Source organism: Anoplophora glabripennis, unplaced genomic scaffold, assembly GCF_000390285.2.
Source record: "Anoplophora glabripennis isolate ALB-LARVAE unplaced genomic scaffold, Agla_2.0 scaffold120, whole genome shotgun sequence".
NCBI lineage: Eukaryota > Metazoa > Arthropoda > Insecta > Coleoptera > Cerambycidae > Anoplophora > Anoplophora glabripennis.
Window position 1 is genome coordinate 220347 of NW_019416214.1, and position 72089 is coordinate 292435.

The following is a 72089-nucleotide window of genomic DNA, read 5'->3' on the forward strand; positions in this document are numbered from 1 at the left end:
TATAGTGGTCATTGTATGAGGAGCACTTCAATAACTTTATTGGCCAATAAAGGTGCTGATCTCATAAACATTAAACGGCTTGGTGGATGGAAGGAAAATTCAAGGAAAATATAGGTGTTCCTTACAAGAAAATACAAACTTCGGCAGATGTTATGCGCTCCGAAAATAATGGTAAGAATGCTACAAGAGTTATTATGGACGGAAAGGAAGTTAAATGTGACAAAACAAAAAATGAAATGTCTATTACTATAAATGTTAATGTTTATAAGTAAATAAATTAAATTCGATTTATTATAGATATATTATTTTTTTCATTATTCTACTAGTGAAATAAAGTTACTTTATTCCACTAGTAGATAAAGTATCACTTTAGATGGTTCATATGTGCGGATAAAAGTTCGATTATAAGGTGATTCTGAATAAATAAAAGTACTTAATAGTCAAGTACATATCATCTGCAGTCAATAATAAATTATATTTATTGTATATCTTGACACATTTCATAATGTTATTAAATTGTTATTATTAGGTCATTGAAAGGATTTTTGCCATTTTTGTAAGTGACGCATAATGATCACCATGCAATCCTAGCTCGCTTTCGAGATTAAATTTTTTCATTTGTAGATTAAATTAGTCTAGTTTGGTGATTAGTTAAAGCCAAAGGATAAGAAAATGATTGTAGATATATTGATAAAAATAAACATATCCTACTGTTTGAAGAAAGAAAAGTAATTACACTTAGTTTAAGCTTAGACACAATTTTAGTGCAGAATAATATTGAAAACTACTTCAGTCCTATTAAACTCCCATCTTCAATCTGTAGGGTTTCCATTGGAAGAAAATCAATGAATCTATTATTTTTAGTTATATTTTATATTCATATTTCATTTCTTTCCTATCTAATACAAGGTGTCCCGAAATTCATGCATCAAAATTTGGTCACAGATTCTTAGGACAAATTTAGGGGACCCGTATTTTTTATTTTTGCCAAGTGGCCACCTAGGAGTTACAGCCCCCTGAAGTCCGCCCCTTAGAATAGATAATCTTTTTTTTTATATCTCAGAACCCTGTTGTACGAGAATCACTAAATTTGGTGCACAGGGGTTTTATGACATGTGGAATCTGATGGTGCAACGTTTTTTGGCGGGGAACTCCCTTAAGACAATTTTTCGTGGGCCCCCTTGTCTTTGGAGTCAAAAAAATTTAGTAGCATATTTGAATTTCTTAAAAATTATCAGTCCACTAGAAAGCCATTAAATTTAGAAACTTTTGGTTTCTTTATACTTTTTTCGTAAAAGGCAATGTTTTCGAGAAAAATGTGAAAATGTAATCGGATGCATATCGTGATTCGCCATTTTCTTCAAAAACATTGCGTTTTACGAAACAAATATCAAGAGACAAAAAAGTTTCTAAACTCAATGGCTTTCTAGCTAACTAATAATTTAAAAAAAAAATCTAATTTGCGACAAATTTTTCTGGTTCCAAAGACAAGGGGGCCCACGAAAAAGTGTCTTAAGGGGGTTTCTCGCCAAAAAGCGTAGCACTGTGAGATTCCACATGTCATAAAACCTCTGTGTACCAAATTTAGTGATTCTCGTACAACATGGTTTTGAGATATAAAAAAAACTTGTTAGGGGTAGATTTCAGGTGCTGTAACTCCGAAAGAGGGGGCCAGTTGGCAGAAAGAAAAAATACGGGTCCCCTAAATTTGTCTTAAGAATCTATGACCAAATTTTGTTGCATGAATTTCGGGACACCCTGTACGTTGAAAGGCTTTTTTAATTATGTAATTTTTAGTAAAATTTGATTTTAAAGAGTCCTACTGGCAATACAAATTAAGACCAAAAGTCTCTAATATCGCGTTATAGCACATGTTGAATGTCACAAAGAAAAACATCAAACATTTAAAGTTTCCTCCAGGTACGCTGCGACTTTCGGTAAAGATGAGATGTCATCAATTTTTACGACATCATTTCGGTTACTAGTTAGATATAGAGGAGTGGTAAACCCGACCAAAGGGATCAATAAATGTCAATAAAAAACTGTTTAGTTATAAAATGTCGTATTCACTAAGGTATGTCCGTATTTTGCGTGAGTTACCTTGCAAACATCCAGTTTTATTGCCAGAGAAACTTTCATATGTAATAAGAATATATTTTTTATGTGACAGTATTATTGACAAAATAACGTATTATCTGAAAACTTTAATTTTTAGATAAAATTATTTATTTATACAGGGTGTTAAAAAAAGTGTGTAAAATATTTAAGGAGGTAATAGTATGAACCAAAATAAGCATAAAAGTCTCAATAAACATGGGTCCGCAAAGTAACGGTTGCGGAGATATGGAATGTTTTATGTTTTTTAGCCTCTTTTTTTTATTTTGCAAAAACGTTCTGTATTTTCTTATAATAGTTGGTTGATGTTTAGTGAAATAAACAGTACGTATTTGACAGTTGTTCTCAGTGCACAAGTTTTCTTTCGCTATGGCTGGTTACTCTAACGCAGAATTAACAGACATGCATTTCATGTATGGTCGTGCTAATGGGAACGCCACCGAAGCGCGACGTCTTTATGTTGACGTTTATCCAAATCGCCAGATTCCTTCACAACGCATGTTTGGAAGAATTCACCAAAGATTGCGTGATACCGGTTCCTTGAGCAAACAGTGCCATTTATCCGGAAGACCAAGGGCGGTATCCACTCCTAGAGCAGAAGAAGAAATTCTAGCACTGCTGCAGCTACGGATTAATCAAAAGTGTCAAGAAATCCAAACCAAGGAGGTGTTTTCGTTTTCGAAAGAGTTCGAATATCGTTGAGACGAAGATGTCGTGCCTGCTTGGAAATGGACTGAGGGCACTTTGAACATCTTCTGTAACTTTGTTTTTTGTTTGTTATAAGCTTCCTTTGTCGGTTTATTCCTAATAAAATAAAATGTTTGAAAAACGAATAGTTGTCCATATCTCCGCAACCGTTACTTTGCGGACCCATGTTTATTAAGACTTTTCTGCTTATTTTGGTTCATACTATTACCTCCTGAAATATTTTACACTCTTTTTTTAACACCCTGTATAGTTTATTAAAGCCTTACAGTGCGAGGTATTACTTGGTGTAATGAAATTGTGAAGCTATAGTACGTATGATAGTTGTTTTCTAAAATATAATCAGTAAAATGTTAGGATAGGTTCCCGGTGAATAGAAAATACTATCGTCATCAACTGTATCCTAAGGATCACTCTTAAAATTTTACTTTCTAAAAACGAACGGAACATAATCTTTTTCAAGTTGTTTAACTTCAACCGTGTTTAGTTTTAGGGGTATGATGTAAATACTTTCGGAAAAGATAATAAAGATTGATAATTCTTGCCAATAATTTAATATATGTTTTTCTTTTGCTCAATTGTGTCAAGAGTTGATCAGAACCGGTTTCTTACTACTTCCTAACCCAACCAGAGCTGTCTGTTAGTTCCATACCCTACTGAGTTACACTGACAAGATTTTGGAGTTTTAAGAAGTACTAGGTTATTACTACATTTTACTTTGCAAATCAGAGACTTCACCAGGACGAGTTAAGGATTTTGAAATAAGAAAACTAAATTTGTAGAAAATCCAACAAACTGTATTTACATAAATACGATTATTGTCGCTGAAGGTACCTTTCCAAAACATAATCATGGAATACTTTAAGTCCCTCCCAAGTTTCTTCGACAACAGATTCAATGACGTCGGCTTCAGGATTGAAACCAGAACTACCTCCACTTGGTAACTCAAGAGTGTACGCTAAATCGATACCAGCAACTCCCTTGGCGTAATCTGGACCAGTACCCGACGTGGCGTATAACAGGATGTTGGAGTTTCCAACAGTATAAGTGGTGCCTCTTACTGCAGCAATAGCATCGTTTACGCGATCACCCAACGCTTGTAGTTCATCGGCATCATCCGGAGGATCGGTGGTGTATCCCCACGGGTACAACAGCCAGTTTCCGTAACTGTGTATGTCTAAAAATAGCTTAATGTTCTCTTTGTTGGCCAGAACGTAATCTCTGATGGCTTGTGTCTCAACTTCAGAAAAAGGAGAATGGCCAGCGTATGTTTGACTGCATTGCCACCCGCTGGCGCCTGTCACCATCCAATGGTAGTCGAAGTTTCTGTTCCCATCTGTGCCTGCGCAGATGGTGCCTGGTGTACGTGTTTTCCTCCAAAGACGAGTCTAGAAGTTTTAAGTTTAAGTTAATAAGATAGAATATATTTCGAAAACAACAACTAGGAAATGTTACAACCATTTAACTCGAAATACTATCTTGGTTTAACACTCTAAAGATTAATTTATTAATAAATGTAGTAAATTTCCTTACAAATAACTAAATCAAACAATATTACTGAAACAGTTGAGAAGTTATGTTATTTATAAGTAACATACTTGATTAATACCAAGCGTTTAATTTATCTACAGTGTAGGAAAGAGCCGATGGTCTATCACAAGTTACGTGAGAGCGATAAAGTTAGACATAGAAATCCATGCGATAGAGAAGAATGGCTATAATGAAGGCGTATCATAGTCAACGCCCATTTCGCCCTTCCACAAATAAGAAGTGGATCTTGTTTGTGGAAGGGCGAAACGGGCGGTGACAAAGAGAAGCCTTCATTATAGCCATCCTTCTCTATCGTATGGATTCCTATGTCTTCCTTTATCGCTCTCACGTAACTTGTGATAGACCATCGGCGCTTTCCTACACTGTATATATACAGGGTGTCCCGGAAATGGTGGGCAGTCTCTCGGATATGGATAGATAATAAGAAAATAATGTCACAAGTTCATATAAAATTTTTTCCTCCGGGCTCACCCTGTAGAGTTATTAGCTCTTGAAGTTGAGAATTAAAAATGGTTTTTTTTGCTGTAACTTTTCTATTTTCCAATAAATTTTGAAAATTTTTTGGCTGGATCTATAATTTTTTAAGTTGCTTTGGATGATAATATGAAATCCTCGATAATAATTATGGGGGCCCAGAGGCAAAGCACCCCCCACCAAAATTTCTAGAAAAAAAATTTTGTTCCACTATACCCCAAATTTTCCATCATTTTATAAAAATTTATGGTATTTTACGTAAAATGTTGAATATCCATAAAATAGATATTTTTTGAGAAAAACCTGTTTAAAGAGGAAGGTACCATTTAATTTGAGACATTTTATTTAACAGAAACACAGGTTTAATCGTGGTTGGCTTTGACATGTCAGAGTATGCCAAAGGCAATTAAATTGTCAAACTTGTCAAATACGTAGTTTTAAATCTAAGACTCATCTCATAACTCATAATTTGTTATAAAATATGGAGTATTCCAATGAAGAATATGCTGATATGCATTTAATGTACGGGCGGGCTCTTTGTAATGCTTCGGCAGCAAGAAGATTTTATCAGCATTCTTATCCTAATAGAAGGATTCCGGATCGCAAAACTTTCGAACGTATTGATCAAAGATTAAGAGAAACTGGTAAAATACGATTACTATTATTAAACAAAATGGATATTAAATAAATTTTAATGTCTTTAGGTCAGTTTGCTCCTGTTACTGCAAACAGGGGTGCCCCGCGAACAGCACGTACAGTTGAAGTAGAGGAAAATATACTGGACGAAGTTGCTGCTCATCCAACAGTTAGCATTAGGTCATTATCTTCTTTTACCAATGTTCCAAAGACCACTGTTGCAAGAATCCTTAGAGAACAGCTTCTTCACCCTTACCATATCCAAAAAGTGCATGCTCTTAATCCTGATGATTTTCGTGCAAGAGTACAGTTTTCTCAATGGTTTCTTCAGAGACATGAGCAAAATCCTATGTTTACGAGATTAATTCTGTATACTGACGAAGCAAGTTTTGGGAGGAATGGAGTTATTAACTCCCATAATTTACATTATTGGTCTGATGAGAACCCACACGCTATTATTGAAACTAGGCACCAAAGACAATTTTATGTTAATGTTTGGAGTGGAATTATTGGTCCTTACTTATTGGGTCCATTTGTGTTACCCCCTAGACTGAATGGTCAACGTTACCTAGATTTCCTTGTGCATCAATTACCACAACTGTTAGAAGATGTTGATCTTGAAACCAGAAATGCACTGATATTCATGCACGATGGGGCGCCGCCTCACTTTAGTGCTGCAGTAAGGGACCATTTAAACGAGGTATATCCTAATCGCTGGATAGGTCGCGGTGGACCTATTCATTGGCCTGCCCGAACTCCAGATATGAACCCACTTGACTTTTTCTTTTGGGGGCACTTGAAAAATCTTGTTTATTCCACACCTGTAACCACTAGAGAAGAATTAGAAGAAAGGATTTTTTATTGTGCAAATGAAATACGACAAAATCCTGAAATGTTATGGAGAGTGCAACAGTCTTCTGTTAAACGAGCTCGTATTTGTATAAGAGAAGGTGGAACTAATATTGAGAATTTATTATGAATTATATTAGTTACAAAATTTTGATTGTCATGCACTTTTCGTTTAGTTAGTTTAGTTAAGTCCAAATTCTCATAATTTGGAACACTGCTATTGCAAATTATTTGTCCTTTATTCTGATATGTAAAAGCCAACTACGATTAAACCTGTGTTTCTGTTAAATAAAATGTCTCAAATTAAACAGTACCGTTGTCTCTAAACTTGTTTTTCTACAAACGTCATTAAGGTATAATTTTAACGCATGCTGTCAGTCAATTTCATTTTATGATACTAGTGTTAAAAGTGAATTATTTTTAGCACTAGTGTTAAAAGTAAGTCATGTGATTTACCTTTAAGACCACTGTTATAAAATCACACTTTAGAAACTGTCAGTACACGTTAAAAATTATACAAAATTATATTTTATGGATATTCAACAAGTATACCTTTTTTACGTAAAATACCATAAATTTTTATAAAATGATGGAAAATTTGGGGTATAGTGGAACAAAATTTTTTTTTCTAGAAATTTTGGTGGGGGGTGCTTTGCCTCCGGGCCCCCATAATTATTATCGAGGAATTCATATTATCATCCAAAGCAGCTTCAAAAATTATAGATCCAGCCAAAAAAGTTTCAAAATTTATAAAAAATACAAAAGTTACAGCAAAAAAACATTTCTAATTCTCAACTTCAAGAGCTAATAACTCTACAGGGTGAGCCCGGAGGAAAAAATTTTATATGAAATTGTGACATTATTTTCTCATTATCTATCCATATCCGAGAGATTGCCCACCATTTCTGGGACACCCTGTATATCGTCTTATATCATTTAATCGGCAAGAGATATCGAAAAACTGTTTTAATGAAAGCTGTTAAGAAAAAAGAGAACTTTCAAATAGTGTAAAATCAATGTACATATCGGGTACATCATCTAGGGCAATAAATTGATCAAGATGGGATTTTGTGTTGTCAGACCAAAGAGATCCACTCTTGCAGTTCTCTATTTGCTCTTTCGTTGTCTTGTACCTGCTGCCAGCTATTAGTTCTAGATCACCTCGTACATTAACAGATTAATTATAAGCCTGCTATATATACTCATATGAGTCGGCTTATCTAGCTTATGCAAGTTCAGGTCTTTTAAGTAAGTCTTATATTTTATTGCATTTTAATTTGAACTGATAAACATTTCACGATGGACATCCGTCAATTTTATTTTGTCACATGCGAATAAATCACCATGGACGCCGTTAACCCGGAATCAAAGGAGTGTCAAAATTTAAATATACATAACATATTTCTTTGGTATCAACAAAACATACTATTTAGATATAGATAGACCATTGAACAATGACTTGGTGTTACCACAGTTATCATGGTATAGATATTACTTCCGTGTCTACTCTTGCAGATATTTTTGACTATTATAGAATATCTGGGGGCAACTACTCCTTGGCCCCCTCCCTCCTTCCTCTAAAGGCTGCCTATGTGAATCGCCCTACACTAATTTGTGTATGAATCAATTTTTATTATTAGTTTTTGAGCTGCACAAATTTGCCTCAAAATCTTGAAAATATATTCCCTTCGTGTTTTCAATAACCATATTATTTTTTTAGCTAATCTAATCTTGCGATCTTTGAACATCTATTCTCAAAATTATTTATCTATTTCGACACATTTTTTTAATTTATAACAGAGTATTTATTGTTTTTATTTAATAACGTAGTAATAAATCTATCAAATGTATAATTTAATTTCTAGGTACATTCTATGTACGCACGTTAGGGTGGACAAAAAAAAACAAATATTTTTTTCTTCATGTTTTAAGAGCCCCCTTAAAAATCAGCTCAAAATAATTTTTTTAGAGGTCGCTCAAGATTTTTAAAAATTTCCAAAATCGTCAAAAATTTAATTTTTTTTAAATTTTTGTCTCGTTATTTTATCATTTTCTAGGCTGAAAAAAATCTCTATTCTCAAAATTTCAAATCGATATTTTAATTTCTAAAGGTCACTCATAATTATTTTATCTTTAAAAATAGTGTACCTAAAATGTTTTCGAGCGACCTCTAAAAATAAATGTCAACGAACTAATAATTTTTTTTATTGAATTTGATGAACAAAAGAATAGAAATAAATCACGAGACACTTAAAAAATTTTTCAAGGCAAAAGTTACTACCGCTTTGTGAGTACCAAATATTTATAATTTTTCAATTTTTTAAAATTTAAGTGTCTCGTGATTTATTTCTATTCTTTTGTTCATCAAATTCAATAAAAAAATTATTTGTTCGTTGATATTTATTTTTAGAGGTCGCTCGAAAACATAGGTACACTACTTTGAAAGTGAAAATAATTATTAGTGACTTTTAGAAATTAAAATTTCGATTTGAAATTTTCAGAATCGAGATTTTTTTCAACCTAGAAAATGATAAAATAACTAGAAAAAAATTTAAAAAGAAAAAAATTAAATTTTTCGTCGATTTTGGAAATTTTTAAAAATCTTGAACGATCTCTAAAAAAAGTTTTATTGAGCTGATTTTTTGAGGGACCTCTTAAAACATGATAAACTAACATATTTTCACAAGACACGAAAAAAAAATTGTTTTTTTTTGGGCCACCCTAATGCAGCTATTACGTTTTAATGGATCATTGGTACAGATGCAAATTTCAGACAGTATCTAATATTGCTCTGACATCTTACACTTCACTAAAAATCCCAAAAATAAACCATAGTCATTATTAATTAGGTTTCATTGATTATTTAGTAAAATTATGTATCATTTTGCTATCATTCTTTTTTTGTTTCTGAGCCTTAAATTTTAAAGCACGTTAAATAAGTAAACCTTTGCGCTAAACGGAACAGAACATTTATATGAAATTATTTGCACCCAACTAAAAATATCACAGTGAAAAAAGCAAAACAGGCTACTTTCGTTTTCAAAAGAACAACTTGTTTCTTTTTTAAATTAATTTAAATCTAGTTTGTCAATAGTTTGAATCTTGATAGATTTAATATTATCGACAAAACAATGGATATATGCTTATGATACTTACATCAACATGGCTGAATTCATATCCGTCTGGATTTACCACTGGCACAATCACCCAGTCGACATTTTGGTACAAATCTGCGTTTTCTGGATTTTCCACCAGTTGGTTTATTACGTACAGGGCTACAGGTGGTGCGATCCATTCTCTGGCGTGGATAGCAGCTTGCATAAAGAGAATGGGCTTGTTGGAACCTCCGCTGGATATCTTTATGAGGTACAGATCACGTCCCTCAAAACTTTTCCCTATTATTTGAGTTTGCGCGATGTTGGAGTATTCTACGTTCAATTTGTCCAAATAGGCAGTTATCTGAAAACAATTCCATGCTGACTAACTATAACAACATAACATTGTATGCAACAAATTCTCCATTTATTTCCAATTTTAAGAGTAAGTGATATTTTTAGCATTCTCTAGAAATTCAGATGGATTTTCCCAAAGAGTATGGTAACTCATCGAAAAATAACTTTTGCTATGTGGCAACGACTTTTCAAATTGTAAATTAAATTACATCATTACATACTTACATCATCATATCGCATAAATTCAGTGAAGCTAACATCTCCTCTTGTTACTAGTGCAGATCTTTTTTGTCGCTTGTTTTCTTCTTGTATTTTCCTAGAATTCAGAGGAAGGTAATATAAATTCTTCTGTTCATACCCAGAAATAGTAATTTGGATAAATTCATAGCTAGGTACATATTTAGTTCAATAAGTTTGTTAAAGCAGTGTTAATTCATTTACATCCTTCCAATACTTTGGATCAATTATAAGTGTCTGAACATTCATATTTTTAAATAATGATACAGAAAAACATGTACCCTTAAAATATTACAGTATATTAGGCTGTGGCTTATAGATTGAAAAATAGAATAGAGTTTAAACATAATACATATTAATGAGTTTAATTATTAGAATAATAAATTGTGTGTCATTTATACTTACTCTTCAACGTTCTCAATAAATATGGTGTAATCGATACCTTCGCTGCTAAGGAAATTTTCAAAATCCAATTGAGCTTTTGGCGAAACCATCACATCTACTGATGAATTAAGAGCTCGAAATTCCGACCAGAAATCGAAATGTTCGTCATCTTCGAATTCCTTTAGAATCTTGGCTTGACCTAGTGTCTTTGGAGTCACACTGTAAGCTTTGTACCTGAAAAAAAATATCGGCTTATAAAAGTAAGTAAATGTGAAGTATTGTAACGTTACCCATCGTAACTGAAACTCCAAGACGACTGAAAAAATGCAAAAGTCAGAAGGTACAGAGATAACAGTTTCATTTTCCGGGTTTGTTGAAGCAGTATGAAAATCGCATGCCCAACTCTGGCTTTTATATCAAAAATACTAACCTATTAACCGACGATATTGTATTTTGAGTAGAGAATGATACAATAACATACACTTGTTTTATCTTTTGCTATCAGCGCCCATCTCTAATCTTGAACTAGAACAAGTAAGAGATAAGATATTTTTATTTGTAACATGTAACGTTACTCAAAGATTAGGTACTGTGAATTGTATTTTTAAGAACTGATCTGTGTGCCTAAGTAAATTACTAATATGAATTTTGAACATATTGAAGACATCCATAACAATGTGTCGAATATAGACTTATGAAATTATTACTATTTCTTTGATACTGAATTTGGTATTGGTAGAAGCACTCAGACGTCGTACAGTTGATTTGATCTTAATACTTGATACAATGTAGGTATAATCATAGTTGATAATCTTAAGGACTTTTAAAATGGTTGGAATATTGTCTGATATAATTTACATATATTTGTAGATAGTGAGACTTAAGAGATGACGAAGCAGAAACATGATCTAGAAGTACCTTATATTTATATTAAACTGATGAAATTCTCCAGATAAATGTGAAATAAAGTTAATATTTCGGCATTTATCAAACAGTTAAAACCACAACACAAATATCTTCGTTTCTTAAAAATGATTTATATACAGGGTGTCTTATAATTAGTATCCAATATTTTATCACTTGATTCTATTGCCAAAAATAAGAATATTTTTTCATATAAACAGTCGAGAAATGCTTCCTAAGGGAACGACGCCCCCCTAAATGGGGCCACAAAAAATTCATGAGACACCCTGTATATTAAGGTACAGGAATCAATAATCATTTTATATATATATATATATATATATTGTTGGAATCGGCATGAAGCAAAGATTCCGAGAATCGAATAATATACAGGGTATTACATTTATAAATTCCCNATATATTTAATTCTTATAACAATATGGAAGAAAAATATAGAGAACATTAATCAATTATTTACGTATTTCTCTAAAACATGCTCATAAAACACCTTAATCCCTTCCCAAATTTCCGTTACAACCGGAACAATCTCTGAAGCATCCGGATTGAAACCAGCATCCCCTCCTGCTGGCAGCTCAATGGTGTAAGATAAGTCAATGCCACCAAAGGCTTTGGCATAATCTCGACTACCCCCAGAAGTCGCGTATAAAATAGATCTTGCGGTACCTACAGTATAGTTGGTACCTCTAACTGTATGGATCGCATCGTTCACTTTATCTCCGAGAGACTGGAGTTCCTCCACATCTTCTGGGGGATCAGAAGTGTACCCCCAAGGGTACATAAGCAAGTTGCCGTAGCTGTGGAGGTCGATGAACAGCTTGATTCTACCTCTGTGTGAGTCAAAGAAGTTTCTGACGGCTTGCGTTTCCACTTCAGAGAAAGCCGAGCGCCCGGCGTACGTTTCAGAGCATTGCCAATTGCTGGCTCCTGTCACCATCCACTGGAAGTCGAAGTTTCTGTTGGCGTCGACACCGTAGCAGATCGTGGCTGGTGTACGAGTTTTCCTCCAAAGACGTACCTATGTGTTTATAACTGTTAGAAAGTGGTAAGATTTTAAATTAGGATGTGTTAATTAAAACAGTGTATTATCATAAAAATGAAGATTATGATGTAGGTGCTTTCACGTATTATTAGTATGAACTTACATCAGTGTGCGTATATTCATATCCGTCTGGATTAACGACAGGAAAAATAACCCATTCGATATCTTCATACATGTTTGCATAAGATGGATTTTCAACAAGTTGGTTTATTATATACAGGGCCACAGGAGGGGCTATCCATTCTCTCGCGTGAATAGCGGCTTCGATAAATATTATCGATTTGTTGTCAGCCCCGCCATTTGATATTCTTATCACGGTCAAATCACGACCCTCGAAGGATTTACCTATTACTTCAGTTGTCGCTATGTTGGAATAGTCTTGGGCTAGTTGATCAATATAGGCAAGTATCTGAAATTTTAATTAGTTGGAAAGTAAGGCTAATTTATAGTTAGATATTTTCTGTAAAATGTAACGCAGATTTTGTGACAAACTTATTTTCGTATGTGAATATAAGACTTTTAAGGTAAATTTTAGGGACAAAACAAATGAGTTTAAAGTTTGTTTAATTCAGCAGAGTAGTTTCAAACAAAAAATACCATAATTTTCAATAATTGTGAACATAAATTCTATTTTGTAACGTTATTTTTTGTTTGTATTAAAAATTATCGATATTTATTATCTACAAACTACATTTTTAGAATTTTGTTTCCGTTTTATTATAAGTTACCGTCTTGCGACAACGCAATGGTACAAATTAGTATAACTAAAAGCAGACAGAAAATAAAATTTTAATTTAGAGATAGAAGAAATACAATGCCGATCGCATTATGGTACTGCTTTAATTAAATTTAACATGACTGCTTTAGAGAAACTACTTGAATATACTTTATTAAATCCCCTGATAAAGGCTAATAAAATAATATTAATATTAATTGAAAATATTTTTATCTTAACATTAAGTCAGTCTAATACTCTGCTGTACCTTGATGCTGATGATAATCGTGTTCATTATTGTTATGAACTTTTTGCAGGATGTTTTGATAATCTCTTGATGGATTTGTATGTCTTTATCATGTGATTAGAAAGCAGCATTATAGAAATTAATGATTGTGGTAAAAAAAAGTCTGTAGTCTCTTTTAGTCGATGTGCAAACATACTGTCTTTTAAGATTGCACTATCATCAACTGTGTATTGTTCTTTGAATCGTTTTAGGTCCAAAAATATTAATAATTTAATAACTGGTTTTAAGACTAGGATACTGGCACTAAATATTTTTTAAATACAACAGATATATCAGATAATATTTACATTGGTATAATCGAAGGAGAAATTTCTTGCAAATATTGCAATATATTTAAATAACAGTCAACTTACTTCGTTATGACGCATATATTCAGTAAAAGTTACTTCTCCTGTTTCCACTGTAGCAGATCTCCCTTGTCTCAAATCTTCTTCTTGAATTTTTCTGAAAATGGGCAACGTATGCGTTATTTTATCTACAGCAGATTAAACTAATTAAGCGTAGAATTTTATTGATTACGGTTTCGCTAATCACTAATAAATTATTTATTTGCGTTACGTTACATAGCATCCATTTGATATACAGGATGTGTCATTAACAAATGAACACAACATAGGAGACTATTGAGGTCAAAATATAGTGATTGAGCCAAAAATGTTTTCATCAAATGGTGCCCCTTTTCAATCTACAAGATGCTGAATGTGGAAAAAAAATAATTTTAACAATGTTTAGAAAATAATCATAACGAAAATTATAAAATTGATATTCGTATTGTGCCCAGGTAGAATTACGAAAATTACATTTTGCTGCTGGAAGAAATATTATCTTAATTTTTTATTTCTTTGTCCATTGATAAATTAGACCAAGAAAATTAATGTTTGTTTTAATTTTAAATAAAAGCACTAAACAGAAAACGCTACAATTTTCAAAATAAATATATTTTCTGGTCCATCGTGTATTTCTTTTTAAGCCACATTTGAAATAAGACAGAAAATAGTTTAATGATAAGGTGCAATTGACAAACTTCTTTTAGGTGCATACCTCTATATGCATTTTGGCATATTCCCCTTATCCTTATTTTTTTATTCAACTCCCACATTTTTCGAATAAACTAAATCTATTCTCCTTAGTGTGAAATATAAGTAGATACTGAGGAAATGTGTATTTGGGTCACTTAATGTTAGATTTATTCGTTACTTAGGTACCTGTAATATGAACTGCAAAAAGTTTAGGCAATAAATTACTGGTATTCTCTAATAAAGGTAGACCGAATCAAATGATTAAGGCATGGTCGTTGTTCAACTTCAGCAACTCCCATTAAATATGTCTGATTCTTAATAAAACATCTAAAATCTAAATTAATTACCACTTTATTATCTTAGGCACAGTTTTTATATATTCAGAATATATATTTATTTTTTCAAAAGTTGCCGTCATCAACATACCAATAAATTCGTTAACTTCATAGCTTGGTTTGCAAGCTTCCTTGTCAAAGGTCGAGCAGTTTTGCGACTGGTTGTTACATTGTTGGTTTAGAATCTTCTTCAGGAGAAACCCTGAAAATGATCGAAGAGAGCGACATGTCCTTCGAAACCTGAAGAAGGCTAAACCAACGACATAGTAATCAACCCAGAGATTGATCAGTTACGTTCCCTTCATGTTACAAACATAATGTAAAACCGCAATAAAATACCCAAATACGCATTTGAAAGTTAAAACAGCAACTGTAATTTTATTCTATATTATCCCCAGATCATATTGTAAACAGTCTTAGAGGAAATCTATTTAACTTACTCGTCCACATCTTCGATAAGTGTTGCATATTCTATGTTTTCGCTTTTCAGCGCGTCCTCGAAACTCTCTTGAGCTATAGGCGCAACCATTACATCAACTGCTGTATCGAGGGTACGTACTTCCGACCAAAAATCAAAGTTTAGATCGTCTTCGAAATTGACTAATAAATCAGCCTCTGCCAGTGTTTTTGGCGTGACTTCATAAACTTTATATCTAAAAATAAATGAAGTTTAATAGTGCAAAGTAAAATTGTATAATATTACCCATTGTATGAAAATTTTTCAGCAGCGGAGAAGGATATAAGTGCTAAAAGGCACAACGTTAACATTTTTACTCAGAACAAGTACCGCATCGTCAAAACTAAGATACGATTCTCGTTTCTTAAATCTTTCTTTGAAATAAGGTTTCATCTGTAGGAAAATAGCAGCTTATGATGCCAATACTATAATCTCACGGTAAGCTCATTTTATGACAGTGCAAGTTAGGTAACAATAAAGCAATACATCATATATCCATAAAGATATGAAGGAATTTAGAGATTCCGATAACTGGTTAATGCAATATCTTGATCAGTTTAGGACTTATAGGTACTATCATTGCTCTGCGTATAAAGTTGCGAAAAAACTATTTTCTTCTTCATTATAGCTAAAACATACTTTTCGTTTTATTAGTCCCTGGTAAAGTTCATTAGTGAAGTGGGTAACATCGATCAAACTTAAGGTTATCATTTTAGTATCAGGTTATAATAGTAATAAATTGGGACTACTACTACTTGTGGTACCATAGTTTTCCGGATTATTATGGTTCTAAGTCCACTATGGATGGAACCACTCCACAGACAATGGTGGTCCTTTGGAACGTTCCTTAGTGGTCTTGTAACTGGAGGCATTTAGTACTTCCAAAATTTTGCCTATTGTCACCGAAATTAGTATCACCAGACCTGGTGGTTCTGACAGCGGATTCAGCCCCATAGTGCCTAGACCGAGAACAACAACAGCAAAACATTTATTGATAGACATTAATACAGAAATAATGAATGCATTTATTAACATCCATTTAACATATAGTAACATAAACATATTGTTAACATAAAGTAAATATTGAAGTCTGCATTACTAATTATAATAAAACAAGGAAATTTTTTTATTAAAAACTCCATCTTAGGCGGATCTCGAGGCTAAGCTAAGTTTAGTAATAAATGGAATTAAGTTTAGGAAAAATAGTGGATAATGCAACTGCGATAATTTGGAAAATCCAAGAAGGGAACATTTAAAGTAATTGTAACGCTTACTTAGAGAAAGAAATGAAAAATACCAAAAATTGAAAACATTTTCTCATATTACGATAATTTTTTTATATTTTTTTAGTTGGTTCACTGCCCGTTTGCACCGTTTAGAATTTAAGCCAAGTTCAACTGAACTTTAATTTTAAAACTAAGTGTTAATAATCAGCTTTTGCACCACTTACTGCCGATTGTAAATTAAATTAAACTGGGCTTTAGGAATACTGTTTAGGGATTTTATTAGGCTGCTAACTTATGTCCAGTTATGTTCGGAAAAAATATGTCAAAGTCAAATTCTCAAACCAAAATTTTAATATGAGTACCATCATTGACACCTAACACTCTAGGAAATGATGCAATTTTATAGAACTCATGTTGCACACTAACTATTTCAACTCCAAAATTCTGATTGCCAGTTGCAACGTATTCATGCCGACGTATACGTAAAACTTACATATCAGTTGGATATTCCAACTCCTCTTCAATTAAAGTTATCAGATGTAATGTGGTCTCTTTTGTCAACCTAAATCTGCGGAAAAAGTCATATTGTCTAGATTATGAAATAGATCATTTCTAATATATCTAGGAAATCCAAAGTCTATAATTTTATGAATATCAAAATCATCCAATACATCAAAGTCAGAATCTGAATCCATTTCAAAGTTCTCAATGATGTCTTAACACCACTCACTCATACACAGTCCACAGGAAAATTAAGAAATGGCTATTTAAAAAAATTATAACTAGCAGCAAAGTACTATCAATAGTGTCAATTTATATTTTCTCATTAATCCAAGTTTAAGCGGTCAAATTTGAGGGTTTAAATTAATCCTAGATTAATACATATATTTGAAACGGTGCAAACAAAATGTTATATTTTAATCTAAGATCAGACTTAATCCTGGAATAAACACTACGGTGCAAACGGGCATAAGGTCTGTACATTGCATGTATTAATGATTAGGTTAATTTGTTGAAGGGATCAACTCCACTTATTAAGTACCTAATATTTGTAGAATTTGATCCTCAATAGAACTTATTTAAACACAAATTAAATTGATGCGGATATTTTTTTCCTGACGAATCAAATCATTTAAGAAATGCATTGGTGTACGGCTAGCTAATAGCTTATTAGCATGCGTAGAAAAGATTCAAGGTATTTTGTCTCTTTATGTTTTTGAAAGATAATTTTATTTAGAACAACATACTTTCACAAGATGTCTTTAGTTAACATATTTATCTCTAACGTATTCGTAAAACACTTTAACTCCCTCCCAAGTCTCAGTCACCACCGGTAGGATATCCGAAGCATCCGGATCGAAGCCAGAATCCCCTCCTCTAGGTAATTCGACAGTGTATCCGAGATCAATGCCTGCAACAGCTTTGGTCCAATCTCTGCTACCTCCAGATGAAGCGTACAATATTGCATTTGAACTACCTACAGTATAATTAGTACCTCTAACAGCATAAATTGCGTCATTTACTCGGTCTCCCAAAGAATGAAGTTCTTCTATATTTTCCACAAGGTCCGATGTGTAAGCCCATGGGTACAGCAGCCACTGCCCATAGCTATGTAAGTCTAGGAACAGCTTGACGTTGGGTGTATTCGCCAGAAGGTAATCTCTTACGGTACGTGTTTCCACTTCGGAAAATGCAACGTGTCCAGCGTAAGTCTCACTGCATTGCCAGTTACTAGCCCCTGTAACCATCCACTGGTAATCGAAGTTTCTGTTTGCGTCTACACCGTAGCAGATGGTACCTGGTGTGCGCGTTTTTCTCCAGAGGCGCACCTGAAAAGAATATATACAAGGTGTTAACGAAATAAGTACTCAAAATTGGAGAGTATGTAAAACATGTCGAAATATGATGAAACCCGTAGTAGAGTTTTTGTCAGTGGCGACACCTAAGGGAGATACAGCCCCTTGAAGTGGTAACTCAGGAAACAGTTTTTATTGCATAACTTCAAAACGTTCTTATATTAAATCACGAAATTTTGGGGTTGTATTACTATTTATATGCTTAATAATCGGCTTAATATACAAAACAAATTTTGCTACAGGGGCGTAAGAAAATGCAGGACCATGGGGCAAATTTTGCAATTTTTTTTTGTACGCAATTTTTTCTACTTTCTGAACCGAAGATATGAAAATATACCATATTTTGCATAAAAAAGGTACTTGCATAAAATGAGATTCATTTCAGTTGACGACTCACGATCAAGAATTAATTTTCCTAAATATCTTGAAAAAATTTACAACCTGACAACACTGTATCATTCGCACTGTAAAGGCGGTTTTCCACTAAACGGACAAAACAAAAACAAAACACAAACTTGTGTTGAATAAAACAAAACTGAAACTTTTCACAAACTTTTTGAAGACTGGCGTGTTTTGCGACAGTTGGTGTTTTGTTTTTTGGGTCCCGCTCGAAAGCGGTCACATCAAAAGGTTTCGACGTGTTTTGAAACTCAAGTCTGTTTACTGGAAACGGCCGTGTTGTATTTTCTATTTAAGTGATCCAACCCAATATCTATGTTGGCGTTTTCTTCTTCCCAAAAACAATATTTTAAACATTAATGAATTATAGCTATTAAAAAATATATATGTGTACCTACGGTTAAAGTGTTTACTTGGCTAGGATTCAAACTAACCAAGTAAACATTTTAACCGTACATATACCACGAACTCCTTCCATGGATATCTGGGAAACCGCCCGAAGGATTTTTTTTGAAATTGTGATGGCGTGATACGGACTGTGGAGCCTACCAAGCTAAAATATTTTCAAGGTCATCATATTTCCGGTTATATCAAAAGTTGATACTAACTTTCTTATTTTAAATCGAACCCCCTGTATATTATTGCAAAAAAATAGGGGTTTCCATTTAAAAATTTCGAGTTTTCCACATATTCTGAAATTCATATTCAATAATTTTTTTTTGACCACCCTGTATAAAAACTGGAAAATTTTCATGTCAAATTCGATAAAGTACGTCTTTCTCTACAAAATGTCCAATTTGCACAAAAAAATAAACCGGGAAAATTAAATTTTGCTGACAGTCTGCATCTGTCAATTTTTGTTTAAAAATCGAAATATCTCGGAAACGGTCAATCCTAAGTATGGAGTGTGCTATATGTTTTCAATTTAAAAATAGACGCTCTTTCCAAAAATGCAATAGTATACAGGGGGTTCCATTTAAAATAAGAAAGTTAGTATCGACTTCCGGAGCACCACAATTTCAAAAAAATCCTTAGAGCGGTTTCCCAGATATCCATCGATGGAGTTCGAGGTGGGACACTCCGTAGACACTTTTTTTTTCCAAGGACTTCAGTATAAACCAGCCATAACTAAGAAAAAAAAATCTTCTCCAAACATGTTGGCTGGTTATTGGAAAAATGTGTTCTGACTTCCTCGCGACAACCAGTGGAAAAGGACTGAAAACAAAAACAAAACTCGAACAAAATGTAGCCCGCTTGATGGAAACAAGAGTTTTGGGTTTCCTTCAGTTTTGTTTTTGTTTTGTTCTAGAAAACACAAACAGGACATAAACTCAACTATCCGTTTAGTGGAAAACCGCCATTACATTGTAAACATATTAGAAATAGACTATAAAACAAATACTAAATTTACATATGTTTTGTATTTAATTAATTAACGTTTATTTATTATTAGCTTTGTATATCAATAATTTATTAATTATTAAGTGAATCAGAACATGACTTCCTATGCCATTGAAATATAATAAAATTATTAATTCTTTTAATAAATTTAATTTTCTACAAAAGTATTACATTAATATAAGCATCGAAGGATCGTAGTGATCTTGAAACATTTAAATGTATGAGTGCAAGGTAAACAAAATAAATACGCAAACAAAAAATTTCCTGTCAGATACTGTTTCACGAATTGTGGGAACAAAAAGTCGTGCGAGTTTTTGTAAACTTCTGTACGGGTTGATCGATGCGGCAGTTAGTCGCGTATCTTTGGAGTCTATGCAAATATTAAGTGTTTAATTAGATCTAAAGGGAATTACCGTTTGTTATTGTGTTGTTTACTGGTGTTGTGATTATTGTTTGTGGTGCATTGTTTTCTTCTGACCTGAGGGAGCCAAGTTTGGTAAGTAATTTACTTGTATTCTTACTTGTGGGGAAAATACATTATCGGGAGATGCAATAATTACATCCTAATCATATGTATTATTCGAAAAAATATATCCGTATCGATAAAAAACAATTTATACTATAAACATGTATTTTATTACTGTTTACGAATAATTTTTTAACTAAGGTACACAAAAAAGTATGTTTACAGTATAATTGTTACAAAACAACAATAATGTAAACAGTTATAATTTAAAATACTTCATTTATCATCAGTGGCGTAGATATGGGTCAAACGAGAGCATTTTATGTAAAAATTAAACCAAATTAAATTTAAAATCAAGACGAGGCCAATTGAATTTAAGTAGATTTAGTGATCACTGCCACAAAACTTAATTCTCTTTAAATAATTTAATGGCATCAATAAAATTGCCTTTAGATATTAATGCCAATAAATATATGTACATATTATCAAACGTTTCATTAGATCAGATACGTATAAATAATATTTTTGTTATTAAAATTTAATTTCACAGGATAAATCATGAAGTATTTCAACAGTTGACAATAAAAATATGTAGTAATCTAAAAATTTGCAAAATTGTACAAATACATTTCCAGGAAAGATACTGTCCTATTTTACATCCAATCGCACAACCACAAGTGTGGTATTTACTCTAACTTTCCTAGAAATAATTTCATGTCACTTGATGGGAGTTTCAGGACAAAAGTTTGTATATAGACTGCAAATACATCTTGAAGATTCAAATTTTTAACCTGACATAATTTTATATGTTCGCCTTTAAACAAATACGGTCACTAAATTTTACGATTTTCCCATACCTAACTGTGATACATAATAAAATACCTGAATGTCAGTAACGTAGGAAAATGAATACAAGTCTCGTCCTCGATATTCAAAATTATGGCTTGTTTTCGAATACAAACAAAATAATTGCATTTACAGAAATGGGAACCACTAATCAAATTTTTTTATAGGTGAACTTACACCTTAAATTCGAATTCTGCAATAATTATTTAAGGACTTTAAGTTTTTTCTTCTCTCTTGCAAGTTTTTGTATTTCTAACAGTTTTAACTTAATTAATTATTTTTTTAGCTGCTATCAACAATGTATTATAAATCTGATTTAGTTATCACAAAATATAGAGTATATTTGATAATAAAAACCAAATATTGTTTATTGGATTTCAGAAAATTTCAGGTACTTTCACTTTTTTGGGAATATTTACTATTTTTAAAAATACATTTCACCCAAAAACAGGTGACAACTGTATTTATCTCGGATTTCTCTTTTTTTTTGTAAACTAGGTATAAATATCAAATTTTTATATTTGTGATTTATTCTTATTTTTGAGGAGTATTTAATTACATTTCGACGTGAAACTTCTGTTCACAATTTGCAGAATGAGGGAAATATGTAAATAATATAATAATTTTTGCTTCAATTGAATTATGTACCACTGGCGAGCATATTCTATTATTTTCATGTTGAAATATTAGATACAAGTCACCGAACTACATGAATTCATTATTATTTTCAAGTAAATTAAATTTTTGACTGTAAATAAATAAGGTTTCTATAGAAATTGACAATAAAATAATGAATTACGAGAGAATAAAAAATCTACAATAGGAACTTGGAAAACCTTTAGCCTTATGATAAAATAAGAACAAAAGTTATAAAGACAATTTAAAAAAAAATTGAATTAATTTGATTAGGAGTGCGAATATTTTCCCATTACTATAAGTGCAATTACTTCCATGTAAAAAAGTGATATCTACATGTACCTACAGGTACTATCTAACCAAATTTTATTTAAATTTGACCAAGCATTAAAGTTATTTAAAAAAAAACATTTTTGCCATCTTTGGATAAAAGTAAGTTTAAATCGACTTGTTTTGGCCACAGAACCTCTGCTAGTTCGATGTTCCAGGTAGGTACATGAAATAGCGGGAAATATTACAGTGACAGGCAGAAAATATACGCACCATTTGTGAATTTTTTTATTAGAAGATATTAGACACTCTTTTTAGCTGGATCGTTGAGTGAATAAGTTAGATTTTCTAATCTAAACAACTTTACTCAATAAAATTGTGTAAAATCTTGGAAACTTTGGTCTATTTAAACCTAATAACCTTTTCCACATAGTAGGTACGCATAGTTTCTGTAAATCAATGCAGAAATTAGTAGAAAACTCACTCACATCCGTGTGGGTATATTCGTACCCGTCGGGATTCACTACCGGAAGAATAACCCAGTCGACGTCTTGGTACATATCCGAATTTTCAGGGTTCTCGACGAGCTGATTTATTATGTACAAAGCTACAGGTGGAGAGATCCACTCTCTGGCATGAATCGCTGCCTCGATATATATTATTGGTTTGTCTGAACCCCCAGTTGATATCTTTATAATGGTCAGGTCTCGACCCTCGAAAGATTTGCCTATTACTTCGGTGCTTGCCACGTCAGCGTGGTCTGCTGCCACTTGGTGTATGTATGCGAGTATCTAGAAGATAAAAAAAACTAATTTTTATAGGAATTTTGATAAAACATTCATATGCCGCGTAATATTTCGGTCCTACTAGCGAATATGTAAATATAAATGTACAGAAGGCTATTTTGACAATTGTTCACACCAACAGATATCTTTTTATTTAACACTGTGTAAGGTAACTTAAAATATTTCTCTTATTTAAACCCATTTTTCGATTGTCCCGTCACGACTTGTTCTCTCCAACATATCACCAGTTAAAGTTAGTCAATTTCAGTTTCTTTTTTATTTTACATTTTACGGAAAAAAGGCACACTTTATAAAAAGTTTTGCTTGAATTTAAAATGAGGTTGCCATGGGAAACTTAACGTTTCATATACGGGGTGTCCAGAAAATAAAAAAATCTGAAAATGTCACGGGAATAAACTACCTTATTTTTTTTTTTAATTTTTCCTCTTGTTCACCCTAACCGCGGGCATATTGTATACAGTACTGGCTGGGAAATTTCTGTAGGTGTAACATAACGTTAAAAACATGTCATAATGGCCTTTCCGGTGCTGAAAATACTTACTTCTTGATGACGCATGAATTCTGTGAAAGTAACATTCCCTGCTTCAACAGTTGCTCTTTTTCTCCTACGATTACGTTTTTGAAGTGTCCTGTAAATAAGAATTATTAGTTTATTTAAATCTTCTCTATAAAAAAACCTCCAGTGTCGTGTAGGTATGCTAGACTTAATGTATATGCATTGTATAGGTACATTTTTCTGAAGAAATACTTCTTTTTCATTGAAATTACATCAATAATCCAGAAAATAAGTTTTGGTATAATCAAAATTATTTAAATATGCATTTATGTTCACGTGGTAAATTTGGGACGAGAGAGGTAAACTTCCATGAATACATAGATATATCTTTATTAATATTAATTAAATTAATATATTTAGAATTACTACAGTCGAATTACAACGACATTCAGTTAAAGTGAAATCGCGTTGCACTGAAGTGGCGATATAATACACAAAATTGTATACCCTTTTTACCCCCTTTATTTCTAAAGTTTTTTATTTAGAAAAAATATGATGGTAGGTTTAGGTAATTTCCTTGTTTCAAAATAGTACTTATTTAAATGCAAGGGTGGCCTTAAAAAAAACAAATTTTCTTTTTCGTGTCCTTTGTGAAAAGATGTTAGTTTATCATGTCCACCCTCAAAAAATCAGCTCAATAAAAATTTTTTTAGAGGTCGCTCAAGATTTTTAAAAATTTCCAAAATCGTAAAAATTGAATTTAAAAAAAAAAATTTTCTCGTTGTTTTATCATTTTCTAGGTTAAAAAATGTCAATTCTAAAAATTTCAAATCGATATTTTAATTTCTAAATGTCACTCATAATTATTTTAACTTTCAAAGTAGTGTACCTACCTACCTATGTTTTCGAGCGACCTCTAAAAAATAAATATCTACGAACTAATAATTTTTTTTATTGAATCTGATGAACAAAGGAATAGAAATAAATCACGAGACACTTAAATTTTAAAATATAAATATTTGATACTCACAGTGCGGTAGTAAATTTTGCCTCAGGAAATTTTTTAAGTGTCGTGATTTATTTCTATTCTTTTGTTCATCAAATTCAATAAAAAAAATAATTAGTTCGTTGATATTTATTTTTTGAGGTCGTTCGAAAACATTTTAGGTACGCTACTTTTTAAGTTAAAATAATTATTAGTGAAATTGAAAGTTGAAATTTTCAGAAACGAGATTTTTTTCAACCTAGATAACGATAAAGTTACGAGAAAAAAAATAAAAAAAATTCAATTTTTGACGGTTTTGTAAATTTTTAAAAATCTTGAGCGACTTTTAAAAAAATTTTTTGAGCTGATTTTTTGAGGGGGCTCTTAAAACATGATATACTAACATATTTTCACAAGAGACACGAAAAAAAAATATTGTTTTTTTTTGGGCCACCCTAATTTATATATTTGATAAAACGCTTTCTCAAGATTATAGTGATCTGAGATTTCTTAAGTATATCTCTAATATATACTGGAAACATGTCTAAAAGAGTGTGCATAAACGTAGGATTTGATTGTCTAGCAATAATCTATTTCTAATAAATTTAGCTTGTAGCGCATCTGTTTAGCAATTTTTCCTTTACTATTAGTGATGGAGCTATGAAACTTTATATCACTGTATTCTCATTTAAAAAAAACTTGTTTGGTCTTTCAAAAATGTAACATTGAGTTATATTTTTAAGTACTTATTGATTTGAAATCCATTATTTTCTTAGTACAAAATAAAATGTATCTTCTTGAATTATTACATATAAAATTAATCTATTACTATACTCATATATCCAAACAAGATATTACCTGCAAGGGTGGCAAATGTGCCAAATGTGTCATGTGAGTTTTGCAGTAGGGTAGGGTTTTGGGGATTAATACTTTTGTTATACAGGGTATTAGTAACTAAACAACCGAATAAAATGATTAAAAATTACGTCGTTGTAAGCGGTGGGTCATCAGAATAACCACAGTGTTTAAGCGGACTGAATTTTATATGTTTTCTATATGAATATGGGTGTCATTAAAAGTGAAGTCGCAGTAACCAAACTCTACTTTTTCTAAGTAATGAAAAATTGATTGCTCTAATAGTAAATAGGAAAATACTGAATTTTTACATTAATTTCATGGAATTTTTTTACCACCGCTATAAATCGTATCATATTATATCGAAAGATAATTTTTATAATTGTAAATAATATATAATATTATAATATACAATCGAGGATATTTTTTTTTAGTAAATGTTATCAGTAATATAGCAAAACATATGAATCACATTTACTTAAAATGTCACAGAAAACCTGACCTGACCCTACGAAAATTACAAAACAGCACCATAAATATCTTAGTTTATTTAGGAAGCATGTGTTCTTAGAATTAAAATATTCCGTTTTTCTTTATGTGCAGCACTACCTACCTAAGTGTCGAAAAATTGAAGCCAATCATAAGTCTATTTTCTCCCTTCTTTTTAGTTTAATTTTTAAAATTGTGACAATCTTAGGTTAGCTTTATCACTAGTTTCAACAAAACAGATAATTACTGTACAAGATTTTGTTTGAATTCCCTATTAAAATGAATAATTGAAAAGCTTGGTGCGATTTGAATATACGAGATATAAGAGCTACTTACTCCTCAACATTTTCGATGAGTGTCGAGTATTCTATATTTTCCGTATTCAGTACAGCTTCAAAGGATTCTTGAGCAAGTGGTGCCACCATAACATCAACAGGGGCGTTAAGTAAGCGAATTTCGGTCCAGAAGTCAAAATTGATGTCATACTGGAATTTATTTATCAAACTGGCTTGATCAAGAGTTTCTGGTACCACTTGATATACTTTATACCTAAAAATATAAGAAAGAAATTAAATATTTACATTTATATGAATGAATATATTACCCTTCATAATTTGTTAAATCTTGTGATGCTGTTAGAGATATTAATGTCAAGAAATAGATTGGTTTTAAAGTCATTCTCTTTCGGTCAATAAATCAGTCCAAAAAGTGATGTTTCACAGACGTACCGATAATATGATTAAATTTATTTGTCTAAATCCTGTGATAAATTTCTTTGTGATAAAATAAATCTGCAATAAATTACAAAATTAGGTATTAAAATTGTATTTGGGATAAAACTAAAAGTTTAATCCTAGAAAGATGTCAGTATTTATAATTTACTTAAAGCTAAATCATCATATCAAATACCTAACGAACGACATCTATTTCTTGCTTCATTGATACAAAATATTTGTTTTCGTTTTTTAAGGAAATGCTATATAGATTAAAAATTAAAAATAACTAATGAACTGAAACGCAAATTATACAACCAGTTATACACACATAGTCCCATTTAAAAGGCGGTTACAAATTTAAATCTTATGTATAGATATACAGGGTGTTAAAAAAAGAGTGTAAAATATTTCAGGAGGTAATAGTATGAACCAAAATAAACAGAAAAGTCTTAATAAATATGGGACCGCAAAGTAACGGTTGCGGAGATATGGACCACTATTCGTTTTTCAAACATTTTATTTTATTAGGAATATACCGACAAAGGAAGCTTTTAACAAACAAAAAACAAAGTTACAGAAGATGTTCAAAGTGCCCTCCGTCCATTTCCAAGCAGGCACGACATCTTCGTCTCAACGATATTCGAACTCTTTCGAAAACACCCTCCTTGGTTTGGATTTCTTGACACTTTTGATTAATCCGTAGCTGCAGCTCTTCCAGGCTATTTACAGGAGTACCATACACTAATGTCTTCAAATATCCCCAAACAAAGAAATCTAGAGGGTTCAGATCAGGCGATCTTGGAGGCCATAAAACAGGTCCGGCCCTTCCTACCCATCTATGTGGAAAAGTTTGGTGTAAATGCTCTCTAACGGCCATGGAAAAATGAGCTGGAGCACCATCATGCTGGAACCACATTTGTTGCCTCTGATTCAAAGGAATGTCTTCCAAAAACTCATACAGTGTGTTCTGCAGAAAGTTGAGGTAAGCAGCGCCTGTTAATCGGTTTGGTAAAACAACAGGACCTAGAAACCTGTCACCTACAATACCCATCCAAATGTTTAATGAAAAACGTGCCTGATGTCCAGATTCTATTAGAGCATGAGGATTTTCGTCGGCCCAAATATGCGTATTGTGAAAATTAAACACTCCATTTCTTGTGAACCCGGCCTCATCAGTAAAAAGAATGTTTGCAAGAAAACGAGGGTCTTCAGCATCATGACGTAGAAACCAGCGGCAAAAAACCAAACGTGCTTGATGATCATTTATTGGATTTAAGGCCTGTACTCGTTGCACATGGTATGGATAAAGCAGTTGCTCGTGAAGGATTCTCCAAACAAGAGGACCACTAATTCCTACCTCGGCTGATATTCTCCGCACACTCGTACCTGGATTCTGCTCTACCAGTGCTAGAATTTCTTCTTCTGCTCTAGGAGTGGATACCGACCTTGGTCTTCCGGATAAATGGCACTGTTTGCTCAAGGAACCGGTATCACGCAATCTTTGGTGAATTCTTCCAAACATGCGTTGTGAAGGAATCTGGCGATTTGGATAAGCGTCAACATAAAGACGTCGCGCTTCGGTGGCGTTCCCATTAGCACGACCATACATGAAATGCATGTCTGTTAATTCTGCGTTAGAGTAACCAGCCATAGCGAAAGAAAACTTGTGCACTGAGAACAACTGTCAAATACGTACTGTTTATTTCACTAAACATCAACCAACTATTATAAGAAAATACACAACATTTTTGCAAAATAAAAAAAGGGGCTAAAAAACATAAAACATTCCATATTTCCGCAACCGTTACTTTGCGGACCCATGTTTATTGAGACTTTTCTGCTTTTTTGGTTCATACTATTACCTCCTTAAATATTTTACACTTTTTTTTAACACCCTGTAGATAATACAATGCAAATATTGTTCTTCTTCGTTTGAAAATTTATATAGATGAATGTTATTTTATGAATTAACATTTTCTGAAGTTAGTTACATATACCTTACGTAATTGCCTTCAATTTGATGTATACCAAGTTATAAAACAAATTTAGAATTTATTAATGGCAAATTTTCTGTAAATAATGTTTAACCATTCGAATTTGTCACAAGGGCGACAGGATAAAACGTATATGAGATAATTTTTTTTTGTAATGTAACATTATTGCATGTTACTTCAATTTCTAGGATAGTATTTCCTTTCTGTATTCGATTTTAATCACTTTATTTTAGGGTTAAGATCTGCGTTGATCTGGAAGTAATCATGAACTTCTTGGTTAGTTCTCAATCACACTTTGTACCAGATGTTGTACTAGGGTCTATTCTATTCAATTTCTTAGTTGCTTTTAACTTTATTCATTATTAAAAGCAGATTAAAAAAGTAGGTATTTGTATTATTTAAAAATATAAATGATTATAAATAAATTAATACTGTACAAATTTTATCTGATGATTTAATACAATTTTAAATTAATTAGTAACAAATTTATCCACAATGTAGCTGTGAAAGGCTTTAAAGCCTTCCCAAGTCTCCTCCACAACTGGCTCGATATCAGAAGAAGGTGGATCAAAACCAGTACCACCTGATGGTAGTTCTATGGTATAAGCCAATTCTATTCCAATATCTTTGGCCCAGTCCACGCTCGTTCCGGACGCATAGTACAATCCACTGGCAAAACTGAGAACGGTATAGTTTAAACCTCTTACGCTGTGTATAGCATCATTAAATAGCCTTCCTAAGGTTCGAAGTTCTTCTACATCGTCAGGCTCGTCATCGCTGTATCCGTATGGATACAAGAGCCATCTGCCAAAGCTGTGAACATCAAGAAACAATTTTATGTCATCTTTGTGTTCTAAAATGTAATCTCTAACTGCTTGTGTTTCTACTTCACTGAAGGCTTTATGCCCTCGGTAAGTGATGTCGCATTGCCAGCTGCTGGCACCAACTGTACCCCAGAGAGCGTCAAAATTTCTGTTACCGTCGATGCCGTAGCATATTGTACCCGTTGATCGAGTTTTCCTCCAAAATCGTTCCTAAAAGTACAAATCATGATTTCGTTTTTAAAACAAATCTTAGTTTTTCAATTAAACATATCATGATTATCAAGTACGTGTTGCACATACTATAAACGCAAAATAAATTATCTTTAGACTAAGTAGAAGTAACAGAAGAAGAAGAGATGGGAAGATGCGGTTGGTAAGGATGCTAAAGATAAAAGGCAACTAGAATAAGTTTAAGGATAAAAATACAAGTCGCAAAATGGCAAATATAAAACGTTTGCAATAATTTTCAATTTAAAAAAGAACCATTTACTTACTGTTGTGTGAGTGTACTCATATCCATCAGGATTCACTACTGGAATAACAACCCAATCGACGTCCTCGTACAAATTCACATTGTCGGGATTCTCAACTAATTGGTTAATAATATATAACGCCACAGGTGGGGCAATCCATTCTCTGGCGTGAATAGCAGCTTGGACATATATTGTTGGTTTATTAGAACCACCACTTGATATCCTCACAAGGAGTAAGTCCCGACCTTCGAAAGATATTCCAATCGATTCTATACTCACTATTTGGGGGTAATCTTGAGCCAGTTGTTCTAAATATGCATTTATCTAAAAAAAATATTGGGGCTTTGAATGTAGCAAATTCCAGATATTTTTACTTACATCATCGTGACGCATAAAATCCGAAAACGTAACACTTCCTCTTGTTACAATGCTCCTTCCTGAGGTGTTCTCTTCATTTTGCAAGCTCCTGAATACATATAAAAATTGGCACACTAGAATCATTAAATTACAAACTGTAATGACTTACGCTTCGACATCATCAATGTTGACGAAATAATCTATATTCGCTGACTTCATAATTGCTTCAAAATTATTTTGAGCTAACGGCGACACCATAATATCAACAGGTAAATTAATCGATCGTATTTCGGTCCAGAAATCAAAATGTTCATCATGTTCAAATTCTTTTAGAATGTAAGCCTCGTACAAAGATTTAGGTGTGACCTGGTACACCTTATATCTAAAGAAAAGTGTATGTTTACCTTCAAATACATTCTGGATTGTGTAAGCAATTACCCACTGTATTTAGAAGAATCGTATGAAAATACCGAGACAATTATTGTCAGCACAAAATGCAACACGAACAATTTCATTTTGGATATAACTGTACATTAATTTAAAGATGAGAAGGGAGGATATTTATATCGTCTATAAAAATGTTATGATAACATTATTACATTTTAACATGCAATTACTATTTTATACTGTTTTAATCTACAATAAATTGTAAGATTATTTTATCACGCCCAATTATTTTATCTCTGTAATTGATACTTCTGTAATGAAGGAGAGACCTTTCTAATTCGTTGTACCTATCTCTAAACTAGATGTGAAACTACTTAAGCTTTGCTTTAAATAAGATAAATTAATTTTTTATTGATAAACCAGTAGAAGGAACAATTCACCAAGCGCGACACTATCATTAAAAGACATTTCAAGAAGGCTGTTTCTTCAGGTGCGGAAAAGATGGAAATGCGATCTGATGATCTCATGTCATTTTTGTGGTGTGTTTTTTTATGTTTATGAGGAGAATAAGTCGGTATTCTTTCTTGAATTCTGAAGACAACGGAGTTGTTGGCGATAAACCTCAGCAATGATGGTGACATTGCCCGAAACAATTCATACCATATGACTCCTTTATCCCACCAAATGCTCATCAACTTAAGTTGGTAGGCATCAGGTTTTTGCTGAGAAAGTTGCATTTCTGTTAGGGCTAAACCATCCTTTTCTGTCTTTAGCGTTGACGTAAAGTTTTATTACCAGTAACAATTCGGCGCAAAAACAGTCGATGTTATTGACGACGACCCATCGAAACATGCGTTAACCATACTCTTAATTTCTGATCTTTGCCCATGCAATGAAATGTTGTACTATGGTCGATTGGTCATCATGAATTAAAGAGTTAAAACGGTCTTTGTAAAAGTCAAAATGTCTTCCTGGACGTGGATATTCCTTCATATCAAAATGACACTCGACATTATTTTCTTTTGCAAATACCTAATTTGTACATTGTCTGCACAAATTTGTAAGTTCAAAGACTATTCAATTAAACAAAAGCAGAAATAACTTTGACGTATGTCTAATAAATTTTCCAATGCACTCTTGCCATAAAAAATAGTACGAAGAGAGATTTGTTTTAATTAGACATCACTATTCTGAACTTCGTTTAATTCCGGTAAACTTTATCTGATATATGAGGAAAAGGTTGTAAGGGATTAGTTAAGAAAAAGAAACGAACTTACTTATCCGTGGATATATGTATATTAGCAGCCTTGATTTCTTATAAAATAAAAATGAAATTTAGCATTATACTACAGTTAACTGAAACAAATAAATAACGTAATCATTTTACATTTTATAGAACACTAGTATTATTAGCGACTGATTTCTTTAACAGGACGGTATAATCAGGATATCTCCACAAATATTAAATATTAACCCACGTTAATAGTAATACGGTTAAAGTTTAATCAACAATATGATATGTAAATTTTCGAAACACAATTTATATAATCTCTTTCGTGGGTAATTGGTAATTGTTACAACGAATTAAATTTTATATATCTGTGTTTTATATATTACTATAATTACCTGCTACAATTATGCAAATATAATTTCATCATATATGATTGGAAACACCAATAATTGTCAGGGAAAAACACTAATAAACTTTCCTCATTCAAATATTGCAATTAGTTTCAGACCAATTTAATTGTCAGTATCGGTATCATTAAACTTCCTTTGTATGTAGTCGTGGAGTACTTTGAAACCTTCCCACGTTTCCTCGACAACACTTTCTATCCTCTCCGCTGGTATATCAAAACCAGCACTACCCCCTCCAGGCAATTCAATGGTATAACTCAAATCTATACCAGCTACTGCTTTCGCCCAATCTATACTGGTACCTGCAGCATAGTACAAACCCTTCGCAGTACTATTGACCACATATTCCGTTCCGTTAACGGCGTAGATGGCGTCTCTGAAGAGCTCTCCGAGTGCGATTAGTTCTTCTTCGTCTTCAGGTCCTTCGGTGGTATGTCCCCAAGGGTAAAGCATCCATTGTCCGTAGCTGTGAATGGCGAGGTACAATTTTATGTCGTCTTTATGGGCAAGAGTGTAATCTCTTATGGCTTGGGTTTCCTGCTCGCTGAAGGGTATATATCCGGCGTAGGTTTCGTCGCATTGCCAACTGCTGGCACCGATTACATTCCAGTTGTAGTCGAAGTTTCTGTTCGGGTCGACGCCGTAGCATATCGTGCCTGGGGTTCTGGTCTTCCTCCAAAGACGAGTCTGGAAACGAACAAAAGGTCGCAATTATGCCAGAATTTATAAATTGCTTAAGGTACTTAAATGTGAAATAACATTAAAAATAGAAAGCATCTTTCTCGTAGAAAGTTTAAGGGGTGATATAGATAATACTTGCAATTTTAAACATGCACAAATAATATTTTTGTTATCTCAAAACCTGTGGAGATTATGTGTTTGCAATTTGATTATTTTTTTTTCGTCTTTACCTGATGCTACTAATTGTCCAAATACTCCAAACTCACCAAATTCAACAAACGATTTTTCCGAGAGAAAAATAGGTATTCGAACTATTCAAACGGATTTTGAAGAAAAAGAGTAGTACTATCAGATGCCGTAACGAGTTTTGGAAAGAAAAATTGTTGATTACCTCAAATATAGCGTAAAAAACGTGAATTTCGCACATTTAGGTTAGGATATCTCTAAATCCTGATATGACAGAACAACTCTAAAGTTGGATTTGCTATGTCGAAAACTCGAGAAAAATGGTCTGGTTTCTGTTTCAGGTCAGTCACATTTTGTCACAGGGAAAAAGTATTTTAATTTCTACATAATATGTATCTATAAATCATAATTTCCTTCTATCTTAAAATACTGCTTCGTTTATTAACTGATTAAAGTTATGTTAACGACTTGAAAGAAGATTCTTAAATCAAATTTGAAAAATAGTCGTCTTAAACTCAGAAAATGTATCTATCACTATTTTTATGGGTCGCATAATTACCTAAGTGTTTTGATGGATGTACATAATTAATAGTTATTTACACCATAAGGGAGGTAAGTATTATTTTCCAGCCGAGGACGATTTTGCGCCCGAGCGGAGCGAGGGCTGGCAGTAAAGTCCGAGACTGGTAAATTATACTTAACTGCTGCGTGGTGTATAATATTTTATCTGCTTCCACAGTTCATTATGGTTCATGAAACAAAGATTAGGTTTTATTTTTTAACATTTCTTAATAAATTAATTTTGACATTATTCGAAATCTTGCAAAGTTTGGTTGTTTGGATTTTGTCGTTTCTAAGGCGTTCATAAAGAAAGCTACATAGTTCCAGAACAAAAATACTGGTGTTTCTGAAATGTCACTGCTAGCATATTTCGTGGAGAAGTCAATAACTTTAAACTCACCGGCGAGTTTGTGGAGTGAATACTCATTAACTGTCAACTATTTTCATAGAGAAGAACGAGAATATATCAAAATACCCCAAGCTGAGAGCATTTTTGAAACGTAAGAATTACGGCTATACACCTAAAAAGTCAAACGTTTTTACAAGAGAACAAGTCGACAATTTTCTCGTTCAGGCACCCGATAACACATATTTGCTAATGAAGGTAGTGACGGTCTTAGGCATTGCAGGAGCATGCCGTTCTGATGAGTTATGCAAACTTACTTTGGACAACGTCAAATTAAAAAATTTCAATGACATTATAGTACTTACAATTCCAGATTCTAAAAATGGTATGTCACGTACGTTTGCAATTACTTCTCATTTGGGTTCTATTTCTCACCCAGAAATTCTCAATAAATATATCAAGATTGGAAATTAATACAGAAATTTCACGCTTTTTATGCGCTATCAAGCAGGTAGATGTTACAACCAACCAGTCGGCAATTATACCCTTTCTATGATTCCTAATAAAATTACACAGTTTTTGAAACTAGAATATCCGGAAACATATACAGGCCATTCATTCCGAAGAACATCGGCAACGTAACTGTTAACTTGATTTGATCCACACAATCAATGGTCCTCTTAAAGGAGTATTTACATAAAATAATTTTTTAAATTTTTGTTCTTATTATCAGCACACTAATTTCCATACTGTTGCAAATAATATGACATTAGACTTTTATTTTATGCATTTGAACTAGAAGAATTCTCTAACATCAAAATATGACGCGGTTGCTTACGAAAAATAAAACAAAATTAAAAGTTCTTTAACATGTCTAATGTATAATAGGACCTTAGCAAAATATTAAAGTAAAATATAAATGATTCCTAAATAAATTTTGACCTGATGACTAGCTTTATTTATTTTATAATAAGTACGAGGATAAAAATTATAGACATTATTTAGACTTGTCTGAATTATCTTGGATACATTATGTAAAATTGAAAGTTGGTACATACTGATTTGTACTAGATATTTCGAAACAAGTATTCAGCAGTTCAAATACTGGGTATTTACATTAATCTGCTGATAAAAGATAGGTAATTACATACTTTTATAGATTTATAAGTGATACAGGTAAGATGTATGTCAAGAGCATTAATTTATTGGGATATTAAAACATTAGTATCATTTGTTTAAAAGTAAATAGGGTAGATTATTATTATATTTTTTATAAGCTGATAAGCAAATAACAAGTTACGTAACATGCTAATAATTATTATTCTGCTAATGATGTATCGCTTAAAATATAATAGCTTTGTTCCTTGTACATTATAAATACAGTACGTGCGATATTGGTTGAGATAGAATTCCAAGAAGGCACCTGCGTCACTTTCTTGGAATTAACTGCATTCGACACCTCTGCCGCAGTAAATTGCTACAGTAGTTCTGATAAAAGAACTTTATTGGCTCGCATTTGATTCGAAACAATGAATTTTGATATTTTTGTAGTTAAAACAATGTAAAAATAAAACTTTACAGGGACTGAGGCTCAGTTTACTTACATCAGTGTGTGTATACTCGTATCCGTCAGGATTCGCTACCGGAATGATGGCCCAGTCGACGTCCTCGTACATGTAAGCATTTTCAGAATTTTCCACCAGCTGGCTGATGACGTACAAAGCTACAGGCGGAGCTATCCATTCCCTGGCGTGGATAGTTGCTTCAGCGAATATGGTAGTTTTGTTTGTTCCACCACTGGAAATCCTGATAAGTGAAATATCCCTACCTTCAAATGATTGTCCAACCACTTCCGTTGTTACAATACTTGGGTAATCAGCAGCAAGCTGTTGCAAGTAGGCTGTAATCTATGTGGGAAAACCATTAGTATGTTGAAAACAGGAATACGATACAGTTTTAATAAGTGCCGATAATAATAATAATAATTTAGTTTCAGATACTGAACACCTGGAATATTTAAAATTAAAAAGAAGTTAATTTATGTTTGATTTTACCAAAGTAGTTCAATACATTTTAGGCAATTGACATGTAACACTTTAAGGACGAATTAACACTTGGTTAACAAATATAACGATTAGATTGAGAGTAAATAGTAGCAGTTATCTATGATGGAATCATTTCTGAACTAGTTGATGTGCAAATGGTATAGACTTAGATACAAGAAACGTTTCGCTTTCTTCAGAAGATAAAATTCTGAAACTGTTGATTAAGTCTTCTGGCCGATATTTGTGTATTTCGTGTGTATACTGGTCCATAACATTATGAACTGAAAGAATGAATTCCAAGATTCAAGTGCATACCCCTTGAGCGTTCTATATCAAAATTTATATTCGACAGACACGGAGACACGATACCTAATATGAGGTAAAAAGATCACAAGTGTCAGCTAAAGAAGAAATTGGAGCATTTGCAGCAGTGGGCAGTCCATTCTATTAAGAGAGAGAGAAGATTTTGACGAAGACTTTACTTCATGACTCTAATTTCATGTCACAGAAATTTGGTTAGTGACATCAAGCCATGGGGACTTAAACTTCAGTTTCAGGGTATCTTTCGAGGAAGAAAGTGAAAGTAGCTCTTATATTCTTTAAACAATCATTCTGTGTATCAAGGTCATATATAACGATGATATCATTGAGATATTTTCATCAGTTTCAGTTAGAACACAATTTTATCTGTGCCTGCGACCATTAGAACTGGCATATAACTCTCAATTTACTTATGGGTGAACGTAATTAATTAATTAATAATTAAGTAGTAGTAATCAGTAATTAAATTAAAAGTATTGTTAAAAATAATAGCTGACTATGGAAAAAATTAAAAAGTATTCATGATGTTTTCAGTTGAATTATACAATGTCTTTAATGACTTCACACAAAATGGGAAGTCCTATGCTTTGTTTTCAATTCAATAAATCTTACAAAATCTAATCGAATTGCATTGGAAGTTAATTAAACACAAGAGTAACATGTATAACTAAGATATGTTGTCTGGTATGCATTTACTATAATTAGAAATTGTTTTAATGAAATTGCAGAATATTTAAAAATATTTTGACAAGTACATACATAATGCAAATAAAAATAATCAATCTGCGGCAAATTTCATCTGAAATTAGCACAGTTGTTTAGAAGTTTATCTCTTGCAACTTTCAGGTTGCCGATTTTTTATATAAACTCCAATAGATTTATTTTAAATAAAGAATCAGTTTAGTTACCTCATCATATCTCATAAATTCTGTGAAGCTAACCTGGCCCTGTTCTACCGCCCTCGTACTAGATCTTCCTTGTACATTCTTGTTTATTGTTCTGTAAAGAGCATTAAAAAATAATTATATAACTAGCACTATACAATTTTTAATGTAACTATTGGTTGCTTGACAAATTCATTTTGTTCAGTTATCAATGATTTATATAAAAATGATTATTAAAATATATTACAAGAAATATTTATTAAATAACTGTAATTTTCAGCCCCAAGTAACACTTTCGCACGGAAGGAACAGTTCGTACAATATTTGTGAGATAGAATTCCAAGAACTACTGTATCAATTTACCACGGCAGACGCGTGCGTTGAAATTTTACGCCAATGTCTTTCTACCTCAGGTGTCCAATGCGGTTAATTCCAAGAAAGTTACGCAGGGGTCTTCTTGGAATTCTATCTTAACAAATATCGTAGCTTTGTCACTCCTATTACAGGTTCTCTTCTTAATCTGCTACAAGAAGAATTTGGTCAAGCAATAGCTAATAGTTTGTAATTTTTTTTTGGAAATACGCAGAAAGAGATATACTTTTATATTATTTAAATATTGTTGAAGTGAAAGAAAGTGTTTTTAAAAGTACATACTCTACACATTATACATATATTATATTATGCAACAGCTATGTGATTATTTTGATTAAGTTATAACGAGTTCAGTAAGTCCTAATGTTAAGTATAATACTTACTCTTGTACATTCTCGATAAGAACATCGTATTTAATGTTGTAGTTCTGTAGAAAGTCTTCAAACATATCCTGAGCGATAGGATTTACCATTATGTCAACAGGAGCACCGACTGATCGTAGACTCGACCAAAAATCGAAGTAACCATTGTTTTCAAAGGTTTTCAGTGCCAGTGCTTCATCCATAGACTGAGGGGTAACTTGGTACACTTTGTAACTGAAAATGAAAATAAATGATATCGAAAGAATATCGTAAACCATTTAAAATCTTTATAAATGAGAGACATTCAACTAGATATGTAGACAAATTCTACACTGCAATATAAATATTTTTTTTTACTAATAACCCATATAGAATTATTCCTGGAAAAGTTTAGAATTGTATATTAATTATTATAAAGTTAAATTTTTAAATATAGTATAATAAAAAATCAAATTACCTGTCATAGTTAGTAACAGCTCCACTTAGGAGAGGCTCCAAAAATAATAATAAAATCACTAAACCCTTCATATTCTCAAATGATTTATTTACGCAAGTCGGACTAGTTTTATATATACTGGTGATTTAAAAATTCATCCACAGAGATATGATATTACTTCATTTGGAAGTTTTATGGCAGCATTAAATCATATGATCAATTCTGTGTCAGTAAGTACAATCCGGTTTATTGTTATTTATTTGAACAGATTCATATTAATTGTGGTATTACTCAAGCATTTATAGAAAGTAGAAGTTGTAAAAATAATCGTTATCACTTTTAAAATCAGTGCATTGCAATAGTATCGTGAAACATATTCCTTTAAGAGATATATGACTGGTGCTCCACACACGAGCTTTTTTGCTTTTGGTAAAAAGGAAGGTCTTGGAACGTGCGAATTATTTTTTGTTTGCTTATTTAATAAATGCAAAATGCACTATAATGTTTTGGAAGAATATCGGCAGACCTGACTCAGACCGCTATAAGTAGAAAAGAATCGATTTTTGAACCCAAGTACTATTGAGACTTGTCATTAACACAAAACCAACAACTAATCAAAATTTCATTCAATTTGACCGAGCTCACATTTTTATGAAAATAATTCGAGGTTCTTTAGAAAATTTATATCAGTGATCATCCCAGAAGTCGGAGAGGGTGCGGCATATTATTATTCGGTAGGTCAAACCTGGAAAATCTCATTAATTATCAATCCCTCACATTGATCCAAGCCAAGCCAAAAATAAATAAATTGAGGAAAGCACAACGACATTACGTACTCACCTATGGCCATCTTTATCAGTTGTAATAAATAATAAAATAGTAGGTATGCGGAGTGTTCAAATATTAAGTAAACCATGCTTCCTTCTAGAGAGAATTAGGGATAATCTTATGGATATGAATACTAGTATTAATACAAAAACCTTTTTATACCTCTCGTTAATGGAGACGTGAGGCATTTATGAATTAAATTTGATTCCCTTTATTGATAGTAATATTTCACGTAATAATTTCTCAAGTCCTTAAGCAGATTAAATCAATTTAATATTTATGTAATGCACTGTATCTTACAAAATAGAAAATAAAATAAAAAATAAAAAAAGTACAATGAAGTGGTGAAAAAGATTCAGTTAAATATTGACACAAAACATAAAAATAGTCTCATAGTTCTAGAAAAAACATACAATAAAATTGCTTAATTCAGATAAATTTACACCTATAGTAGGACCGTATTCGATGCAAAGTAAAGCAAAAAGTTGTCGGTCTTTTATCAAAGGAAAATCGTGTCATCATTTTTAGGAGGCGTAAGGTGAATCATTTCAAATTTAAAATGAAATTCAATATTAAATCTGAAATGCCGCATCATACCGATTGTGTTCTGGTAGTAGCTGTAGTCGCCCAGGTTCATCGAGTGTAGGAAGTGGTCGATTATACGTCAAATACTAACCTGGCGAGCTTGATCCTAAAGCAGAGAGCGCTTCCAAAAAACAAGTAAACAACAGTGGCGCGTACAGAGGTAAAATGTAGTACATATGTGGAAATTAAAAAACAAATTGGATTTATAATAAATTACATTTAAAATAAATAGTTTATGAGAATAAAGCAATTTTTGTAGGAACAAGAGTGCCAGACGTGAACTGATCCCTTCGTCCCTTCATAATGTATAAAGAAATTATTTAAATTCTAAAACCCTTAAAAGCGAATGTCACTGGATCCCTTGACAGGCAATGATTTATTACTTTGCATCGAATATGATCCTACTATTATAGTACCAGTTAAATCCTTTATTGTTGTTTAATTTTCCCAATACATAAATACGAATGATATAAATTGAGTTTATTAACAATTGCAAAATAATATTAATTCTGGTTTCAATTTAAAATCCATATCATAATATGTAAATAATTTTTATTGATTTATGTTTGCTAAAGGAACTGTACAATGGGTAAATATATGTGTTAATAAAGAAATAAAACGTTTTGAAATGGTTTATTACATGTAAAGGAAATAGGATTTATGATATTAAAGGAAATAATTTTGTACTAGCAGCTATAATAAATCTGAAAAATAAATTGACACATAGAGTATAGTGTAAGCTCCTACAAGCTCTTTCTGCAAATGAATCGGTTAAAGATTGATGTTAAAAATTGACACACCTTTCACAATTATTTTTTTAATACCTTTCTCCCGTTTATAGTTTTTGTAAACTAACTCCTTTGAATGAAATGAACAATGCCCTTACAAAAAACACAAGTTATGATCATCAAGTTAATAACAGAATTGTCTCGTATACCGGGTGTCTCAGTTATATTGTTCAAATAGCATATCTCCATCACTTAAAAAGCTTGAATTTGAAATTTGGGGTATCTGATATACACCAAAACTTCTTTAAATTGAGCCTTATATTCAAATTCTTTCACGACACCAATTTAAACGAAAACGACTGTAACTTTTTTATTTTAAATGACTAAAGACAAATTTACAATTTTTGATAAATATATGGTTATAATTGAGAAGAAACGCTTAAACATTACATTTAATAAACTTATATATGCAGGATTTAGTATATTCGATATTTCGAAAACAATTGTTCATGATTTTTATTACCACTGCATTAAAAACAAATTTAATGATAAATCAAAATTACTGTATACCCATACTGACATTTTAATATACATATAATTGACGACATATATGTAAAAAGCACTAATTTTTGGACATTACATATTTGGACAAAATTTAGGAAAAATACATTTGGGCGTTTTCACCCAAAAATTTCACTCTTCTCCGACATTCATAGACAAGTCGTGAATTTTGACTGCAACATCTGTGTAAAACTATATTATTACTAATATAATAGGATTGTTTGGAATTTTTTATAATCTTTTCCAAACCTGAGATAAACGTGAAATAGATAAGTGTGAGTTCATATTACCAAAGGGAAATATGAAAAGTCTTCCATCTCTCACAAACATTTATTGTAAAGTTAATTATATACGACGACTAGTTTCGAGTTCAAGATTACACTTCATCATCAGGTCATACAAGGATATCAAATTTATAAGGCACTACTTTTGAAATATTCTTAATCTTCATAGGAACTTTAAATGTTAAAATATATAATAAATTGGCTAAACGCGAGTAAATATAATTTCAAAATTCTTTTTAAATACTTTAAGAACTTCAAACATATAACAATAATTAACAAGGGACTCAACAACGTTACAATACACACGTTTTTCTAAAGCTTTTAGAGTTTAGTGTCACTTTGTATTGTAGTTGAAGCAATTTGGTTCTGTTTTGAAATCTTTCGGGATCTGTCGTGCTACTCATCAAATTTACATGTGCATAAGCATCCGTTATACAGATCTAGTGAGCAGGATCAATGATCAGAGTTTACAGACCGAAGTAATAATTCAGTTTAATCACCTTCACCGCTTTTGCAATCAAATCAATTATTTTACCATGAATATAATTATTATTTAATAATCCTCTGCTATCGCATAACAAGAGAAGAGTGCATCAGCTATCAGTCTAAAAGGAAATTTCTCTTCTGCCGATTCGGAGTTGCCTTAATATGCTTTTAACGATACTAGGTGCTTGTGGTTAATAGCGGCATTAGCGTGATGGATTGTAGTTAGTAAAAGTAGTTAGTCATAGATAATAATATTAAAAAGATACCTCGGCGCCAAAATATCGGTTAGGTCGAAGGAAGCGGGAAGGAGAAAAATCATTTAAATGGTGTGTACTTTGGAGTTTATTTTTAATGGGAGATAAAAACCCTAGTTAAGTGTTAATACTGTTTATTAACACCACTGTACCGCTGACTTGTTCGAGGTCTAGATGAAATACGTTTTAAATTTTCTCATTTTGTTCACTTGTTATTAAAAGTATATTGTCTAGTTGTTGTATTTTTTGCGGATTTGTGAACAGAGAAGTGAGATTTGAGTCCATTCCATAATAGGTTAGGTAATACGAAAATAAGTAACTCGAACTGTCTGTGTGTATCTGTTTATTTATAAATATATGTAAGTAATTCACTTAGAAGAATTTGCAGAAGAGGACTCCACATACCCATGCCACGCTTTAAACCCTACCCAAGCCTCTTCAACTATCCACAAAATATCAGACTCTGGAGGATCAAACCCGTCTGTACTACCTCCAGGCAACTCCAAAGTGTAAGACAGTTTGATGTCAAGACCACCTCTAGCATAATCATCGCTACATCCAGCAGTAGTACCCAAAAGCGCAGCTGAATTACCCACGATATAACTATTTCCATTATACTCGTTGACGGCGTCGTTGTAGAGCATCCCGACAGTTTGGAGTTCGTCTGCGTTATCAGGAAGGAGGTCAGCGTATGACCAAGGATATAAAACCCAGTTACCGTAGCTGTGTATGGCTACGTACAGGCTGATGTGGTGACTGTGAGCCGAGAGGTAGTCCCTTAAAGCTTGAGTCTCTACTTCGGAGAAAGCTCTGTGACCGGCGTATATGTCGCTGCACTGCCAGGTACTGGATCCTGATGCTCCCCAGTGGTATCCGAAGTTTCTGTTAGGATCTGCGCCGAAGCAGATCGTACCAGTGGATCTGGTTTTTCTCCACATACGTTCCTAAAGTGGAAAGTATTATTACTTATCTTATTTGTAAAAATTTGTTACATTCTCTGGACCATAACCTTCCTGTCGCCGTCCTCAATGTATTCTATGTATCAGTATTAATGTCAAGCGATTTTTGGGCCAGTATGAATCAGTGAACTACATTTCATTCCATACGAAAGGAATTAAAGACAAGAGGCTTCTTTGCATTGCAATGAGCTAAATATAACCTGATCGATCGAGGTATATGTGGAAAGAACTTTAATACAATTTTCTTAATTAATAGTATCCACATTAAATGGTGGATACTATTAATATACAAGGTGCGTTCGAAATTAGGACTTTTTAAAAATAACAGCAACAAAAATTTTTTTTGGCAAAATCGATTTATTTTATTCAAAATAGTCGCCTCCAGTTCAATACAGTGATTGGCATGGCCTAAAAGCATGTCGAATGAGTATTTTAGATCGTCGCCCGAGATGTCCTTCATAATGTCAGTACAAGTCTTTTAGATGGCTTCTACGTCCACAAACCGCTTTCCTTTCATCGCAAATGTATTTTTCCGAAAAGGTAAAAGTCGCACGATGCTAAATCAGGTGAATATGGGGGAGTGGTTGTCAGTTAAAATGCGATAGAATCCGACTTGAAAGAAGTCTATGTTCAACAAAAACGATTGACCAATGAAAGTTGCTAACTTCTACAATATGCGCCAGTAGTCAACATCATCTCACAATTGACATGTGGACTGTCGTCGTGAACAACTGTTTTATATAACCAAATCGCCCAACTGGACAATATTATTTGTACTTAAAAAATTACTTGGCATTGTTCCTGAAGAAATGCCTTTTGTTGTACGTCAAGTAATGTTCTAAACATATTTACAGGTAAATCAAATTCATTGGAGCCCTGAGGCACTCTTTTTAATCTGCACATTTCAGGCTCAAATGAAATTTGTCCAGCTGTTGTTTTATGGCTTTCTAGTTCTCGACACTTAATTCCCCTATATTTTTATTGCTGAGGATATTTGAAACTTTAGTGTTTAATAGAGAAGACGTTTCAAGCACTAACATATTAGGAATTATACTTCAGAGTTGTATTACATATGTAGTTAATGTTTCGAGTGTCATTCATGTATATAAAATAAAACTAAAAATGAAAGTTGTTTTGATAATTCAGAAATAGTGAAGTGTCATTTCTGCAGCAGGCTTTTGGTTTATTTGTAACCATTTCCGAATAAATGTCTCAAAATGTGTTGTTACGAATAGTTTTCTTAGTTTTCTACGTAAGCTGACTAATACTTACCACATCGTGGGTATATTCATAGCCGTCTGGATTGGCCACTGGTATAAAGACCCAGTCAACATTTTCGTACAGATAACTGTTTTCAGGTACTTCAACAAGTTGGTTAATGACATAGAGTGCGGTAGATGGAGCAATCCACTCTCTAGCGTGGATACCAGCATCAGCAAATATCGTAGGTTTATCAGAGCCGCCACTTGAGATTTTGATGATGAGCAGATCTCGGCCTTCAAAGGATTTCCCAATTACTTCTGTGGTGACGACATTGGGGTAATCTGCCTCAAGTCGTCGCAAGTAGGCGTTTATCTAAAATTGTACAACAAAATTCACTAACAGCCATTAACTGGTAACGACTTTTCAAATCAATGATCAGTTTTTTTCTGCAAAGAATGGAGAATGTACAGTTTACATCTACAGTGTGTCTAAAGTATAATCGTTGTGCAAAAATTGGAGGAAGAGCGTTAAATTATTACGAGTTACATATTTATATAAAGAGATTTTGTATGTTCATGCACTGAAAGAAATGCGTTTTATTCTTTATTAGAATTCTATATACCATTATAAGACCATTGTATACTATATGTGACAGTTAAACAGGTGAATATTATTGCTAGCACAGTTGTATAGTGACTATAAACCTTATTCTTTATTAAATTATTGTATAACTAAATAGTATACAACGTTTTTTATACCCTTTACGAAATAATAGCAATAACTGTTACTAAAGTGTTCCATATCGTTATTAGAACATCTAGTACTGGTTATAAGTTTTATAATAATAAATGTATTAAACTGTTGTATACTCTCTATGAGTTAAAAACATATGTCATTAAGTTTTCAGAAATTTTATTGGATAACTGTAATTACAAGCTAAGGTTACATAACATACATAAAACATACTTTTATACTTTTAAGTACTAAAAATGACAAATCGCTACCAAAACTGTCCAGTTTATTTTCTTAGCAACGATGCACCCGTATTTTCTTGTATTACATGAGAATTTGCACTATAACTCTTCCACTTTAAGAATGAAGCATTCCCAGAAAGGTTGAGCTTCTTTCCATATAATTTTATTTCCTCTGGTTGATTGACTTTATACCCATGCTTTTCTTTGTCACCGTTAACCTTCTGTTCCTCCATCTTATGTAAAACTTAACATCAGCGATTTCTAATAGGACCTACAAAATAATAATTTTTAAGATTTGAAAAAACAAAACAATTACAAGCCATAAAACAGTTAGATACTTACATAGTAATTTTCCATTTCACACAACGCGATATGATCATGTATCCCACAAAACATATACTGTCCATTTTCATCAAACTAGCACAGCGGACTGTTGGAAATTTTACGATTATTGTATTTTCTCTTCTTGAGTAAAGATAATAAAGACGTTGTGGTTTTGTCTGTTTATTTTGACAATGATTGAACATCTATGGCCAATAAAAGTGGACTGTATAAGATAGTTCAGTACCGTTCTGCTTCATGCATAGCATGCTACTGAAATCTTAGAAGGGAAGAAGGGATGAGCTCGTGCGGCGAACCCTAAATCAGCGGCTGGAATAGCCAGGTTTCTTATTGAGTCGGCGCACTTCGCTCTCGGGTCTGACATATGATTATTATTACAAGACTATGAATACAACTTAACAACGATCATAACCGATTATGCACCGAGAGGTGACGATCACTTAACCATTATAAGATGCGTTTTACACGTTAAAAACGGAAACATATTCAGTATAAGAACGCTTAATTCTGTTAATACAATTGTTATATACAAATTCGGATACTGGTCTTTATACAACAAATTTTCCCTACTATACAATTGGAATATAAAGTCTATAACACCTAATAATGTATAAGTAATTCATTATAACCTTTATTTTATAGATGCATAAGGTGTATTAAGCACCTTCCAGTTAAACTGATTGAATAATGAGTATGGAGATGATTGCTTTTTTTTAATAAAAGTTGTATATTGGTTATAAAAGTTTTAATATGCACTATACACATTATTCTAGATAAACAGTTTAATAAGCCCATTTCTTTCAGTGTGTTTGTAATTACATCACCCGAAAAAAATATATATGTCGCAGAGTTTATCATTAATGTTAAAAAAATAGAGTCCGATAACTTAATAACAATTGTTTACAAATATCCGTTCAATCTTATTTCTTGAAAACAGGAACAAAGACAAAGTTTGCTTGAAAATATAAACATAACTTGTATATTTCTGTGTTCGATTTTCATGTTTCAGCAAAATAAAGCAAACACTAGAGTTAGTGCTTTTAAAACTACTTAAAGCTTGACCCAGTTCATCTTGTCCGCAAATTTCAGATGCGCAAAGGTAATTTGTTCTTATCACTTCTACTGGGCAAGCTATACTACTTTAATAAGAATCGTTTAATTCAATACTTACTTCGTCATGACGCATATATTCTGTAAAGCTAACGTCGCCTGAATCAACTCTGGCTCTGGATTTGAGACGATTGTACTGAGCCTGCACTTTCCTGAAATTTGAAGAATGGTTTTAGTAACAATGTCGCAGCGTATTTACTACTTTTGCATTTTTGGACAATCTTTAAACATGTTTATAATGTTAGTGACTGAAGGTGGTCTGATAATAATTTGTTTATTAAAATAATTTCTAAATTTTTTTTTGTTAAATATATGATAACGTTTGGTGGTCGGGACCTTATATCCCGGAAAAGTTAAATTGGCCCTAAAGCATATTTACCAGACCTGTTAGCTAAATCTAAGGTATTTTGTCAATGAATGATAGCAACAGTTGAAACATGGATTCAATAGTTCTATTCCAAAATTCGGAAAAGCAACGATCAGGACAACGACTCTCACTTAAAGCACGCGCAGTGTCTGTTTCTGGTGGTAAAGAAGTTGCTATAGTTCTTTGAAACTGCAGCGGCATAATCTCGGTAGACTATTTGCCAAAAGGAACCACAATTAACGCAGAATGTTAGTTCAAGCTTCCCTCCCACTCACTACGACGATGCAAAATCGTACACTGTTTGCCAAATAAAGGAAGTTGTAAGCGATTTCTGCTGAGAACCACATTCATTCTATTGGCCTGAGCTATCTCCCAGTAATTTGCATCTAATATATTTCCACAGTTGAAATAGGTAAATCTGCTCCTGCTATTTCAGGATTTAAGAAGTAAAATTTGATTCTCTTCGAAGAAGATAAGATTACGTTTTAATATTCCAAAACTTTGGGAATAACCTGCCGATTTCACTTCGTTTGTGTGTATGGAAAATTTGTATGTCATTTTTCAAACAAGTCAGAAGTAATTCTGAGAGTTAAAATAATAATCACTTACTCCTCAAAATTGTTGATCATAACTTCGAACTTTATGTTGTGGTAATTCAATGTTGATTCAAATTCATCTTGACCACTTGGTGATATCATAACATCTATAGGTTTTCCAACAATTCGGTGTTTTGACCAAAAGTCGAATCGCTGATCATAACTGAAGACGTCTAATAGTTCCGCCTCCTGAATCGAATTGATAGTAACGCTGTACACCTTGTACCTGAAAGATATCAATTACAGAATTAGATATTGTTCTTATTTATTTATGAACGTTAAAACAAATTTCAGAACTACCCATATTCCTCAACTTTCAAAATGTAAGTATACTTAATATTGCAAAAATCATTTTGTCTGGTATTTATTTTTAATTTCGAGCCTCCACAACTGGGAAATTAATATAAAGATATAAACTCCTCACAAAATTTTTGATACAGCGCAATGCGCATTTACTTATATTGTGCAACACCTATTGTAGGTACTACAATTCAAGTACTGAAATACAAGTGATTTAAAAATATCTTCGCCGATAAGTAGCATTATAAAATAATTATTCGATGCCGTCTTGGTCAACAGCATATATTTTTGTCTTCCTAAGTTATTTAAACTACCGATGCAATGTTTTCTCGATGAACTCTGCAGAAACCAATGATTTTATAATTTATTATTCATAATACTTGTCTCGAGTTGGGAGTGTTGAACGAAACAAATTCAAAAGTAACTTAATAAAAGTTAATGCAATACAAAATATATCATATAATCATGTGTATGACATCGTATTGTCACTATTACTAATCTTTTTTATGAACTAGCTTGAACTATTCGTATATACATTTTTAGACCAGGGAGGAGCTGTTTTGAGGTGGATGTGAGAGGGGCAAGCAAATTTTTTCTGGATTACCTTCAGTGCAACTCACATAATAAAAGTGTAGATCTCTAGATCTGGGCGAGGTCCGGAACATTTTAAAAATTGCAAAAATGTTTAAAAAATTTTGCAATTTTGAAAATGATCCGGACCTCGCCCAGATCTAGGGATCCACACTTTTATTATGTGAGTTGTACTAAAGTTAATCCAGCAAACATTAGCTTGCCCCCTCTTACATCCAAAAGTGGGATATTTCGACAGATCCGCCCTGGTCTATTTATTAAATTTAATTTTGCGAAAACTCAGAGTAGCAACTAATTTAGTTAAAGGTAGTAGACTAATATAAACAAATTCAAAGAAAAAAAAATATTATCAAATGACATCAAACAATGTTCTTTAGTACCAGAAACTATAGACAAAACTATTGAGGGAAACAACAATGTAGTTGACAGACTGATTGTTTATCGCAATATCAGCAGTTATAAATAGATATCGTTTGTTTACCTAGATTTCTAGTATAAAAAAAAATGTTTGACTTCATTTAATGAGAGAGTAGTCTGCAAGTCAATTTTCACTTAAAGAAAGAAAAAAAAATGTCTATTAAAAAAACTTTAAAATACATATATTAAAAAATCGTATTAAATGAAGGTAGCTTCGGTTTAGTTTCGCTTCATTAAAAAGTTACGCGCCTTCAAAAATGTTGTTTTTTTACTTTTTTTTAAGGATAATTCCGCCAGTTTTAAAGTCCGATTCCTAAATATCCTCTTATACCAAATTCAAACATCTCTAAAAGTGATGAAGTTATCTTTAAAAAAAGCAAATAAACAACATTTTCTTTGTATTATGTTCTTACATAAGCTTATTTTTTTTAATTTAAGACGTCGCTAAGAACATCTTAATACACCTTCTAATATTACATACATATATATTACATATCTTTACAAAATGTATCATTTAAGATAAAAATTAATATTTCCACTTTCTACTGCAGTTTTTACAGCTGAATATTTGAGACATTCTACATTAATTGTTGTGTTAAAGTTTTATTTATATTAAATTTGTTTTACGATTTAGGTTATGTTACCTCTCTCTAATAATAGTTAGAAAGTTATATAGAAAAATCTTATTAACAAAAAAAGTATATGCACGAAGTTCCTGGTGTTCTTAGTGACATCGTTTTAGGTAAAATACGCACTTATGTTCATCTTCAGCTACCTCAAAAACTGTGCTATTTTGAATTTCATTCAGTAAGTAAATGTGCCGTACTTAGTCGCAATAAGTTATAGAATTACTAAGCTTGAGCTGAGTAGCTTTCAATCTTTAACTTGCCTTTGTTGCTCTCGGGCTATGCCCTGCGGGTCCGGACTCACTAACGAAGCTAGTGCTAAATAGTTTAAAACTGTTTATCAATACTACTGTGATGATAAAGAACTTTGTTTTTAGGAATTATCTAGCTCCATTTTTATATCATTCTTACTTACCCATCGTAGCTGAAGCGTTCTTGGGCAGCAGTTGCAAGACCCAGGAGGGTTACCAAGTAAAACGGGGAAAGCTTCATGTTTACTTCTAATAAAAGTACTTGATAAATCCTTTTATAACCACAATTAGTGAAGAATGTAGATAACATACTTTAGATAACCAGTATTTCTCGGATGTTTAATCGATATTATCTTAAGAAATTTACGTAATTTACTTTTAATAAACAGACATGTACTCATACATGTTAAGTGTGTCGCGAGAGACATTTTATTTATTTTATCAAATGAAGGTGATTATTATTCCAAGTAGCACAAAAAATACCGAAACAGGTATTAAAATTTTAAATTACTATTATCTAGGTACTTAATTTATTAAGTATTCAAGAAAACTCTATTTTTTTATTATCGTATACGTGGAGTTCGATTTTTATATCATAGAACCTTGTACAATATTCACAATATATGGTATCTACGTTTTCAGTGTATTCCATGTGTTGAAACATTGGTTGTTGAAGTATCTTCCAGTATTTTCCTTTACTTTTCGCACACATTCACTAAATTACTATTATTACTATATCACTGATTATATACTCAATCACTTGTTTTAGCTTACAAATACTTATTTCTTTTATCTTATTTAAATCACTGATAATAATAATTCGTCGGATGGCCAATCAATGTCATCCTAATCGTTAAGTTATTAGTTATAAATAATAATTGAATTACTGAGATAAGATAATTCCGTGTCAGAAAATTGTCAGTTTATTAAATAATCAAAGGAATCTTTCGACTATGAATTAAAGCTCTTATTTGTCATCTTTGGGAAAATATACAATTTAATTAATAACAATTGTAATATTTAACAACGTAATAAAATATATACGTCGAAGATTCACTTTTAAATCGTATCGTTATTAGAAGGCGCTAAGTCCAAAGCTTTGAGTTAGAGAATTATAGTACATTTAAACGTACTAAGTGATTCAATGATTTTTTCATGCATCATCATTATGCACATACAAATAAAATAAATTGTAGGAGTATTTGACAGAAATTAACACTATGTACATACAACAAAGTCACACGAACAACAACAATTGAATTGCGTGATATTATGAGATGCCATGTTTATTTTGTTTTATCTTGTATTGAATAAAACAATGCGAAGCTATGAAAACTAAAGAAGTACGGCGATATCCGTCATATATGTAGTTTAAATACATATTTACTAAACTAGTTTCATTAATCAAAACATCAATATATTATTTATAAATTTTAAATCGAGTTTTAAATGATCATTTCTCTATTGCAGTAGATGATTTAATATTAATCCTCAATTTTCAAGGCACCATCCTTAGCCGAAACGCACTTTCCATGAGAATTTTGCGGGATCCTTTGAAAAAATATATTGATTTGTAGATCTTGAGTTTCATTTTTATTGTAAACCTTTTCTTAAATTACTTAGACCATTCCAAATTATAAGTAACCCACTATTGACTTTTTGGTGATTCAAAGTTTATAAGATTGGCAAGAGTGAAAAAGTTTTAAAAGCGAATAGTGTATAATATATCTATTATAAGTAACTTCTCAAAAATCCTGGAAATAATTTTGCACAATCGACTTTATTTTCATATCAACATGGATTTGTGAGTGGTCGTTCAACTACCTCAAATCTAGTTGAGGAAACCCAATTTATTGCTGAAGCTTTGGATGCAGGAAGTCAGTTGATGTTGTGTACATCGATTTTTCCAGAACTTTCGATCGGCTTGATCATAATTTATTAACAATGAAATTGGTGTCATATGGTATATCCCCTGCTATATTATCTTTGTTTGAGTCTTATTTTAGTACTAGGTACCAATTTGTGCAGTATCGTAGCTTTAAATCATGTAAATTCTATCAATCTTCAGGAGTTCCGCAAGGGTCAATCCTAAGGCCACTGTTGTTTATTATTTATATTAATGACTTAACTGAATGCCTCGATGTCAACTATTTACTCTATGCTGACGACCTGAAGTTGTTCTTGGAAGTTAAGCCCTCTACTGATTGTACTAGATTACAAGATAATCTTCACAAATTACACATTTGGTGTTCATGTAATAATAATCTACCTCTAAATGTAAGCAAATGTAAAATTATGTCTTATAGTCGTCGTAAAACTAATTATTTAGATTTTAATTATAAAATTGGTGAATCTTTTTTAAATAGACTTACGCAATTTACTGACCTTGGTGTTACATTTTTGATACTAGATTATCGTTTGACGAGCACATTAGTTTATTAACCAAATCTGTTTATAAGAATTTAGGCTTTATTTTGCGTAATTCTAAGGACTTTCAGAACGAGAATGTTCTAAATATATTGTATGCAGTATTTGTGCGTTGCAAACTTGAATATGCATCGGTTGTTTAGAGTACCATTTATAATATTTTTAACATTCAATTAGAGAAAGTACAAGGGAGATTTTTAAAGACTATTCATTTTATTAGTTATGGATTTTATCCTCCTCGTGGTACACCTCAAGATTTATTGTTTTCTTGTCTTAATTTTAATAGTCTCTGTCGTAGGCGAATTATGTTTTCAATTATATTCTTTTTTCAAATTATAAATAACACTTTAAATGCAGACTCGTTAGTCTCAAGGATTTTATATCATGTTCTTAGACTTGATTCTAGATTTCACTCTGCTTTATAATTACCTATCCATACCTCGTACCAATTTACTAATAGCATCTCCCCTATATCAAATGATTTCCATTTATCAGAAGTCCGAAGATCGACTTGATATATTTTTTCATTCAATGAATGACATAAAAAAATTGTTTGTCTAGCAAACGTAATCCTTATTTTGTATGTGTTAGTTAGCTGATTTGTTTTATTAATCTGTTATTGTTTATACTTAAGTTTCTTTGCCTGGATTTTATATTTTGATTGCTCTATTTTATGTAGTACTTTTATTCTTATATTTACTGTTAGTTTGTCTTTTTCTTTTTAAATTTAGTCAAGGTTTTTTGTTTTACCTTATCTTGTAATTAGGATTTTGTCCCGTTGGATATTGCAATTTCTAAATAAATAAATAAATAAATAAATAAATAAATAAATAAATAAATAAATAAATAAATAAATAAATAAATATGAAGGCAAACGTTTTCAAATTGGCTGAAGGTCAAAAGAAAGTCCGTATAGATTAATTAGTGACGACTAATTTTCATATCCCATAAACAGGTTTCTAGTCATGGCTTAGATGCCATGTACAAAAGGAAACATTGGATCAGTTTACTGCTTTTTATTTGCATTATGAAAATATTTGTTACATTCAATTACACTCCTCCAATTTTCTAGCCGCCAGTTTCAGTAAATATTAAAAATTAACTATCGACAAATGTTTCCTGTATGTACTCTTGATACGCCTTAAATCCCTCCCAGGTTTCCACAACTATCTCCAAGATACTCGACGCTGGCGGATTAAATCCAGCATCTCCTCCACCTGGCAATTCAACACAATAAGACAAATTGATGCCAGCACCTCCTTTGGCGTAGTCATCGCTGCAACCGGCTGCTAACCCCAAGACGTTAGTGGAAGTACCTATGGCGTAGCTGACACCACCTACTGCAACAATGGCGCTATTAACACGTTCGGCCACGGAAACAAGTAAATCGTTGTCATCTGGAAGGTCACTGGTGTATCCCCAGGGGAAAATGAGATAACGCCCGTAGCTGTGAATGGCCAGATACAGTTTGATGTCGTCTTTGTATTTTAGGAGGTAGTCTCTCAATGCTCTAGTCTCGGGTTCAGAGAAAGCGGAATAGCCTGCGTAGACGTCGCTGCACTGCCAGTCACTAGCTCCTGCTACCATCCATTTGAAATCAAAGTTTCTGTTCGGGTCAGTGCCGTAACATATCGTGCCCTTGGATCTTGTTTTTCGCCATAGTCTCTCCTAAAAGGAAATAAAAATGGTCATAAGAACATGTAGAAAAAATACCATTATGTCAATTGAAGGACCTTCTATGGACCAAAGGCCTTTTCCTACGATTTTGGTATTATTATGGTTTGGAGTTTATCACATTACTTTTTGACATCCTGTTGTGTGTGTACCTGCCGTCCCACCATAAGTGAATGTTACCAAAATACCTTTTAAATCTTATCCAAGGCAAGTATTTGACCTTTGTTTTTAAATATATTCAGGTACTCGGACTATTACACCTGGATAAAAAACTTTACAATTATGTCAAATACGGTACGGTGTTTGTTATCTCAATTTAATAAAATAAACATAATTTGAAACAATGACTACTTATAGAGACACTTCGAATCTACTTACGTCTGTATGAGTATATTCGTAACCATCTGGATTTGCAATTGGAACGAGTACCCAGTCGATATCTTGGTACACAGCGCTGTTTTCTGGGTTTTCAACGAGCTGATTAATAATATATAAAGCCATAGACCCCGCTATCCATTCTCTTGCGTGGATTGTTGCATCTGCAAATATGGTGGGCTTATTGGAGCCTCCGCTTGAAATCCTGATGAGAAGGATATCTCTGCCTTCGTAAGACTGTCCGATCTGCTCGACCTGGACGACGTCAGGGTAGTCCTGAGCAAGTCGTCTTAGGTATGCATTGACCTAAAAAAACGTGTATCAAAATCATATTGCGTCTAGTGATTTCTAAACCTCTTGAACCTATTGAACCTATTGTCTATTAAAGTCACTTTCTTTCGATTTTTTTTAAATCATTTTTTATCTAATTACTTTTAAAAACGTTTCTCAGGTTTATGAGTAATCTAAATTTCAATTCTTAACGATGCATCTATATATACGGTTGCAATTCACGTTACGACAATCTAATTCTTCACATCAAAATGAACAAAATAAACGTAAAAAATTTTGATTCTTCAAAGAAAGGAACTGGAACTCAATTTTTGGTCAATTACTCAAGAACCATTGATGATATATGGACTTCCAACTTGGTAGCGTGAAGTTCCATCGTAGTTTGTGAACAAAATCTAATAAACAGCGTCGAAATTAGGAGGAACCTGAAGGGTCAGAAATATTATTGTTTTACTTTAACTGACGGACAATGCATTCCACAAAAAAACACAAAGAACATTTGATTTATCGACGAACCCCCTCTCATTTTTTTCTAATTCCAACCCCATCGTTTTTGGTTTAGAACTGTTTTAACTTATTTCGTATATCAGAGATGTGTATCTTGCCACCAATTTTACTTTTCTATAACTGATCTACTTACTTCATCGTGTCTCATATATTCGGTAAAGGTTACTTCGCCTTCCTCTACCGTAGCTGCTAATTTGAGACGTTTGTTCTCTTCTTGAATTTTTCTGGAAGACAGATCTATTTATCGAGACACTTAAATAGGTATGTATAATATTTACTCTTCGACATTATTAATGAGTAACGTGTAGTTTAAGCCACTGCTCTTCATGTCTTTTTCAAAGCTCGCCTGAGCTGTTGGGGTAACCATTAAATCAACGGGTGCACCAAGTATGCTTGGCCTTGACCAAAAGTCAAACTTTCCATTTTCCTGGTATTTGTTTAATAAATCAGATTCAGCAACGGTTTTTGGGAAGATCTGATATACTTTATAACTGCAAAACACCAGAAAAACCTTAATTTGTCATTATTAATGTCTAATACTTTCATTGATTTTGAGTTTCATACATTTTTTTAATTCCTTCCTATTTTTTGCTCATGGTCTAGAAAACGCTGATTTTTATTTACTTGTTTTATAGAGCAATAGTAAATTTTATTTTGGGTATGATGGTAAAAAAAAAAAAATATTATATTTGGTTGTCTTCGAAATGATACATATAGTCGTTTTTCTAAGTATTGTTGTGAAATCAAAACATTTGTTAAAATACGAGTATAATATAGACGGGAGATGAAATGTTACTTTAGTTTTTTTTTGGAGTATATACTCATTTTCTTCAACATCTAATTTCCAAAAATATCTGTGACTCCGCATAGCTTTGAAGACACCCGAAAAGTAAAATGTTTATAAATTATACACTAATTTTTCATTATTTATTACAAATAATAGTACTGGCAATAAAAGTAGTTAAAATTACCCATCGTAATGGACGACATCGTCAGAAAGGACGAAGCCGACCCATGTAAACAGTAATACAGTAACAAACTTCATTTTCACTACTAGCAGACACATTGAAAAATTCTTTTCTATATTACTTATAAAACTTAGATCACTGGAAGGTACAATACAGATAAGATTATCTGTCGATCCTAAAATTTTCAAGATGATATAGTGAGTTGCAGTACTGTTTGTTTAAAAGAAACATTTGCTTCTTATGTCTGTCGGAAAAGGTTTATCCACTTAAGATATACATATAATAACACCTTTACATGATTTATTTTTAGATATGACCTCTCATTCTGCAGATAACTTAATGAAGTTAATGAATATATGATGTCTAAAGGTGATTTAATCAACATATCAATCTGAAATCCCAACTGAGAAAAGACGTTTTGGTTTAGGTTTTTATGTACTTAAAATAACTAATAATTAATAAGAAATGTATAATTCATTAAACATGTGGATTTCTAGATATATGTGTACTGTTTATAATCAGAAGTTATAAGAACATAAATTAGAATAAAGTAAATTAAATTAGGCTAGAAGTTATGACAAAATAGAAAACGAAATAAATTTATTTCGCGTTGAGGCCATTTATGTGATAGGTATTTGTATTTATATTGATTTTTGGGATAAGGTCCAACAATTTTTTTTTCTAGATGGATGTTAATATTATAATTTTAACATTAATAATAATTAGAAACATTTTCAATATCAACGAAATTAAAAAACAAATTATTTACCATATCTCGTTTAATTTAATTTCAAATAATTTTTTTAATAAGTCATATAATCATTTGGCATAAATAAAGTCATCAAATGGAAGCCACTGAATGAATGGAATCATTAGAATACTATATTTACGTTTTGAAAGCTCTTTCACATTCTGATTTTTGTTTAAATTTATACCAATCTCCGTTACAAATCCTCAAAGAGGAAGTAATAAAAAGTAAATGCCATAAGTATAGTATTAACATATGTCTATAAAAATAGATGATAAAGTATTAATTATATAGTATTACTTAATAGGTTTATTTTGAAAATGATTAGAGAAACTTTCGGATTTACCTATTTCAATGTAAGACAAAAATAAATTTGCTAAAAACAAACCATGACTGTTCTATTTATTTCTTAATAATTTTTCATTTTGCATGTGGCAAAATACTCGAAAAATGTCCAAATATTTTAAGGGGGCGTTTATATTTTTGTCAAGCATTTTAGAAAATCTATGTAAGCTAGAAACAATATCTCTTCACTATACCAATTATATAGGTTTTCTTCAGGTATAAAGCAACTGAAAATACATTCAAAATAAGAAAAAAAAACATATTTTTTTCTCGTATCCTGAAGTTTGTACGCCTGTTGAACATACAGAAAATCATGTACGGTACTATAAACATAATCACACCCCGCAGAATGTTTTTAGGAAAATATGAGCACATGCATTAACCACAATTATTGAGTATCTTTACAAATTTGCTGGACAAAACAGGAAATGTACATTTTCTGATGTTTACACGCTCTCCGTGATTTTTCAATGCGAAAAATTAAAGAAAGTCACTCTTCGTCACTTTCTGGATGGATCTACTTGTTCTATCATTGACTTATTAAAAGTGCGATTTCTTGTCTACTTACAGAACCCCAGCCTTAAGGTAAAACGAAGATAATATTATGACACGTTATAAAATCTATACCTGAAATATAAGGCGTCGTTCTACCCGATACAAGCGTTGCAACTTGGTTGTCTCTCGCGCGTATTATTAGAGGCGAACCGATCCTATTGAACGTGTGTGTCAGATGGGTCTGTTCTCATAGCGTCAATTAGGTCAGTAATGGCGATAATTTCATTGATTCTCTTATTACTACTCCCTTTGAGTATTCGCGCCATACCTATTGTCTATAAATAAACAAGCATATCCCGTGAGCAATCTGGCGAAACCCCTTAAAGCGATATTTAACTCAAATTAATGACTAAACACAGAGACTTCGACGAGTTAATACTCCCTTTGTTATGGAGTTTCCAGTTTCTTTTAACGAAGCGCTCATTCAATTAGTTCCTTTGTCTATTATAGAGTTGTGGTGGTTCGAGGGTGCTGCTTAGTTCTTGGGAGTGGATATTCCAGATATAATAATTAATGTTCTTAAACCGGCATCCGTGAGGGCTATTGGCTTTGATACTCGGCTTTTAGATGGCAGATGTTCTACAAACACTCAGACATACATTTTCGTTTATATTATAGCTGGACAATAATATCTAGCATTAAAAAAACCCTTCAGAATTGATTTTTCTGACGCATGGATTTGTTTAGCAATTTTATTACAGTTAAAAAATTATTAAAAATGTGAAGAAGAATTTTTCACATTAATTTAATATTAAAGTCTTTTACCTTCTGGATATAAATTTTTTTACGTTCTGTAAACAAAAAACTGTCGTTTTGACTCTTAATTATGCAAAAGTTAACTTTTAATGACAGTTTTATTTTATAAAAAAAAGTTTGGTATTCACTTTTAAAATAACAATTCTGATCTAACTTGTAACTTTAGATATCATTTGCATCTAAATATTTATTATAAAAGAACAATGACTTTATTTGATTTTTTTAAAATTTATTTGATTTAGTTTATAATAAAATAAAAATGCTAAGGCTATTAAATTAATAAAAATATAATTTAAAAAAAAATGTGCTCATTTAGAAACGAAATATGAGTATTTACAAAAAGTGCCAAACCTTTTTTAATAAATTGTGAATTGAGCATTTTTTATAATATTAATTTGTTCTCTTTAAAACCTGACTTAATTATTATTTCTAGTAACATCTTATAATATCCTTGTAATAAAATTTAGCATATTAGACAATAGTCTTAGCTACTTAAGACTTGTATTGGCTTATTTATAATTATTTGATTTTTTTGTCAATAATTTATACTAGCATCTATCAAAATCACATTAATATCGCCGCCTTCGCCAAATATTAGAATTTCCAGTAAATAATATTTAGCCATTCTGGACAATTATTACTGCTTGTTAAAACATGTTCTAATGATAATTTTAGTTAAGTCGTTTTGGATACGTATATCAATCAATTACTATTATATGTATGTGTGAATTAAGTACCAATTAAATTCTATATTTTCAGTTAGCTTGTAATGTGTGAATTACAGAAAAGTCCACTGATTTTTCCAATTAAAAACTGTGTATAGCCAAATAAATTTCAGGTAAATGTAGGTAGTAACGACAATGTGTTTTTTTTTTCGGTGTTAAATACCTTTTTGTTATTGGTTTTATGAAAAAAAGTTATTCTTGACAAAAAGTTCTGTATGGTCTAAACCCCAAAATGAAGCAATCAGATTTCAATTGCTGTTGTATACGAGGTTTATTGAAAAATGTAAATTTTACTCAAGAGCAAAGTACCTTTATTTTTACAATATCGACAATCGTTATTACAAAAAGTTGATCCTAATAGAAAACTCTGGTGAGATATCCAACATTATCCATCAACCATTAAAAAAAAGATTTTGTTATTGTTGCACTCTTCTCTGTATTAGCATTGATAAAGTACGTCTAGATATCGATATTAAATCTACGATGCACCGAAAAACCAATGAATTCAATACAATAAATGTTTAATGATTTGCAAAATTAAATTATAATTTATTGTAGGAAATAATTCCTATTATACAGGGTGAGTCAGTTTTTTGTACTAGCATTTTAACAGTTGAAAGAGAATCATTTTTTAATAAGAAAAGTTCCTATAAACGTAGGTCATAGAACGCTTCGTTTGTGAGATATAGGGTGTTGAAAACAAACTTTTTTAAAGAATTTTTCTTAATATCTCTAAAAGACCAACATATATTGAACTAAAATTTGGTATTAATAACACATTAGTTATGGTGAATAAAACAAAGATATATGTTATCCATTTCACACACCAGTAACGTGCCTGAGGTGGGTTACTGCCCCCTTTAAAAAACAATTGGTACGCCCGTGGATTTTTCTGGAAAATAACATAATTTCTAAATTTTTTAATCAACGCTGAACAAAACAACTCTCTTTCAATTCTTTATAAAATGAACGGTTTTTGGTTAAATTCATTTGGCATGAAACTGTTCCAACGATATTGGTAATACATTTGTAATAAGAAAAATATGATGTACCCTGAAAATCAACAAAAACGATTAAATGTGATAATGTTGACATAAGAACGCAAACATTGTGTAACGTGTGTGTCAATTAGTTCTTTTTTTAAGTTCTGTGTTTGGTTTTTCATGGCAAATTTCAGTTTAATATCTCTAGCTCTTTTAGAGATATTAAGAAAAATTCTTAAAAATATTTGTTTTCTACACCGTATATATTTCACAAACGAAGCGTTTTAAGACCTATGTTTATAGAAACTTTTCTTATTAAAAAATGATTATCTATCAACTGTTATTATTCATTCAATCGTTTTTGTTGATTTTCAGTGCACATCATATTTTTCTTAATAATTCACAAATGTATTAGGTACCAATACCGTTGGAACAGTTTCATGCAAAATGAATTTAACCAAAAACTGTTAATTTTATAAAAAATTGAAAGAGATCTGTTTTATTCAGAATTGATTAAAAAATTTAGAAATGATGTTATTTTCTTGAAAAATTCACGGGCGTACGAATTATTTTTTTATAGGGGGCAGTTACCCACCTCAGGCACGTCACTGGTGGGTGAAATGGATAACAGATATCTTTATTTTATTCACAATAACCAATGTGTTATTAATACCAAATTTCAGTTCAATATATGTTGGTCTTTTAGAGATATTAAGAAAAATTCTTAAAAAAAGTTTGTTTTCAACACTCTATATCTCACAAACAAAGCGTTCTAAGACCTACGTTTATAGGAACTTTTCTTATTAAAAAATGAATCTCTATCAACTGTCAAAATCCTACCACAAAAACTGACTCACCCTGTATTTATACCCAAAAATTATTAAAGATGGTTTTCAATGGTAGATGGATAATATTGAATACCTGACCGTAGTTTTCTATTAAGATCAACTTTTCTTAATAACGACTGTCGATATTGTAAAAAATAAAGGTAATTTACTCTGAGAAAAATTTACATTTTTCTACAAACCTCGTATACGGCTGCAAAAAATTGAAATATGATTATATCATTTTGGGTTTTAGACCATTCGGAACTTTTTATCAAGAATAACTTTTTTTCATAAAACCAATAATAAAGTATCCCATATGGTGCCGACTGATTTGGCCACATTGTATATTTACCTGCTTCATATTTTTTTACAATAAATAACTTCATACATATTTTAAGATATTTCTGTAAAAGGAAAAAAAATGTATGAAGTACAACAACTATTTTGAGCTCCCCTGTATACCCCTTCATTTTTGACATGACCTTTCCGGACATCCTGTATTTTCCCTGTAGACATTGAAAGATGTAGATATTTGAAATGCGCATAGTACGTGATCCAACAGTATTCGGTCATGATTTATTTCCAAACCTACTACAGGCCTATGTTAATTCTCGTCGCAGCGCCAGCTAATTTCCACAACATAACAAGAGTACTATTTTCATATGCACATCTCGCATCGGTAAATACATTTATTTCGTGAAATTCGTAATTTACATTCGCATGTCTGACCGGTAGTTCCCATCCAGGAAATTATCCTGTCAGTTCTCGTCCCTTTCCAAAATAGAGATAACAGCGAATTTCCCAGTTCGTTCCGTTATCATTATAACTTTGCTTTATTGTTGAACGGTTATGTATTAGCTAATTATCGCTAATCATTCCCAGATAAACCGTTCCGATATTGATTGCCAAATTGCAGATATGTAATTTCGACTTGTTTGTTAAACGATGCCGGATTAGGCGCTAATCCTTTAACGCATTGCAACACCTTGTCGGTTGGTGTGTTTGCTGTCATAAGATTATAGATCTAGCTGCCGGAATAGCCTTACTTTATATAGCATGTCAAATAATAATTTCACGGGAAATTTGCGCACTCTAATAAATAGCAGAGCGTAAATTCAAAGTTATTTATGAGTGAAATTTATTTGTTGATATGAACTTAAGAATTTAACAAAGTGAAGTGAATATAGTACGTATACATACAGTGTGTATCAGCCAAATGGAATAAATTCAATAATAAATAAATGGGGGCGTGTTCGAAAAGACGCTCAGACACGACGATTGGTATTTTTAGTTGCGTATTTTTTTCAACAATAACTTTTTATACAGGGTGTGTCGTGCAACAGTGGTAAATACCAAGTTTCTTATTTTAAATGCAACACCCATTCAATTTTTGGATTCTTCAGGAAATTCTAGGCATTTCGTGTACAAGTCCTATACCTATCTTCAACTGTTTCGGAAATATTAAGTGTTTTCAAATTTATTGCAAAAATTAACATTATAAAAACAAAATTATTTGATTACAGAAATTCGCTAAAACACATTCAATATTCCCATTTAGCACTCGATAATGAGAAAGTAAGCAAAAACCATTTCAGCGTTCCTTTTTACTGATATGAAATAAAAAAATATATAAATAGTTTTGTTTACTTTTGTTTAAAACGTCTGGCCTTAGCAACGTGTTGTCTGCCTGCATGACAGTAGTTGTCAGTGTTACAGTCGTTTGAATTTCGTTAACTGCATATCAGAAAAATGGTTCATTTTACACAAATACACAAAATAACAATTCCACGGGTGATTGGTTATGGAAATAACACACGGACACAAATGGAAGTTGCTTGCTTATTTCATGAAAGATTCCCAAATTTGCCACCTATATCCCAAAGCACAATTAGGAAAATAGAAAAGAAGTTTCGCGAGCTTGGACATGTAAGGCAGATAAAAAAAGCAGCTGCCAATGCAATAATTGATGATACCAAATTGGATATTATGCTTGAGTTTGAGGAAAACCCACATATCTACTTCTAGTCGAAATGTAGCCCCAATGTTCGATATTAGCCATTCATCGATTATTCGAATATTAAAAGAAAATAACATGCATCCCTATAAAATAAAACCAACACGGGAGCTCATGGAAGACGATTTTGATAGGAGAACGTATTTTTGTGAACAAATGATGGCAATGTTAGATAACAATATAATCCAATTAGAACATGTTTTATTTTCTATCATGCTAATCATCAATATCACCGCTATTGGTCTAGGGAAAATCCTCACTGGATTACAGAAGAACACACGCAATACCCTGAAAAGGTTAATGTTTGGGCAGGAATTGTTGGAGATCATATCGAAGGTCCCTTTTCATTGGTGGCAATTTGAATGACTATAATTATTTAGCGCTGCTACAAAATAATGTCGTGCCAACTTTGACAAATTTATATCCTGATCCAGCAAACCCACAAGTTTCAGCGAATATGATATGGTTTCAGCAAGATGGAACACCGCCCCATTACCAAATCAATGCCTGGCAGCACCTCAACCGTATATTTCCAAATCGGTGGATAGGGAGACAAGGATCGATGGAATGGCCAGCACGATCCCCTGATCTGACACCATTGGACTTCTTCTTATGGGGATATGTCAAAAGTATTGTATACAAAACTAAACCCCTCGACTTCGTTGACTTAAGAAGACGAATAATACTTGCGATTAGATCGGTCACGCCAAGACGTTCGCGGCGAGCATTTTGAACATCTACATTGACATTAATGTTTTTTTTTTACTTTTTTACATTATCAATAAATAAACAGTGTTACTTATTAGTTTTTGAGTGTGTTGTAGCGAATTTCTGTAATCAAATAATTTTCTATTATAATGTTAATTTTTGCAACAAATCTGAAAACACTTAATATTTCCAAAACAGTTGAAGACATTGTACATGAAATATGTTTAGAAATTTCCGAAGAATCCAAAAATTAAATAATATACAGTGTGTTGCCTGGATTATGTACCTGGTCACAGTTACAGACTTACAATGTTCTTGTTCTCGGGTTAGACTCAGTGCTGGCAGATCCACTATCAGAACTTTTAGGTCTCCCTTGGTAGTATATTCTTTCAGTGTGGCATATTTCAAAAGTACGTTTGTCAAAACAACCTCCTCAATAATTTTTTTCGTACAAAGATTTCTTTATTTGAAATCTTTCAATTATTTAAATACCGTTTTCTTTTTAATGTGGAAAAAATGTCAATTAAACAAAAGTAATGTTTTATTGGCAAACTAACAACCGAAATATTTTAATTATTTAATCAACTTAATTAACACCTGTTGTAATAAAATACTAAATTTTTATTACTAGAAGGTCTCTATTCTGCGGGAAATTAATTAACGGACTAAACAAATATATGTGGAATGACGGCTCGTTAAATATCTCGTTATTTAAATAAATTTTGGCGGAATATGAAATTTAATACGGTAGTCGTCATTCGCTGTCCTATAGCCATTTTTTATTGCACGCGTAAACACGCTAGGGACTGATTAAAAATGTAGAATCAACAGGCTGAAAGAACTGAATCGCAACACGTTATTAAAACGAGCCCGCGGCCTAAATTAATTACACAGTTTGCTTTGATGTCATTTTAACAAAGAATAAGTAACTATTTTTGAACCTAAGAAAGGAATAGAATATAGAAATGGCCCGCAGTGATACGTATCGCCGTGATTAAAATCACTTTGTGTTCGGCTGCAATCATACCTTTGAGAAATTTTGCCATTTAGTTCAGTGGTGATATCTTCCGGTAGTTTAGTCTCAATTAATTGTCTACTTATTCCACAAATATCGTTTTAAAATGTTCAATAGTACCCTAGTATAAAAAAGTGGTATGAGTATCCTACTAATAAAGAGACAACTTTTCAATGTTTTTTCGATCATTGGCGTATTTTATAACGGAGTGAAACAGTCAACCCCATTGCAATATTTTATTAGAAATTTTGTATATGAAGCAAATTATTTATTAAAAAATATTTATTGGGAAGACTGATTTATTGTGTAACTTTTTTACCTCTCGTAATTTTTCGATAAAACCGATAGTTTTCTAGTAAAAAAATTATATGCGTCATCGTTCACTAAAGGGGTAGTTGCGAAAATTTGTAAAAATAAAATAGGCAGATGTCATAACAAATAAATTGTTATTTATCATATTAATAAACATGTCAACCAATAATTAGTACCAACTGATTAATTTATTATCAGAATAATTATGGCAAATAATATTTATACCAATGACGAATATGTCGACACACACATGGAAATGAAAATTAAATAAAAAATAAATTAATATACTTTTATTCCACTTAATATTTTTGTAAAATAAAAATAAAATAATTATCCTATACAATAAATTATCCAATAATTTTTTTATTTTTCGAGACGGCTAGGTCAATTATTATTATTATTAGGTTAATTTTATGATTTAAAAAGCTTATTTAGTTTAGTTTTGGTATAACTTTCAAGTCAATTTTAGTCACTTATCCTAAAACCTAAAATCGAATATTTAAATTTTACTAATTACTTGCAAAAACCTTACACCGGCTACAAAACCAAATAAAATGATCTTTTGAACATTTGTATTGTTAACATATATCGTTCAAAAAAATCATAATAATGTTTATTGTAAATATAATCTAATCCAAGATATTGTAAAAAGAAAATTTAAATTTGAAGTGTTATCATAATTTTCTTTAAAAAACTTTTTTTTTACTCGGTTTAGACCTTCAATAAAATGATTGACCCATACCAAAAAAATATATCTTCAAGTAGAAAATCTGACGATTATTATGCTTTTTTAGAATTAAAATCTGTTCAGTAGTTTTTGAGAAAAAAATTCCGAAAGTTTGTCGATTTCGTCACTTTTTTCACATTGAATTGTAAATATCTCGGAAACGAAGATTTTTAGAATTTTTGTCAAAGAACAAAGTGTTTATTTTGGTCCATTTTATAATAAAAACCTGTTTTCAAATTCGGCGAGTAATTTTTTTGTATAACTTTTTTGTTTATAACAATTGACTGACCACGCCGAAAAATATAAAAAAAATATGTAAATTATCAGAAAAATACACTTTATAATATAAAAACAGTTTCATGCTGTAGGTTTTTGTTTTAAAAATTTAGTCGGTTCATGCCTTTTTTTAGGGGTGAACCGCTCGCCTCTATGCACTCATATCTCTGGTAGAGAAATTTTTTGTGGGCCTGTATTATTTATTATCATCCCAAACGTAAAAACGAACGTTAAACTATCGTATAGTTTTTTCATCAAACACTTCCTACTTCCAGTACAAATACCCATTCATAATTGCACAAAATTGTCCTCGACCAGTTTAAAGTTTGATAATAAACCGTAAAGTTTTAGAAAGACTTGATTGCGGTTCTTTGAGTTAAGAGCAGTTTGGTTGATTGCGGTTTGAGTGGACAGTGGACGCTTAACCGCAACACGATCTCTCGCTTTATAGCTATCCGCACTACAAAGTGCAGCCCGGAGATATTTAATCAACAATTGGGGCTAACGTATATTTGTTACACTGCTTTTAGGTTATTTTTTTTGTTAAAACTTCCCTACATGGTGGGAGGGAACCGTTTATGAGCCTTCGGAATATACTTCTGGGTGCGGTATTTATACACGTGACATTTGGAAATATCCGTTTTATATCAATTTGGTCAGTAGTCGTTTCCTGCTGCAGGAAAAAAGCAAAGTTTTCTATTTGAATAGTTGTATAACAAAAAAGTCGTGGAAAAATACAATTTTTGTATAAAAAATGCAACAACAAAATTTGGATCCAATTTTTTATGTCCCTATGCTGATGTTAATGTATTATGATTCTATAATTTGGCTGAAAATAGAATTTTTCTACCACAATCAAATTCAAATTCAATTTTAATTTGGACCGGCATTTAGGCTTTTTATTTTTGTTTTAAAAATCGAGACCATACTCTAAAATTTCTTAAAATTGTACACCGTGTCCCAAAATGATGGAACAAAAATTCGTATTTTTTTCCAGATGAAATTAAAAAAAAAATCGCTGAAACAGGTCAATTAGTAAATAGAAACTGTCACTTTTCTACAATATTTTCTATTTTTTTGTGCCATGTTTGAAAGACCTATAACATTACCGAAATTTTTTTGATAGGACGCTCTATATTTTATAGTATAAATAGATAGTCCCTCTAAAGATCAATTCAGTGATATAATGTTATACCTATTTTTAATGAAATTTCACTTACAACATCAAAAACAAGCTGTACGCATGTGTTATCGATCACCAAATTTGCTGAAGTTAATAGTTTAGAGACTGTAAATAAAAATAACTTTTTAAATTTCATCTTTAAGGGCCCGTAACTTGTTAACGAAGCCCCGTATGAAAAAAATTTAATGTTAATAAGATCATGTTTTAAGAGCCCCCTAAAAAATCAGCTTAAAAAAATTTTTTAGAGGTCGCTCAAAATCTTTAAAAATTTCTAAAATCGTCAAAAATTTAATATTTTTTTTAATTATTCTTTTTCTCATTATTTTATCATTTCGTATATTGAAAAAAAATCTAGAATCTGAAAATTTCAAATCGATATTTTAATTTCTAAAGGTCACTCATAATTGTTTTAATTTTAAAAGTTGTGTACCTAAAATGTTTTCGAGCGACCTCTAAAAATAAATATCAACGAACTATTAATTTTCTTTTATTAAATTTGATGAACGAAAGAATAGAAATAAATCATGAGACACTTTAAAAATTTCTCTTAAAAATAATTATAATTTTTTAATTTTTTAAAATTTAATTTAAAATAATTATGAGTGACCTTTAGAAATTAAAATATCGATTAGAAATATTCAGAATCGAGATTTTTTTCAGAATAGAAAATGATAAAATAACGAGAAAAAAAAATAAATTTTTGACGATTTTGGAATTTTTAAAAATTTTGAACGACCCCTAAAAAAATTTTTTTTGAGCTGATTTTTTGAGGGGGCTCTAAAAACATATTTTCAAAAGAGACACGAAAAAAAATATTCGTTTTTTTTGGGCCACCCTACTGTAGGTACCTATATATAAGAATTATTACAACTACATAATCTATATTTTATTGGTACTTTATTAAATATGTTTTACTCTGCAATTATTACAATAACCACAATGTAACTGTTCTATAGGATATCATTTTCTTAGATTATGTCATGGCTGTAATGGCTAAATATTCATTTAAAGGTAATCACCAGTCAGCATACACATTTTATGTTTTTACTCACCATAGTGTCAGATATAGGCAATTTAAGCTTTTCATTTTTTTATCAGTATCATCGATCTGATCCCATTACATAAATAGACAACTCATCACTAAATATTTCAGAACTCAGTTTTGTTAAATTATACTATAATTGATACGGACTATTAGAATTAGTCAAATGACTGGTAGAGTAATGATAACGATATAAACATTAGTAGTCCAAGCATTATAGAGAAATGCTTACAGAAATTATTACCTGGACAAAAAAAATATGACCGTATAGAAAATTAAATTTTAAATTGAGTTTCTTGTTCTTTAAACTCGATCCAATATGGCGAACATGGTTAAAAAAAATCGCAAAGTTGAAAAAAACGGTTTTTCTAAAATAACTAAAAAAATATAGCACGGATTGAAAAATTTTAAATGAGAAAGTTGTAGGTTTTAAAAAGATCTATCGACAGATTTTTTGAAAGTATCGATTGCTTTGTTACTTTTCGAGATATATCGAAAAAACCGTTAAAAATCTTCTCTTTTCTCTTCTTCTATAACTCGTTTACATTTACGTGCCCATATTTGCTATTTACTGCAAGCATAGCCCGCGGCAAGCCAAAAAAGTACATTTTTGAAAAATTTAAAAATATTAATTATTTTTCGAGATATATCGATTTTTTGAAAAAAAGGCGCTCTCGAAAATTGGCTAGATCTTCTCAGCGGATAGCCCTACAGTAACGATTTTCGGTTTATTTTCTTCGTAAAGAGTTATATTATCATGCTGTTAAAAAATGTTGACGATTTTATTAATTTTAAGGATCAAAAAATGACTGAAAAAGTTGCACTTTTTTTGGGTATGTTTTTTTCAAATAACTATTTCAATTTTTATTATTTTTTTGTACTTAATCTGGGGTAGCTAAACACGAATATTATAGCATTTTCGCCTTAGAAGCAAAATAGACCCGTAAATGTTTAGTTTTCTTTCTTTAAAAGTCATTTTCATAAAATAAAAATTGAAATAGTAATTTGAAAAAAACATACCCAAAAAAGTGCAACTTATTCAAAGTCATTTTTTGATCCTTAAAATTAATAAAATCGTCAACATTTTTTAACAGCATGATAATATAACTCTTTACGAAGAAAATAAACCGAAAATCGTTACTGTAGGGCTATCCGCTGAGAAGATCTAGCCAATTTTCGAGAGCGCCTTTTTTTCAAAAAATCGATATATCTCGAAAAATAATTAATATTTTTAAATTTTTCAAAAATGTACTTTTTTGGCTTGCCGCGGGCTATGCTTGCAGTAAATAGCAAATATGGGCACGTAAATGTAAACGAGTTATAGAAGAAGAGAAAAGAGAAGATTTTTAACGGTTTTTTCGATATATCTCGAAAAGTAACAAAGCAATCGATACTTTCAAAAAATCAGTCGATAGATCTTTTTAAAACCTACAACTTTCTCATTTAAAATTTTTCAATCCGTGCTATATTTTTTTAGTTATTTTAGAAAAACCGTTTTTTTCAACTTTGCGATTTTTTTTAACCATGTTCGCCATATTGGATCGAGTTTAAAGAACAAGAAACTCAATTTAAAATTTAATTTTCTATACGGCCATATTTTTTTTGTCCAGGTAATAATTTCTGCAAATTTAACATTAATCCGTGACAGAATGCTTGGACTATAGCATATAATTGTCGTTACGTAGGTATGTAATACTTTGGAAAAGCTTCCAATTATTTTCTATCTATTAACCAAATATTCACATGGCACATGAATATTAAAAGACCCTTGTAAATTATATAACTATACATTCGAAAAATATTGATTTATAGATATACAGGGTGTTTCTTAATAACATGCTAATATTTAAGGAGGTTATTCTTGGGTCCATTTTAAGAAAAAAACTTCATATGAACATATGTCCTAAAAGCCTTAACTTTTGAACTACAGGGTGCTAAAGTTTTAAGAAAAAACATTTTTTTATGATAACTTTGTTATTTATGTACAAACAATTTTATTATTTTTGCCAGTGGCGTCTGTATAGGTTTTGTATTGAATATTTTTGAAGAAAAATATGTTACGTCAGCGTAATTTTCTTTTACCATTCCAAAATGTATGTAGATTACTGTAATTTCATAATTTCAAAGTATAAAAGTTATTATCTTAAATAAATAATTATTCAAAGTTACATAAATCTTTTTTTCTCGTAAGTGGTCCAATAAGATGCAAATGAATGAATTTTATTTTTTATGCCAAAACCGTACGAAAAAAATTCAAGACACCACATTTGCTCAGAAAGGAATGATGATTTCAGATATGATTTTTACTTTAAGAAAAGGCAGTGACGTAACATATTTTTCTTCAAAAATATTCAATACAAAACCTGTACAGACGCCACTGGCAAAAATAATAAATTTGTTGATCAGAAAATGCATCTCGATGAATAGAAGGCGTGTACCAAATTTGAAAAAATATCTAAGATTGGTAATACCAGTTATCATAAAAAATGTTTTTTCATAAAACTTTAATACCCTGTAGTTCAAAAGTTAATACTTTTGGGACATATGTTCTTATGAAGTTTTTTTCTTAAAATGGACCCAAGAATAACCTCCTTAAATATTAGCACGTTATTAAGAAACACCCTGTATACATTTATTTCTTACCTTCTTTTTCATTGCTAAATTTGTTATCAAAAAAATAAAATAACACTTTTTCCACAGACATATATCGATTACTTGAAAATTGTTCTATTAAAACTTACATATTCGATGCTGTTAGTAAAGAATATTAAATTTTGATCAATACAGTGCATACAGCATAAAAAATAAAAAAAAAATTTTCGGACCATAATAATAAAAGTTTTTTATTTATATCACTATTCTCAACAACTCACTATATTCTTCAATTGAAATATTGTTAACAAACGACAGTTACTAGATGTACAATCAGTGTGCAAGAGAAATTACCGTCAGTTAAGATTATTATTGCAATACCATTAGCGTTGATTCACGGATTTCTGTCGAATTGCTGTCAGTTGCGGACTACAGAAACATCAATAAATACCGAAGCTGAAACCGATTTAATGGGACCATGTCGTTCGCATTTGGCGACTAAAATGTTGTGATTTACATTTTTCTGTGTACAAATTTGCAAAACAACAACAACACCCTTTTACGGTAAGAATTAGAAATCTACAGAGTGTTTATCATTGTTCGAGTACCGCTGTAATATTTAAATCTAGCCAAGTGATACCGCTTGCTACTCCTGACTGATATTCTTCAATTCAATATCTGAAGCAAAATCCTCTCACATTGATCGTTCTTTTATTAATACCACCATACTTGTGAAAAAAATAGTTTGGTGCAGAATGCGTAAACAGTGGATTTGAAAGAAAAACACAATGCACTACAAGTCCATCGGAAATTTTCAAGGGGTCATTTGACCCAGCATGAGTTACTTATAAATCAATACTACCATATATAACAATAACTTTAGAAACTATGCCGTCAATTCTTGTTGGTACAGGTAAGTACACAGGTAAGCTAAACCTATCCACCAAGGGGAGGTGGTTTTCGGCAAAACATTTTTGTATGGCATTTCTAAAGTATATAGGTTATACAAAAAAAATGAACATCGACCTAATGTCGTACAAAAATAGCAATACCGGAAGCCAGGA

General features: G+C 31.7%; 7 protein-coding genes across 7 annotated transcripts; all 7 read right to left on the reverse strand.

Moving 5' to 3' along the window:
• Nucleotides 1-3595: 3595 nt before the first annotated feature.
• LOC108907824 (carboxypeptidase B) lies at nt 3596-10866 on the reverse strand. Its single transcript, XM_018711640.1, has 5 exons — nt 10694-10866; nt 10425-10637; nt 10008-10098; nt 9487-9789; nt 3596-4208 (listed from the first exon to the last, which is right to left on the reverse strand). Exons 1-5 carry the CDS (start codon nt 10762-10764, stop codon nt 3636-3638), a joined length of 1251 nt encoding a protein of 416 aa, XP_018567156.1. The 5' UTR covers nt 10765-10866; the 3' UTR covers nt 3596-3635.
• An 897-nt stretch (nt 10867-11763) lies between these two features.
• On the reverse strand, nt 11764-15560 carry LOC108907812 (carboxypeptidase B-like). The gene is made up of 5 exons (XM_018711617.1): nt 15446-15560; nt 15183-15395; nt 13742-13832; nt 12470-12775; nt 11764-12342 (listed from the first exon to the last, which is right to left on the reverse strand). Exons 1-5 carry the CDS (start codon nt 15508-15510, stop codon nt 11773-11775), a joined length of 1245 nt encoding a protein of 414 aa, XP_018567133.1. The 5' UTR covers nt 15511-15560; the 3' UTR covers nt 11764-11772.
• Nucleotides 15561-17629: 2069 nt separating this feature from the next.
• LOC108907810 (carboxypeptidase B) lies at nt 17630-26665 on the reverse strand. Its single transcript, XM_018711614.1, has 5 exons — nt 26535-26665; nt 26267-26479; nt 23647-23734; nt 22788-23090; nt 17630-18254 (listed from the first exon to the last, which is right to left on the reverse strand). The coding sequence occupies exons 1-5, from the start codon at nt 26606-26608 to the stop codon at nt 17688-17690; spliced, it is 1245 nt and encodes a 414-aa protein (XP_018567130.1). The 5' UTR covers nt 26609-26665; the 3' UTR covers nt 17630-17687.
• A 2409-nt stretch (nt 26666-29074) lies between these two features.
• On the reverse strand, nt 29075-30878 carry LOC108907814 (carboxypeptidase B-like). The gene is made up of 5 exons (XM_018711619.1): nt 30733-30878; nt 30464-30676; nt 30316-30403; nt 29959-30261; nt 29075-29674 (listed from the first exon to the last, which is right to left on the reverse strand). Exons 1-5 carry the CDS (start codon nt 30807-30809, stop codon nt 29111-29113), a joined length of 1245 nt encoding a protein of 414 aa, XP_018567135.1. The 5' UTR covers nt 30810-30878; the 3' UTR covers nt 29075-29110.
• Nucleotides 30879-31995: 1117 nt separating this feature from the next.
• On the reverse strand, nt 31996-38652 carry LOC108907825 (carboxypeptidase B). Its single transcript, XM_018711642.1, has 5 exons — nt 38535-38652; nt 38099-38311; nt 37368-37458; nt 35698-36000; nt 31996-33006 (listed from the first exon to the last, which is right to left on the reverse strand). The coding sequence occupies exons 1-5, from the start codon at nt 38603-38605 to the stop codon at nt 32425-32427; spliced, it is 1260 nt and encodes a 419-aa protein (XP_018567158.1). The 5' UTR covers nt 38606-38652; the 3' UTR covers nt 31996-32424.
• Nucleotides 38653-42565: 3913 nt separating this feature from the next.
• On the reverse strand, nt 42566-50242 carry LOC108907806 (carboxypeptidase B). Its single transcript, XM_018711611.1, has 5 exons — nt 50140-50242; nt 47804-48016; nt 46889-46979; nt 44471-44773; nt 42566-43183 (listed from the first exon to the last, which is right to left on the reverse strand). Exons 1-5 carry the CDS (start codon nt 50214-50216, stop codon nt 42608-42610), a joined length of 1260 nt encoding a protein of 419 aa, XP_018567127.1. The 5' UTR covers nt 50217-50242; the 3' UTR covers nt 42566-42607.
• Nucleotides 50243-53403: 3161 nt separating this feature from the next.
• On the reverse strand, nt 53404-56300 carry LOC108907813 (carboxypeptidase B-like). The gene is made up of 5 exons (XM_018711618.1): nt 56221-56300; nt 55528-55740; nt 55383-55473; nt 54455-54757; nt 53404-54070 (listed from the first exon to the last, which is right to left on the reverse strand). The coding sequence occupies exons 1-5, from the start codon at nt 56292-56294 to the stop codon at nt 53501-53503; spliced, it is 1251 nt and encodes a 416-aa protein (XP_018567134.1). The 5' UTR covers nt 56295-56300; the 3' UTR covers nt 53404-53500.
• Nucleotides 56301-72089: the final 15789 nt, after the last annotated feature.

Coding starts and splice junctions, on each gene's coding strand:
- LOC108907810 (XM_018711614.1), bottom strand. CDS start 26,608: ATGACTTTAAAACCAATCTATTTCTTGACATTAATATCTCTAACAGCA. Junction 23,735..26,266: donor CTCATCGAAAATGTTGAGGA/GTAAGTAGCTCT, acceptor TCTTATTTACAG/GACACTTCAAAAACGTAATC. Junction 23,091..23,646: donor AATTCATGCGTCATCAAGAA/GTAAGTATTTTC, acceptor TTTATCTTCTAG/ATACTCGCATACATACACCA.
- LOC108907812 (XM_018711617.1), bottom strand. CDS start 15,510: ATGTTAACGTTGTGCCTTTTAGCACTTATATCCTTCTCCGCTGCTGAA. Junction 13,833..15,182: donor CTTATCGAAGATGTGGACGA/GTAAGTTAAATA, acceptor GCCCATTTTCAG/AAAAATTCAAGAAGAAGATT. Junction 12,776..13,741: donor AATATATGCGTCATAACGAA/GTAAGTTGACTG, acceptor TTAAAATTTCAG/ATACTTGCCTATATTGATCA.
- LOC108907825 (XM_018711642.1), bottom strand. CDS start 38,605: ATGAAGGGTTTAGTGATTTTATTATTATTTTTGGAGCCTCTCCTAAGT. Junction 38,312..38,534: donor GCTGTTACTAACTATGACAG/GTAATTTGATTT, acceptor TTTCATTTTCAG/TTACAAAGTGTACCAAGTTA. Junction 33,007..35,697: donor ACGAGTATACACACACTGAT/GTAAGTAAACTG, acceptor GTTCGTTTCCAG/ACTCGTCTTTGGAGGAAGAC.
- LOC108907824 (XM_018711640.1), bottom strand. CDS start 10,764: ATGAAACTGTTATCTCTGTACCTTCTGACTTTTGCATTTTTTCAGTCG. Junction 10,638..10,693: donor TGGAGTTTCAGTTACGATGG/GTAACGTTACAA, acceptor ATTTTTTTTCAG/GTACAAAGCTTACAGTGTGA. Junction 4,209..9,486: donor ATGAATTCAGCCATGTTGAT/GTAAGTATCATA, acceptor TAAAACTTCTAG/ACTCGTCTTTGGAGGAAAAC.
- LOC108907813 (XM_018711618.1), bottom strand. CDS start 56,294: ATGAAGTTTGTTACTGTATTACTGTTTACATGGGTCGGCTTCGTCCTT. Junction 54,758..55,382: donor AATATATGAGACACGATGAA/GTAAGTAGATCA, acceptor ACGTTTTTTTAG/GTCAATGCATACCTAAGACG. Junction 54,071..54,454: donor ACGAATATACTCATACAGAC/GTAAGTAGATTC, acceptor ATTTCCTTTTAG/GAGAGACTATGGCGAAAAAC.
- LOC108907806 (XM_018711611.1), bottom strand. CDS start 50,216: ATGAAGCTTTCCCCGTTTTACTTGGTAACCCTCCTGGGTCTTGCAACT. Junction 46,980..47,803: donor ATGATCAACAATTTTGAGGA/GTAAGTGATTAT, acceptor TTCAAATTTCAG/GAAAGTGCAGGCTCAGTACA. Junction 43,184..44,470: donor ATGAATATACCCACGATGTG/GTAAGTATTAGT, acceptor TTTCCACTTTAG/GAACGTATGTGGAGAAAAAC.
- LOC108907814 (XM_018711619.1), bottom strand. CDS start 30,809: ATGAAATTGTTCGTGTTGCATTTTGTGCTGACAATAATTGTCTCGGTA. Junction 30,404..30,463: donor AACATTGATGATGTCGAAGC/GTAAGTCATTAC, acceptor ATATGTATTCAG/GAGCTTGCAAAATGAAGAGA. Junction 29,675..29,958: donor ATGAGTACACTCACACAACA/GTAAGTAAATGG, acceptor TTGTACTTTTAG/GAACGATTTTGGAGGAAAAC.